Raw genomic sequence first — 72089 nt, 5'->3', positions numbered from 1 at the left:
AGAAATGGGTATGTGAATGTTTGAAAAGAAGAACGACATACTCCATATTAATTTACTCCCTAAAATCCGATATCCCTTGCGGCGAAACATTAGTTAATAAAGTGTAGCGGGACAATGTTCAAAACATGACTGAAAGTACGCTCATAAACAGAGGTAAGAACATCTATGATTGACATGTGATGTAAGGCTGACGTAAAATTTTAAAATGTTAGAAATAAGGAAGTAATACAAAATGCTATGCTTGTAACTTACGTTGTTGTTCTACATTGTTTAGCTCTTTTATTAACAGGGTCACAGAGCACGCATCCGAGATTTTGAAGGGAAAAACCGTAATTGTAAAGATCTCCACTAAAACAGAAACAAGAAGCACAACTTAAGGAAAAATAATGTAACGTGTGTTCCAGCTCAGAAGCGACATTGAAGCAGATAGTTCCTGTGATTTAGTATGGCAGAGGTTATAATCGACAACCAGAATAAATTAATAACTGGCTCCTTTCACCGATCCGCGGTATCAGATGAAACAGTGGCTCAACATTTCAAAGAAAACTGGAATAGGTACCCTACTCATACAATTATAGTTGGCAGTGACTTCAATCTACCTTCCGTATGTTGACAAAAATATATTTTCAGACCCTATTGTAGATAGAAAACAACTTCTGAAATTGTTCTGAATGTTTTTTTTAAATTATTTTGAACAATTAGTTCACGAGGCCATTCAAATTGTAAATGGTTACGTAAACACACTTGAGCTCTTAGCCACAAATAATCCTGAGCATCACGACCGATACAGGGATTAGTGATCGTGCAGTCGTAGCGAGGCTCAATTTCGTAACAAAGCAATTCACCAAAACTAAGCGCGAAATATATCTTTTTATAAAAGCAACTGAAAATTCGGTTGACGTCTTTCTAAGAGACAGTCTCCAATCCTTCGAAAGTGAAGACCATATGTGGTTTAAGTTCAAAGAAATAGTATCAACAGCACTCGAGAGATATATACCAATTAAATTAATAACAGACGGAACTGATTCCTGACGGTACACAAAACACGACAGAAAGCTGCTGCAGGAGCACCAAAAAAGGCACGTATAATTTAGATGAGCGCAAAATCTCCAAGACTGGCGAAGTTTTACTGAGGCTGGAAATTTGGTGCGAATTTCAATGCGAGATGCATTTAATAGTTTCCACAACGAAACTCTCTCTAGAAATGTGGCGGAAAATCCATAGAGATTCTGGTCCTATGTTAAGTAACCAGCAGAAAGGCTCAGTAAGCACCTTTGCTGCGGGTAGAGCGATGGGTGAGGAGGAGGAGGAGGGGGGGAGGGGGAGAGGGGGAGACAAGGGACCAACCCTTTGGAGCAGGTAAAATCGTGCCAAATGTCCGGCGTGGCAAATGTCCGCACACCTCTTTGCTTGCCTTGTTGTTTTCCGCATTCGCGGAGCGAGTAGCAGTTAACGTTTGCTCGGGCTACCTGTTGAGACGCCGCGAGGTACAAGGTGGGAAGCAACCACGTATATGTGGAGTTGGTTGTACGCGGTCTGTCGGTTCAGGATGAGGATATGTGTTGGCTGCCTGCCTGTCTGCTCTCCTGATTTGCTCGCCGTGCCTTGAGAACCACCTAGCTTGGGTTGCTGCCTGGTGTATCCTACATGAGCCATACCGGACGTCCAGCAGAAGTTAAGCAGCCTAGTGTTTCTTTTAAAGAAAAGGAGCAAATGTATAATACTTTTTTGTAACCAGTTTTGGTGGCATCTTAAGTGTGGCCTTAGCGTTTACACTGCCTTTGGATAGAGCTAAACTTGCGACCTGGTGTCACTCCTTGTTAACTAATACTGGTTTATGTGTACTTAATTTTGAATTGGCCATTTGAATTAATATTTTGGAGCGCAGTATAGCACTAAGGCAACCTCACTGTATACCACCTTGTGCCCCAGTCTAGTACCTTAATTTTCAGTGGCACGAGTTAGCTCCACTACCGGTTTTACTGATGTGCTCCCTTCAAAATCTTGTCCAGTTAATGGAATCTTCATCTTGACTTGGCTTCCACTGAAGAGTTTGAGTGTAGTGTGTTTGATTTATTATTCATTTAATTACTCTAAGTTTGTTTATTCAATGGGGAGCAAGACTTTTAAAGACTGTTGGTATTAACTCCCCTAGTTGCTGGGTGTTGTTAATTCGTTCCAAATGGCCTACTACTTATTCACTGGCAAGGCTGTTGATTAGTTGGTTACTGTGAGCACAAATTCCCGCTATTTATTTGTTGCCGAAATTGTTAAAGAGTCTGTGTCGTGATTCGATCACTAGCTACGTGTTTGAGCTAAACTGATATAAACCTTACATTGCCTCCTTAAAATATGTTGCCAGCAGACACCCTTAAGACAATTAAGTTTTGTCACTGCTTATGTTAACCGTTACTGGGAGCAATATTTCATGTAGTTAAATTTTGTCTTAAAATGTGTATTTCTCTGATGTAATAAACGAGTGATAAAAGAAAAAAGCAAAGGGGCCTGGTCCTTCCTATTTTGTCCGGTTTGTAACACATATCACAAACCTCTCCTCTCTAGAACGTCACCAGTCTGGCTTCGAACAACCCTCCGCCCACCAAACCGACGAGGTCGTCAGGGATGCACCGTGTAATCCACCCCTCCCTTTCTCGTTGTTGGTACCGTCCACGATATTGAAGTCTTTTCAGAACATTCGAGAGGAGTAACACTTAAAATAAACTTCTTATACATCTTTTCTCGCATAGTTAGCTCTATTTCTCCATGCTAAGGGTCTGATTCTTGATGCTGAAATTCTCAGATTTTAAGTTCTCTTGGTTCAGTTGATCTAAATAACTTTGAAGGCTGTCTTTGCAGAAGCCGGTCGCTGTGGCCGAGCGGTTCTAGGCGCTTCAGTCCGGAACCGCGCTGCTGCTACGGTCGCAGGTTCGAATCCAGCCTCGGGCATGGATGTGTGTGATGTCCTTACCTTAGTTAGGTTTAATTAGTTCTAAGTCTAGAGGACTGATGACCTCAGCTGTTAAGTCCCATTGTGCTTAGAGCCATTTGAACAATTTGTCTTTGCAGAATTTTTGTCTTCGCGGTAATTTACTGTCTCACATTTTACTATATCAAACTGTCTCTGAATTTTTACAGTAACAGATCCGAAATTACACATTTCGTCGAAAATAGGAAAATACGTACGATCACATCGGAGGCATGCTTACTACTACCTCACTCTGCGGCAATAATAGTATCCCTAAGGGTTTACAGTTTTTCTTGACAAATCGGTTTCTATTAGTTTAGATTATTATGTTATTAACGAATCCAGAAATAAACATAATAAACAGTACTAGATTGCTTAATTAATAATGGAAATCTTAACTGTGCCAAATAATTTGTAATTTCAAACGTTTCTAAAAAAACAGGTTTAACTGTAGATTCAGAGCTAGTACATATCGATTGTAACAACGACGACAAAGTAATCCCTTTTCATAAATTTCAGCTTGAAATATAACATCTGAATTTTTTCACAACAACAGCTGTCATAATACTGACCTGTCCAAAACTGGAAAAATATTTCTGCTATCAACTGCTGCTGTTGAGTGAAAGTGATACTAGAAGAGGATGTCCCTTTACAACCGGGAAAGTATGCTTCCTCTCCACGTCGAAGAGGCCGTGATGGATGCATCAGGAAATTTGATTCCAGCGCTCCTGTTCTCCATATGTACAGATATTCATGAAGAAGGAGAACATTTAAATGTTTTATTTCACAGAAACTGCAAAGGTCAGAAGCATAATTACAATGTTTGTGGACAGAGAGGCTTCTGATTTATTAGGCTTCTGCTTTATTCCAATTGATTTTTCGTATGCTTTATCGCTCAAAACTGTTATGTAGTTGACCTACTAGGTTGGTAGGCGAGTTTACTGATATGCGAAACCGTAACAAAACGATTGTTCGGCACAAGAGTGCTTCACCTTGCCGCGGCTACATGTATTGATTACGGAGTACAGGTAAGCATGGATTTTGGCCGTAAACAATGTTTCCAAGAGGTTCATTTTGTAGAATGGGAATACTGTACAAACCTAACTACATGAAGAAAATATAATTTTAATAATTTTATTTATTTACAGTAATATCTAAAGAATACTCAGTGGATTTTGAACAAATTGTGCTAACAACACTAACACAAGGCCAAACTCAGTACTTCTTTGCGCGTGAGTGCCTGCGCCTGGCTTCAGGAACAAAGAAGGACGATAGAAAACAACGCACGAAGTGATCGGCCCCGAAAAACAACCCAAAAAGAAGACAGGACCATCCGAAGGCAATCGATGGCTTATTCCAAAAAATCAGCTCAGGCGATACGCGATGATCTACAGGTAAAACACCGGATGAACGTCCACGTTTCGACAGTTAAACGTCGGGTAGTAGCTCTAGATCTCAATGGTAGGTGAGCTTCTCGGAAACCTATCATAAGTGCAAAAAATACGAAAGTAAGACAACAGTTTGCTAAGAAGTACGTGTAACTGACCACTGACGACTACGCAAAAAGTCTATGGAGTTATGAAAGAAACTTCAATCTCTTCTCTTCAGAGTGGATTACAGTACGTTCGACGCCCGAAAAACAAGAGGCATGACAGAAAGTACGAAGTACCCACTATGAAGCGCGGTGGAAGAAGTACCTTGAAGTGGGGCTGTTTCTCAGGAAGGGGTGTAGATCCTGTGTTCAGAATTCATGGGGTAATGGATAGTCTGAAGTATGGTGAAATATTAACAGACCATATAATACTTCACGTAATTGGGAATTCCAGCATGATAACGATCCAAAGCACACTTTTGGCTATGTGAAGACAGTTCTGAAGCAGCACAAAATAAAGCTATTCGAATGGTGGAGCTAAACTCCAGACTTAAGCCCCCATAGAATATCTTTGGGTCGAGCCGGACAGACGTGTTCGCCAACAGAACTGCACCAACAAGTACGCTTTCAACAAGGAATTCTGTAAGGAATGAAAGATGATTCCACACCTACGATTGACCAAACTCGTGAATTCTACATCATCTAGGTCTGATGCACCAACACACGCAAAGGACTATGGAACCAAGTATTAAGCCAAGAAAATGACGGGTCAAGACTTCATTATTGTTTTTCTTCTCTTAAGTTTTAATCGGTCAAGACTTCATTACTTCATTACGTGTGGTTCCTGAACAGCGGCAAAAGCCATTACAGTAGTTGTAGGGGCAACAGTCTGGATGATTGACTGATCTGCAACATTAACCAAAACGGCCTTGTTGTGCTGGTACTGCCAACGACTGAAAGCAAGGTGAAACTACAGCCATAATTTTTCCCGAAGGCATGCAGCTTTACTGTATGGTTAAATGATGATGGCGTCGTCTTCGGTAAAATATTCCGGAGGTAAAATACTCCCCCTTTCGGATCTCGGGGGGGGGGGGGGGGGGCTACTCGGGAGAACGTCGTTATCAGCACAAACAAAACTGACATTCTACGGATCGGAGCGTGGAGTGTCAGACCCTCAATCGGGTAGGTAGATCAGAGAATTTAAAAACGGAAATGGATAGGTTAAAGTTAGATATAGCGGGACTTAGTGAATTTCGGTGGCCGGAGGAACAAGACTTCTGGGCAGGTGAATACAGGGTTACAAATACAAAATCAAATGGTGTTAATGCAGGAGTAGGTTTAATAATGAATAAAAAAACAGGAGTTTGGGTAAGCTACTACGAACAGCATAGTGAATGCATTATTGTAGCCAAGATAGACACGAAGCACACGTCTACCACAGTAGTACAAGTTTATATGCCAAATAGCTTCACAGATGACGAAGAGATTGAAGAAATATACGAGCGGATAAAAGAAATTATTGAGATATCTATGGGAGACGAAAATTTAATTGTCATGGGGTACCTGAATTCGATAGTAGGAAAAGGAAGAGAAGGAAAGGTAGTAGGTGAACATGGAATGGGGGTAAGAATAAAAGAGGAAGCCACCTGGTAGAATTTTACACAGAGCATAGCTTAATCATAGGTAACACTTGGTTTAAGAATCATGAAAGGAACTTGTATACATGGAAGAGGCTTGGAGACCCTGGAAGGTTTCAGATATATCATATAATAGTAAGACAGACATTTACTAACCAGGTTTTAAATTTTAAGACATTTGCAGGGGCAGATGTGGACTCTGACCACAATCTATTGTATATGAACTGTAGATTAAAACTGAAGAAACTGCAAAAAGGTGGGAATTTAAGGAGATGGGACCTGGATAAACTGAAAGAACCAGAGATTGTAGACAGTTGCAGAGAGACTGACAAAAATGCGGGAAAGAAATACAATAGAAGAAGAATGGGTAGATTTGAAAGATGTAAAAGTGTAGATAGCAGAGAGTCAAGAAGGAAAAAAGACGAGGATAGTAGAAATCCTTGGGTAACAGAAGAAATATTGAATTTAACTGATAAAAGGAGAAAATAAAAAAGTGCAGTAAATGAAGCTGACAAAAAGGAATACAAACGTCTCAAAATGACATCGACAAGAAGTGCAAAATGGCTAAGAGGGATGGATAGAGGACAAATCTAAGCATGTAGAGGCATATATCACTAGCGGTAGGATAGATACTGCCTACAGGAACATTAGAGAGACCTTTTGAATAAAGAGATCGACTTGTATGAATATCATGAGTTCAATTGGAAAACCAGTTCTAAGCAAAGAAGAGAAAGCAGAGAGGTGGAATGAGTATGTAGAGGGCCTATACAAGGGCGATGTACTTGAGGGCATTATTATGGAAATGGAAGAGTACGTAGATGAAGATGATATGGGAGATATGATGCTGCATGGAGAATTTGACACAGCACTGAAAGACCTAAGTCGAAACAAGGCCCTGGGACTGATAGCTGATAGCCCTGGGAGAGCCAGCCCTGACAATACTCTACCATCTGGTAAGCAAGACGTATGAGACAAGCGAAATATCCTCAGACTTCAAGAAGAACATAATAATTCCAATCCCAAAGAAAGCAGGTGTTGACAGGTGTGAAAATTACTGAACTATTATTTTAATAAGTCACAGCTGCGAAATACTAACACGAATTCTTTAGAGACGAATGGAAAAACTGGTGGAAGCCGACCTCGGTAAAGATCAGTTTGGATTCCATATAAACGTTGGAAGCAATACTGACCCTACGACTTATCTTAGAAGATAGATTAAGGAATGGCAGACCTACTTTTCTAGCATATGCAGACTTAGAGAAAGGTTTTGACAATATCAACTGGAATACTCACTTTCAAATTCTGAAGGTGGTGGGGGTCAAACGCAAGGAGCGAAAGGCTATTTACAATTTGTACAGAAACCAGATGGCAATTATAAGAGTCGAGTGGCATGAAAGGGAAGCAGTGGTTGGGAAGGGAGTGACACAGAGTTGTAGCCTATCCCTGATGTTATTCAATCTGTATATTGAGCAAACAGTAAAGGAAACGAAAGAAAAATTTGGAGTAGGAATTAAAATCCATGAAGAAGAAATAAAAATTTTGAGGCTTGCCGATGACATTGTAATTTTCTCAGAGACAGCAGACGACATGGAAGAACAATTGAACGGAATGGACAGTATCTTGAAAGGAGGATATAAAATGAATATCAACAAAAGCAAAACGAGGATAGTTGAATGTAATCGAATTAAATCAGGTGATGCTCAGGGAATTAGATTAGGAGATGTGAGTCACTTAAAGTAGCAGATGAGTTTTGCTATTTGGGGAGCAAAATAACTGACGATGGTCGAAGTAGAGAGGATCTAAAATGTAGACTGGCAATAGCAAGGAAAGCGTTTCTGAAGAAGAGAAATTTGTTAACATCGAGTATAGATTTAAGTGTCAGGAAGTCTGTTCTGAAAATATTTGTATCGAGTGTAGCCACGTATGGAAGTGAAACATGGACGATAAACAGTTTAGACTAGAAGAGAATAACAGCTTTCGGAATGTGGTGCTACAGCAGAATGCTGAAGATTAGATGGGTAGACCACGTAACTATGGAGGAGGTACTGAATAGAATGGGGGAGAAGAGGAACTGGACAAAAAGAAAGGATCTGCTGTAGGATATGTACTTAGGCATCAAGGGATCACCAGTTTTGTATTGGAGAACAGCTTGTAGGGTTAAAATCGTAGAGAGAGAGACCAAGAGATGAATATACTAAGTACATTGAGAAGGATGTAGGTTGCAGTAGCTACTTGGAGATGAAGAAGCTTGCACAGGATAGAGTAGCATGGGGAGCTGCAGCAAACCAGTCTCAGGACTGAAGACTACAACAACAACAAGTTTCAATAAAATTCTTTTAAACTTATGTAATTTGTTCATTTGTGTTTTATTATTTATGTAAAAATTGTAATTGTATGATATAGAGTACACTTTATACAGAGTTGTTGATTACGTTTTTCCACTTAAATTTTCTCCTAAGCAACTTGTTTTCCAAATTTATTAACTCTACAAAATAGTTTTGAGCAAAACTGTACATCATACCCTTTGCAGTTTTCCTTTATGGACCTGGAATTTCGACAGTAAGTGTACGGGACCACAAAATAAGTGACTGTTTCCAGATATGGAGATGGAGGGGGCTACTGAGGATTTCATGGAAGGACGAACGAAACAACAAATTAATCCTTCAGGAACTTTGTGTGACTGAAACTTAGACAACTGAAGGGGACCGTGTAAGAATTGATGCTTTTGAGGTGTAGACATAGAAGACGACGCTGAGAATATCACGGATTAACAAACGAACCAGAAAACCAGTCTTTCAAGAACATGGGGTAAGGAAGAGATTGTCCAGTATTTTTTTCCTGTAGAAACTCCAGTTCTTCACTCACATAGTTCTCTCACAGGAGGATACCTTGAAAAAGATGATCAGCCAAGGCAAAATTCAAGGGAAGTGTTTGCACCGAAGACCATCGAGATGATGGCTGGACTACCTAAAGGAGAAGAGAAAGCCACTGTGGGGCCAGCTGCTCCGACGTGCCGAAGACCAGGAACAACGGAGAGAGACTGTTAAGATCATGTTAAGTCGCATAGTGCTCAGAGCCATTTGAACCATTTGAACTGTTAAGATCGTGTGACCAGCTTCGAACTATGAAACACAGAGTATTGACGGTGACCATCTGCAACATTTATCTTGTACCGTGTACATGCCTAACCTAATCTAACCTACGCCAGCCGTCGTTTGATCGTGGCGAGATCGTAGGCGTCCGACAGATACCCCAGGCGCTCTTCTCTCCACTGGACGACGTATCAGATCCTTAACGTGGGTTGCGAATGGACAAACCGTTGTGCCGTAAATGTGAGCAAATTCTGTGCTCTGCAATAACCATCGGTGAGAATCGATCCTTTCCAGAAGAACCACATACTTAGTTTTATTTTCCATTCCGGATCGAACAGTCTCCACCAAATGTTTGACAGTATTAATAGCCTTATCAGCTGCTACCAATACACGTTACTTCGTTCAGGGTTGCACCATTTTTGCGCAGTTCCGTAGTTCTTAGGTGTTTTATTGTTCTGTATCGCAAACACACGAATGAACTGGCCATGGTGTATGTAAGCTACCAGCTTAGACGTCCATATCTGGTCACCCAATTCAGAGGGCACAGAGAGCACCACTACTGCCACTGGATGTTCTCAGCGCCTGGACTTCTGAATCCCAGTACATCTTAATACACTACTGGCCATTAAAATTGCTACACCAAGAAGAAATGCAGACGATAAGCGGGTATTTATTGGACAAATATATTATACTAGAACTGACATGTGATTACATTTTCACGCAGTTTGGGAGCAAAGATCCTGAGAAATCAGTACCCAGAACAACCACCTTTGGCCATGATAACGGCCTTGATACGCCTGGGCATTGAGTCAAACACAGCTTGGATGGCGTGTATAGGTACAGCTTCCCATGCAGCTTCAACACGATACCACAGTTCATCAAAAAGTAGCTAGTTTCGTGCAACACATGAATCAGTTCCTATCTAGCTAACGAATTCACAGCTTCAGCAGTTAGGTGTCGCAGATCTTAAAGAGTACCAGCCATAGGTGGCACAAGAAGAGTGTCTTTTATGGAAGCTATAATGAATGTAGCGTCCCCAGAACTTCTGCTAACGTAATGAACTGTTAGATACCATATAAATATTAGCCAGACTTGAATTGACTTTATTATGTAAATTATCTAATTCTTAATGACGAAAGCTAATTAAGTTTCCTAAAGCAAGCCTAAATTTTCTGTATTTTCAAAATTTGCAACCTTTGTTATTAGCCATTAGATCTTTAAATTTTCATGTAAATAATTATTTTCAGGAAACAATATACAAATCAAAAGTGACGAATATTTTCAATAATGAAAGCTACCTGAATGTGAAATTGATTTATTTCCGGTTCTGCAAGATTCTGGGACTTGGGTCTGTAATATAGTGGGTGATCAAAAAGTCAGTATAAATTTGAAAACTTAATAAACCACGGACTAATGTGGATAGAGAGGTAAAAATTGACCCACATGCTTGGAATGACACGGGGTTTTATTAGATGCAGGATGCAGGATGGCGCTCCACCTCATATTGCTAGATGCATGAAAGATCTCTTGCGCCAATGCCTCACCATAACTCTGGACATGCTTTACAGTGCTGTTCACATTATTCCTCGACTACAGCTATTGTTGAGGAATGATGGTGGACATATTGAGCATTTCCTGTAAAGAACATCATCTTTGCTTTGTCTTACTTTGTTATGCTAATTATTGCTATTCTGATCAGATGAAGCGCCATCTGTCAGACATTTTTTGAACTTTTGTATTTTTTTGGTTCTAATAAAACCCCATGTCATTCCAAGCATGTTCGTCAATTTGTACCTCTCTATCTACATTATTCTGTGATTTATTCAGTTTTCAAATTTGATACTGACTTTTTGGTCACCCAGTATACATAATTTTTTGGCGCATCAGGACTGTGTCAGAGTTCATCAGAGTGGGATTAGCTTTTTTAGAGTTCGGTTGATGTTGGTCTCGGCTCATGATCAGACAGATTTTCGATGAAAGTCTTTGGATTTTATGAATACGATACATTTCCTTTGTGTTATTTTGAAGACCTTTATGCAGTATTTGTGAAAATGTGTGCGCTTGAATGAGAAAATAAAAATAAACAGCCGCGGTAAACTGAAATTATTAATTCTTCAAAGTTAATAAACAACGCACAAGACTTCCTTTTATAGAATATTGCGCAGCAGGAAAAGAAACCCAGACACTGAAGCCATAAGTACCAAACCAATTATCATTTAAATCAATTGAATCCTATCCTTGAACTTGGCAATACTTGCTGCAACATCACGTAGCAATGTCATTATGAAGAACAATTGTGGAACATTTATGGGTGAGCTCATTACAACCCTCACAGATAAAATTCGTAAGGGGAAGGTCTGGAGATCTGCGAGGCCATAGACGTCGAAACTGACTTTCTGCTCCTCATCTTTCAATCTACGTACTGCAATAGTGCTATTTCAGGTAACGTTGGACATGGTTAGAGAAATGAGGCAGGGCACTGTGTTGTGAGAAGACGAAGTTACTTGAACCACTTTGGAGTTGAGGATATAGCCAGTTTTCAAGCATGTCTACAGACGACATTCCTGTGACTGTTCTCACTAAAAAATATCGTCCATAAACTTTGAGAGGCACCCACATGTCTTGCTCATACTGTGGCATCAAGCAGACAGGCCTACAAGATGAGTGGTCTGCCAAGCGAGTGGACTTATTCTTATTTATCGAGTAACATGAACTCTAGTACTCACAATTAAGTTACAAGTTATTCTCCTGTTTGAATATTACGTTGTTCTCCTGTTTCAATATTACGCAAAGGGTACGGAAACGCACATCTTACTATTAGTAATTTACACAACTCTGACTGTTCACTACGCACTGGCAATACCACATTTTCTTTCTTATTTAACGGCTTTGACCAACAAGTGGCCATCGCACTGAATATGAAAGGCGCACACATTATAGATTCTGGGTATCGTGACAACATACTATTCGAAGGAAAAGGCCATCAATCTTTTTCTTTTCACTATCTTATTTATTCCGATAAATTCTATAACCTAAACACACAAATTTTATAACCTATAACAATAACACATGAGAAATTCCGCCCAGTGGGCATGGCTTTACATTGGTGATTCTCTATCTTATGGTCTCGTAATTATTTAACACTACAGTGCACTTTCTGGATAGGATGGTGGATCTTTTTCTATATCTCACACTTCGACTCTCACACCCAGCATTACGAAAATTTCCTCCAGACCGAGCGGTACAAAAAGGAACATGCATAACCCACTGCCTCTAAAACTATCTTGTTACTCTCCCATGCCAACCACACATACTTAAATTTCATGAAATACATCACACTGGCAACATACAATACAAAGAATAGTCACAACGTTATAATCACATCACTTTCAGCTTTCGCACTTCAATTAGTATTTATCCCAGTTTCACACGACACTGCCCCACTTCGTAATTTTTCTTTCCTACTATGAACTCTGGAGGATATATGCACGTCTTCCTGTGCAATTCAAGCCTAGTGGCGTTGCTGGATAGACGGCTGACACACCTTGCTTCTCTCTCAGAGTATTATACAGTAGTTTGAATCAAGTGTCACACGAAAACATAACACGCAAAGTAATATTAAGAACATATTCATCATACGCGCGAGTCCTCAACTGATACCATGGACGAGTACTTCTCTTTATCCTTTGTCTCATACACAGATTGAGACTCACACAGTACTCACCACGTGGAAGTACTCGTCTCTAATTTCAAGTCCTGCACACGCCATTTCTTAAATATTTCCAACTTATAGTACACACGCTAGTAATTCAGCTTAACTTAAGCACGTGGTTTCATTGTGACCGTTGGTCACTTCCGAAGATTACTACGATCCCCTTAATATTACCTGCCTGACATTTAATTCTCCCCACAAAAGTTCCTGAAATAGAGAAATTATTATTCCAAACTACTCTTAAGTATTTCACATGCATGCCATGTCTCCACTCTTTTGTCTTTACAGAGCACACCTAAGACAGGTCTTACCAACACTAGATCCAGCAGCAGAGTGCTGAAACATGGCCGTTCTTCAGGTCATCTCGCACCTCCGTCGAGATGGGGGAAGACCATGCTACCCATTGGTCAGCCACATTTCAGGCGCTCAAAGCTCCGGTAAATTTCATCTCTTTGGTTCCACCAAAGGTGACCAAAAGATCGTCTCAAAGATGATCATCTATTCACATTCACTATCTGCAGTTAGCAGACGACCATACATTCATTCATTTCACAGATCTCACCAAACTGGATGTAAGGATTTATTTTGTGGGAGTGCACATGTGATCAATTGAATAAATAAATTGTCATTCTTTCCTACACTGGTATCCGGCTTCGCTGTATTAATTGAAAGTGAGTTATTTTTACAAAAAATATGTTGTTCTGACAAGAATAATGAAGTATGTTGTACCTATTTTCAATGTCGGGCGGTACTGTGCTGTTTCAACTTCATTCGCATAAATGCCACAGAGGACATAGGTGAATCTCTTATTTGCATTTTGTACAGCTTCTGATGCAGACAATTTTTTAGAATTGGCCATGCCGTTGGTTGAGAGATTTTGAGTTCATTGCTTACTCATGTTGTGGATCTGGTGGGGTACCTTTTGTAAGTTTTACGGATGCATTCGTTATTTCCATCTGATGTGCGTGGTCGTCCGGTGTTTCTCCGTTTGCAAATGCCACCGTCTCCTACGTATTTTCGATGCCAGTCACAAATCTGTTTGTGAGGCTGTAGCTCTTCGTGGAAATGTAGGTGAAACGCACGTTTCTCTTTAACAATGAACTCCAATTTTGTTAATTGTAGCAAACAAAACGATCGTTCCTATGGCGCCGTCGTTTTGCTACAAACAACCTGCAGCGCCACTACGGTTTCAAACTGAATTCTTTATGCGGGTTATTCAAAAGTTTACATTTTTCTCTTCCTAGGAACGTTGTAATTGTGTTTCTATCCTGGCGAAAGGAAAATTTATTAAATAAGCTCTTTCTTTGCGAACATATTTGTTCATAAACGACCTGGTGGGTAGCAATTGGAGAATGTTTGCTAATGTATTTCACGTTAAGTCGCAAGTGTTGCACCCGAAGTTGCCCAAAAACCAGTATTGGAGAAACAAATTTTGTTTTGATAGTCACGTACTCTCCGTTGCGTTCTTCGGACTCCGACAGTTGCTGTACTGGTTTTCATTCGAACGGACGAGATGTCAGAGGTCTTAGAAACAAGTCCGAGGAAACAGTTGCGTCGTTTAGCATTTGAGACTGATGTTTCGACAACATCTATTATGCTGAAAAAACTTAGACTGATAGCTGCGGTAGACACGAATAGAGAGAGGAATTATTCCGAAATATGAAGCTAATGTGCAAGAAACAAGTAGTGTCTGATAGAGCGCTTAATAATCTGAGCTCAAACAAGTTGTAGGAATTGGCATGTTATTTGAGCTGCTATCATACACCTTTGAAAGGGGAGATTTCTGGAAAATTATTACCATCACATTACAAAAGAACGTATCTCTGATACTTGTGAAAGCTATCGGACAATTAGACTGACAAGGCATGCTTCTTTGTTGATCAGAATAATACATAGGATAATTGCAACAAAAACTAAAGACCAACTGAGATCAACAAGAGCAATTTGGTTTCAGGATGGGAAAAGGAACCACAAGAAGTAATTATCACCATTAAGTTTAGTGAAGGAAGGCTAAGTCAAGAAACATTTAAATATATTCAAAGCAATTTAGGATACAGAAAAAAACCTTCAACGGTTTAAGATGGAATAAGATGTTCAAAATAACGAAAAGATTGGGGCTACAGTACAAAGACAGACGAATAATCTACAAGATGTTGAAATGCCAGACAGTTATGATAAAAGTGATTGATTATAATAATTTAATGCTGGCTTACGATCTATCATCGTTGCAACATATTAGGATCAATTTTATTTTTGGCTTTCCACAAAATGTTAGATGCACAGAAAAATTTCGTTTTGCTTATGGCAAAAAACAATGAAATAACACATAAAACACAAGAAATCTTATCAGAAGAAGTAAATGAAAATCTAAGAGAGATTTATAATTGTTCATCTTGTAATAAACAAACACTGAACATAACAAACTAAGCATGGATTTCTGCTTGAAGAGAGAAAAGAATTCATTATTTCATAATACATTAGCAAAGTGTCATCTGCACGCCACGTCTTAGAGTCCTGTCATCAGTATGTGAGAAAAATGCCATATAGTTACATAGTTGTTCCTGTACTCACTCCAACTTTAACTACAGAAACAACTTGTATCCTTTGACGTTACAATCCTATACACTAACATTCCCATCCCTGAAACACTCAAAATCATCAGGTCAAACTTTATAAAACATCAAAAACTATCATTGCCCAAAATTATTGAATTCATGGACCTAGTACTAAACTACAACTATTTTACATTTAATAATAAAATCTACATGCAACATAGAGGTCTTGCAATGGGCTCAAGTGTAGCTGGTACACTTAACAACATCAATTTCACACTGGAATATGAGAGCAATGGTAGCATCAGTTTCCTTGATCTAAACATGAGTAAAGAAAACAACTCACAGCTTCAAAGTTTACAGGAAGGCAACAGCAACAGATACCACCATACACAGCTCATCCTGTCACCCCACAACACACAAACTTGCTGCATACAGAGCACTAGTTAACAGAGCCAAGAATATCCCAATAGATAAATATGCACATATTGATGAGGTCAGCAGAATAAAACAAATGGCATCAACAAATGGCTATGATGAATTATTAATTGATAATCTAACACAAAAATGGAAAAACAATGATAAACCACCTTCCATATATGAAATGAAAAAGAAATCCACAGCTTGCATACCTTTCACAGGCAAACTCTCCTACAAAATAGCAAACATTCTCAGATCACACAACATTAACATTGCCTTTACAACACACAACAAACTGCAACACACACTGAGACATAATCTACACACACAGACTGAGAAATGGTCACAATCAGGCATCTATAAAATAGTATGTAATACCTGTAGGTCCCTTTATATAGGCCAAACTGGGATAGCCTTCCAAACAAGATATAATGAACACATAAATGCTTACCACATGGACAATTAAAATAGATCAGCAATAGCCACTCACATAAAAGACACAGGCCACCCATTCCATGATATTGCGAATGATTTTCATATATTACATGAAAAGGATAAGGGATACCAAATGGACTTATATGAAGAACTGGAAATCTTCGTTCATGGTGCAGCACATGGAGATGTATTATTAAATGATAAGCTTGAAAGTAATAATGTTAACTTCTTCAGAAACGTCTCCAACATTAAATGTTTATTTCATTGGCAGATTAGTTTTCAACAAGTATCCATGTAACATTCTCCATATTGCCAATACATCTAGATAAAAGTTTTCATCTTCACTACAGGTATATATTACTGTCTTTGAAATTGTAAGTAGTTCAGCTTAGATTTTATAACTCTCTTGAAAGCTGTAAACTCTCTTTGAAATTGTAAGTAGTTTATCTTAGATTTTAAAACTCTTTGGAAAGTTAAAACAGACATTTGTGAAAATGCTAAGTTGAATTTACCTATTATTGCGCTCTGTGCGCCAAAAAATGAAACTGCAAAAAAAAAGTAAGTAAACGTATTAATATACCGTATATTACGTAATCATGCTATTCACACAATGTACATGCAGTAACAGATTTATCCTTACATGCAGGTTTATTTTTCCATTCTTAACCCCACTGGCACACACAGCTAATGTATATAATCTATCATCTGATGTATAATTAACTGCATAATGCACCTGATAATGGCAGCATGCTGCCAAAATGCATTGTGCTAGTGAAACATTAGTACAAAGTGACTGCAGCAGTATAAAATTATTCCACATAATCTCATAATGCGGTCACGGATCTGAAACCATACAACATGGATAAATTGAAATTTAAAACTTACATTTACCAGTAATAAACAAATACAAAACAGTATTTTCTACAAAAGAACAAACCAGCAGAATAAACTGGTCAAAGAGATTAAATATACTACTAAAACCCAATTATTTAAGAAATAAGTTCAAGAATTCATGTTAAATATTTCATACTACGAAGTCAAGGATTATTTAGATAAAACAGAGTAGAGAGTGGTTAAAAAATTAACGGTATTTTATAATAAACAACTGTGATTCTACAGAAAACTGTCATAGTTTAATGTTTTAAATAACTCATACTACAAAGTCAAGGATTACATAGATAACACTGAGTAGAGAATGATAAAAAATTAACATTATTTAACAATAAACTACTGTGATTTTACAGCAAACTGTTATAGTTTAATGTTTCTTGATGTATGCATGATGCTTCAATAACTACCACAGCAGAATATTGACAGGTGATGTTTTCCAGATCCCATCTGGTCGACAGTGGCAACAAAGTTGGTGTCCAGTCCCTAGCGAATGAGACAGCAACTGAAATTGAGGGTAACAAAGCAAAGGCTGAAATGCTTAACTCTGTTTCCAATAATTCCTTTACAAAGGAATACCCATGAAAATTACCCCAATTTAATCCTTGTACCAACGAAAAGATGAATGGAATAAGTATTAGTGTCAGTGGTGTTGAGAAACAGTTGAAATCATTAAAATTGAACAAAGCTCCAGGGCCCGATATTCGCACTTTTGTCACATGACATACTGAATGCCTTGGATCAAGGCAATCCTGTAGATGCAGTAATTCTTAATTTCTGAGAAGTATTTAACTCGGTACCTACCCTTGTTGAAAATACGGTTTATGGTGTATCAAGTGAAATTTGTGACTGGATTAAGACTTTTTGGTAGGGAGGATGCAGCATGTTATCGTAGATAGAGAGTCATTGTCAAATGTAGAAGTAAGTTTGAGTGTACCCCAAGACAGCGTTTTGGGAGCCTTGCTGTTCATGTTGTATATTAATAGTGACATTTGGCTTTTTCCATATGATGTAGTTTTCTATAATGAAGTTCTATCTGAGAGAAGTTGTATAAATATTCATTCGTATCTTGATGAGATTTCCGTGTGGTGCAAAAAGGTTGGCAGCTTGCTTTAAATGTTCAGAAATGTAAAATTGTGTACTTCATAAAACGAAAAAACCTAGTGTGCTATGACCATAATATCAATGAGTCACTATTAGAATTGGCCAACTCATACAAATACCCGGGTGTAACAATTTTTAGTGGTATGAAATGGAATGATCACATAGGCTCAATCATTGGTAAAGCAATGTTTAGTTTATTGGTAGGATACAGAAGACTTAGAAGACCAGCTGAAAAGAATGGATAGCAAACTTTACACAGCATACGTCGCAGGGCTAGCGAACCAGGCGGAGGTAAAAAAAATGGCAGAAAAGAATGCAACAACTTCCTTAATTTCGAACTTTGTAAAGATAAAGCAGTGGAAGAAGCGAAAAAATTCACCTAACAAGATTACTTGGAAAAGCCTGACCTGCTGTAACTATCTCTCCCTTTATTATATTTGTACCTCTTCTACTGAACTACTCCTACTCTTGATGCTTATGTGCTTTAGAAGATTCTCAGACAATTGTCACATTTTCTCATTCTCTCCTTTCCATTCGAACATATTCCCCTTCTTCCCACTCCTCTTAAGTTCCAATATGTGGGTTATTACAACTCAATAATGCTTTTCTATGTCTGCACCTGGGTATGCTTCACAATCTAATATTCGATTTCTTTGTCTAACAGTGATGTGTTACCCTATATATCCTCATCTTTTGCGAGTGCAGCTTCTGCTTTTGTGAGTTTGTAGTGTAGTGTTCTGCACAGCCAATTGCATCTCACAGCAGTTCTTTAGATGCCTCTTCCTCTACTCGTACTTTTCAACAAGGCACTGTGTAAGCTGGTGGTGGTTCCATAATGGTGTGGACTGTGTTTGCATGGAATAGACTGGTCCAACTGATACGATCATTGACTGGAAATATGTATGTTCAGCTACTTGGAGGGATTTGCAGCCATTATGGACGTCATGTTCCCAAATGCGAATGATTTGGACACCCAGATCGCACGACATTAATCCCTTCTCAATTTTGTGGCACATAACAGAGAGGTCAGTTCGTGCAGAAAAACCTGCACCCAGCAACACTTTCGCAGTTATGGATTACTATAGAGGCGGTATGGCTCAATATTTCTACAGAGGAGCTCCAACGATTTGTTCCGTCATGCCCGTCGAGTTGGTACGGTATGCGAGGCAAAAGGAGATCGGGCACCATATTTTGAGATATCCTATGACTTTTTCCACGTCATTGTACAACTGTTTTATGAGAAGGTATGGAGTAAAAATACATGAAATGCGGCTACTTTGGTGACGTTGAATGGTCCGCTATCCAGAAGTTAACGCCACTTTACAAGGGAACTTCACTGCCGGGTTAAGAAACTACATCAACCAAGGGGGTTACCCTTAGAAAGTGTCGTACCATGAAACGTCTCCTTAGAACATTTTCTGGATTACTGTGCTGATAAACCTCTGGCATTATTTGCTTTTCAAACAGCTGAGCAAAGCTGAACGTACTCAAACATTCACTAAAGTGACACACAATATTTTTAGCTCAACGCAATCTGACTTTCAAAAATCCCTACAAAAGAATGGCCCTGACTAACATTAACCTATACCTTTCACAAGTCACTTACCTCACAAAAATCTTCATTACTCGAACTACTGCAATACAGCGAGCGCCACTACTGCCAACTAAATAAAAGATTCAAACTACGGAAGGCACTAACTACTGATGGGGATAGTTAGCAAACGAAAGATTTTAATAGAGAACAAACAATGTATTTACCTTAATAGTCATAATATATATAGCAGTTCATGACATCCAGTCTTACAAATTTCAAAACTCCGCCATCTCTCTCCCCACATCCACCACTGCTGGCGGCTCACCTCCAACTGCCCAACACTATGCGCTGTTCACATCCAGCTGCCCAACACTACAATGGCAGACAATAAAGCAAACTAGCCACAGACTGCACACAGCACAGCCAGTGATTTTCATACAGAGCGCTACGTAACGTTGCCAATAAGAAAACATAAACAGCCTACTTACATAGCCCCCATGCTCCCCACAAAAAATTTTACAAATTGTTTAGGGCAGTGGCCAATAATGATTTGATAAAATTTTTCATAATTACGATTAAAAAGATATCAAATGCATACACTAATTGAAACAATGTTGGTTAAAAGCTAAAATTTTCTCACAGTCCATAAAGACAGTCCTGGTCATTCATCATAATAGTAATTACAGTTTTTTTCACAAAGTCTCATCAGTAAAAGAAATTGCACACAGACGTAGTGGATTTCCATGTAGTCTTGAAGAAGTAGTGTTGTCCTTCCAACGGAAAGACAGTGCTGACTCTTGACATGCAGACAGGTAATGCAGACAGGTAATGGGCCACAACAGAGCAAACCCACAGCAGAGTCATTCGAAGTTTTGAAGAATACTGGTAGGTAGGTCATCACAGGGCAGACCCACTGTAGTCCTGGTAGAGAATATGGTATTGGTGAGTCATCAAAGGTGTAGACCCACTGTAGTCCTTGTAGAGACGGCCAGAAGCCATCTGTTGCGACTGTGCAGCTGCACAATCACCATCAAAGAGTCTTGCAGAGAATATAGCAAGTCCATAAACCACCACTTATACACTCACGAACTTTTTGGAATTGTCCTTAGAACCAGCAATGCTGTTATCCAGTCCCTTGCTGAATTATCAACACATGTGCAAACACTGCAGTCCCAACTTCTCACATATTGTCATTACTATGACCAACAGAAACGTATGCAGTGAAATGAATGCTTACAAGTTACTTAATTTGATGAACTGGTGTCAATTACAATTTTCTAACATAAGAATACAATAACAAAGGTACAAAATACACCATTAATGAACATAACAATACAGATAACATTTGTAGTAATACAGGCTTTACAAAAGAATAGAAATATACATATAAATCAGTGTTACAGGAATTATGACATAAGTACATACCTAAGGATCAGAAGAACTTTTGAAACATCACCTTCACATGTGAGCAACAAAACAGAATAAATAATGTCTAAACATCTTTACAAAGTAAATAACATAGTATTAGAAAAATTCTACAACATAGCTCTCATCAGCTAAACACATAAAGACAGGAAAAACACAAGGGTACACAAACATATAGAGGGATGACACAAAAGGGAAAGGACAGGGTTTGTTTTCCTCCAGTATTTTCCATGGAGATCTCCCTTCGTTCATCATTATTCCCAAAAAGTCCTATCTAAGCCTGCTTTCTGTATTCTGTTCACATCCTCTGTCAAAAATAGTTTTTCTCCACTGTACACTACCCTTTTTTTGCCAAACCATTTTCTTATAGCTTCTCAATGCATTTCTTATAAATTCAAAAAATGGCTCTGAGCACTATGGGACTTAACATCTATGGTCATCAGTCCCCTAGAACTTAGAACTACTTAAACCTAACTAACCTAAGGACAACACACAACACCCAGCCATCACGAGGCAGAGAAAATCCCTGACCCCGCCGGGAATCAAACCCAGGAACCCGGGCGTGGGAAGCGAGAACGCTACCGCACGACTACGAGATGCGGGCTCTTATAAATTCATCATAGTTAGTTTCTTATATAGTCTACCCTCTCTTAAGCTAACTTAAACTACTCAGCTCAGATATATATGCCAAGGGACGAGGCAATGCAGCAGCACATAGCAAATTAACACAATCGGCAATGACAAAAATTCAAATTGGCAAAGCAATTGCAATATTACAACTAATATAAGGCACTGTGCAGCAAACAAGAAAAATAAATCCGTAGTAAAACTGGCTTAACAGCGTAATACAAAGTCAAATTCAGTAACATTATGCCTGGCAAACAGCACCAGCAAATGCAATAACTTACATCTAAACATGACAAAGCTCAAGCAGAAAAAATATTACAGTAAAAATGGCCATGTTTAATACCTATGTCACATCTTAACACTAGAGTGATGCATCACAAAAACTTACTCTACCAAAAAAAATTACCAAGTAGTTGAAAAGAAAATTATGTATGCAGTTACTGTTATTAATCCCTTATTATTGTTCTTTCCATTCCAAGTGCAGATCTGTTGGCAGAAAGTGTTCACATTAGCAAATGCACTTAATTTTATTTTATAAAGCCAATGCTACAACACAGCTGGAGACCAGATATTAAACAAAATGAGCAATCTCTCAACTAGAAAGACAATAGATGTAAAATGTTTCTCATCATTTCATTAGGCATTTTAGTAAATATCATAAATTAAGAGCTCCACAGTGTAATCATATGTCTTCAAGTTTGAGTGTGTCGTATTTGCGATGCTTTCGACAAAGATATGTCAATAGCGAGGACAATGGCCTCTTTTTTTTCTCACCAGTGCCTCTGAAAGGCACACACTAATGGCTTTTTCTCCAGGCATCTGACACAGCTGGCCGCTCAAGACGCATTACAGCAAGGTCACTTGGCTTTCTTACCAAAATATTTACGACACCAGTTTGCATTAGTGACAGTCTCATATAAAAAATTTCATAGGGCGAGAATTTGCGTTGCAAATGTGTAGAAACAAAATCCTATGAATATAACAGTGTTCAAAAAGTTTTCGTCGGCATTGTGATACATTCGCGCATTTACACACATTTCATAACTCTTAAACTACGATTCTAGGTTTCCAACAACCTTTTTCACAAACCAGAGTCCCTAACCACTACTCATTATTCCTTATCTTATTACACATATACATATTCGTCGACACTTCTTCAATATTTCATCATAACAGATACGTAGCATAATCAAATTCCTCTTACAACAGCAGCTTATTGATCAGAAACATACCTCAACAGCATAATACACATCGTCGTCGTAAAAATATCATCATAACACCTCAGTCAAATCTCAAAAACGTCGTAGCTTTCTGCAATAATGTCAAAACCTAAAAAAAATTCTCTGCTCATTTCAAGTGTGTCATCTACCTCAAACATACTTTAAAATCATGCTCCCTTACCAAATATATCATTCAAAGCTCTCATAGTATCACAATGGTTCAGAAAAAATATGAACAGTTCACAAAGTACAGACAAAATACAATTTCATAAGTGTGAAGTCACCCAACTGTATAATTGCGTAAACATGTGTCACTGATGTAGTAAAAAAAATGTTTGTCTCAGTTAAATGATCAGATAGCTGTGTAATTTAAATATTAGAGAAATATGGTACCGATGTGTAAAGTTGTATAAGCAAATACCATATTAGCTACGGCTCCTTGTGCTTGCCAAACACATGGTACACAAAGTAGGCGTGTACCCCCAGAGGATTAATGTAATTATACCCTCAGGTGTTACAGATTACAGCAATGGAATGAAATGTATCACGGAAAACCTATGTATCATTGTACTCAAATATCTTTAAAAATAAATGTTTTAAGTACAAAATTAATCACTCAAATACGTGTACTGTAGCGCTAAACTGTGCGTCTTGTTGTAAGATAATCTCTGTGGTTACTTAAGGGTAAAAAATGTGCCAAGTGTCGTAATTATCGCCATCCCTAAGCAAAGTTCTGTGGAAGTCAATGTACTTACCTCATGATAAACAAAATTGAAATGCTTTGCATATAGATATCTTACTTATTACGCTTATTGCCGTGATGAACAAAGTACTGTGCTGTAACGTATTGTTGTGCTACGGAAATGGCTGTCTCACTGTAGCTATACCACAAAAGTTACTACGAAAACATGTTTTACTTTCCAGAATAATACAGAAAAACAGTGCAGATATAAAACAGATACACGTCCCCTTTGAAAAATTATACATGACTGTGCTACTCGAACTACTGCAATACAGCGAGCGCCACTACTGCCAGCTAAATAAAAGGTTCAAACTACGGAAGGCACTAACTACTGATAGGGATAGTTAGCAAATGAAAGATTTTAATAGAGAACAAACAATGTATTTACCTTATTAGTCATAATATATATAGCAGTTCATGACATTCAGTCTTACAAATTTCAAAACTCCGCCATCTCTCTCCCCACATCCACCACTGCTGGCTGCTCACCTCCAACTGCCCAATGCTATGCGCTGTTTACATCCAGCTGCCCAACACTACAATGGCAGACAACAATGGAAACTAGCCACAGACTGCACACAGCACAGCCAGTGATTTTCATACAAAGTGCTACGTAATGTTGCTAATGAGTAAACATAAACAGCCTACTTACAACCAAACAAAATGTTGAAATTTTAAACACCATTATTGGATGAGTTCCAGCAACCATACGTTATTTAATTACATGGATTACATGTAATGACGCCATCTAATTTTTTATTCTGATGGAGATTACCCTATTGGAGTCGAAACCATGGTCAATTTCACAAAAATTTTGTGCAACTGAGGTGGCTATATATACATCCTGTAATCAAAGAAAATATTATTTCACTGAAAAAAACATTCATCCAGCATTAAGAAGAAAAAGCTTACTATTTTTACTTCTCACATTGTTCAACAAACTGTCCGATATCAATGAGGGCATCTGCAGTTTGCAAAGGAATGTTGATGTTAATGTAATTTCTAGGCTTCCGAGGCCAGAGTCAATAGAAATAATTTTTTTAAAGTACCATACCGCGTCATAACCTAAAAACAGTTATGCTGGGGAAACCGATGTTTCGGCCTCGGTTACAACTGCCTTTTTCTGGGGCCGCTGTAACCGTGGCCAAAACGTTGGCTTCTCCTGCCTAGGGAGCTGGGTTTTCTTTTTTATTATGATGTGGGACGACACTCATAAATCTTTAATGTCAGTTGAATGGTTATTAGTTACAGAGTTTCTCATTTCATGAAAAAATTATTTAAAATGAAATTAGAAGTACTTCTACTTTTTGTTTTACATATGTTGTGTCATTTGCGCATCAGTCAAAAAGTGCACAAATAAAAAATGGAAAGAATAAAATCATAGATTGTGAACAAAAATCAGTGAAGACAATATTATATGCCACCACATTTCTGTAGTTGAGTTTTTAAAGACTATATTCCAAATCGGAATCCGTGTCACTACACATTTGTCCAAGCTGTATCATACACTGAAGAGCCAAAGAACCTGGTACACATGCCTAATATCGTATAGGGTTCCTGCGAGCAGGCCGAAGTACTGCAACACGAATTTGCAGGGACTCGACTAATGTCTGAAGCAGTGTTGGAGGGAAATGACACCGTGAATCCTGCAGGGCTCTCCATAAATCCGCAAGAGTACGAATGGGTGGGGTTCTCTTCTGAACAGCACGCTGCAAGGCATCCCAGATATGCTCAATAATGTTCATGTCTTGGGAGTGTGGTGGACAGCAGAAGTATTTAAACTCAGAAGAGTGTTCCCGGAGCCAATCTGTAGCAATTCTGGAAGTGTGGGGTATTGCATTGCCCTGCTGCCATTTCCCAAGTCCGTGGGAATGTACAATGGACATGAATAGATGCAGGTGATCAGACAGGATGCTTACATATGTGTCACCTGTCAGAGTCATATCTAAACGTATCGGGGATTCCATATTATTCCAACTGCACACGCCCCAAGACATTACAGAGCCTCTGCCAGTTTGGACCGTCCCCTGCTGACATGCAGGGTCCGTGGATTCATGAGGTTGTCTCCATACCTCTACATGTCTATCCGCTCGATACGTCCGACCTGGCAACAAGTTTCCAGTCGTCAACAGCCCAGTGTCGGTGTTGACGAGCCCTGACGGGGTGATTAGCTTTGTGTCGTGTGTCATCAAGGGTACACAAGTGGGCCTTCGGCTCCGACAGCCCCTATCGATGAAATTTCGTTGAATGATTCGCACGCTGACACTTGTTGATGGCTTAGCACTGAAATCTGCAACAATTTACGGAAGGGTTGCACTTCTGTCACGTTGAACGATTGTCTTCAGTCGTCATTTGACCCGAACTTGTAGGATCTGTTGCCGGCCGCAGCGATGTCAGAGATTTGATGTTTTAGCAGATTCCTGATATACACGGTACACTTGTGAAATGGTCGCCTGGGAAAATCCCCACTTCATCGCTAGTTCGGAGATGCTGAGTCCCTTGGCTCGTGCGCCAACTATAACACCACTTACAAACTCACTTGCATCTTGATAACCTGCCATTGTAGCAGCAGTAACCGATCTAACAACTGCACCAGACACTTGTTGTCTTATGTAGGCGTTGTCGACCGCAGCGCCGTATGTTGCCTGTTTGCAAATCTCTGAATTTGAATACGTATGCCTGTACCAGTTTCTTGGCACTTCAGTGTAGATGAACGGACTGCTGTCAACGTATCTGGACTAACCGCTTTGCATGCAATAGTAATTAGCTCTCACATATCTTCCACAGTCCATGGAGCCTCCTTGTATACAACATGCTTCACATGACCCGAGAATAAGAAGGTTCAGTGGCTTCAGGACAGGCATCAATGGTGCTACTTATCTCTGAACAGAACTCCTTCCCATCTCCTGGTTTGGAAATATGCTACCGAAAAATTATGGACAGGTTTTTTCGGAGACACATCGATTCACGAGTTCTCAGAGGTACGTTTTCTAATAACAGAGGTAACCTATTTACAGAAGAATGTGTGTCCTTTTCCCCATTCAACGTTGCACCAAAGTAATGAGATCCGATCACGTGCTGTCCGATTATGGCACACCATTCACCCATCCTCCACTGTCGTTGGTGGAACACCTGAAGAAACCAATCTGAGTTTTCCATTACCATTAGTGCATCTCTCTAAAATTTACATTCCTGTGATCTGTGAACGTGACCTCTTCAGTAAACCATAATTCCACCACAAAACTGTCGTTTTAAACAACACACACGAAGAGTTTAGAATTCTTAACAGTTGGTAACTGTCGCAAGTGTGAAACCTGCATATCGATACTTCTACGCCATCTCCACAGTAACCATCAGCGTCAGTCAAGATTTATTTTTGCCTTCACCACAATATAAGAGTAGTCCACAGATGGCAATCATTATACTCACAGGCGACTGTAACTGGTTGTCTTTCTTAAACACGGCTTTATTACATTGTTGGAAAATGGTTGTTACTGCAGCTGTATTTATAATGAAATGCATTTATTTCTGCATATGTTAAAATTTCTATGTAACTAATCTGTGTATATCTTATCGTAAAAAGTTTCACTTCCTAAATACTCGATTGGCTACTACTGATGTACACTGTGGTGCGTTGAGCACATATACAGGTAGCTGTAGTTGTTGTTGTTGTGGTCTTCAGTCCAGAGACTGGTTTGATGCAGCTCTCCAAGCTACTCTATCCTGTGCAAGCTTCTTCATCTCTCAGTACCTACTGCAACATACATCCTTCTGAATCTGTTTAGTGTATTCATCTCTTGGTCTCCCTCTACGATATTTACCCTCCACACTACCCTCCAATACTAACCTGGTGATCTCTTGATGCCTCAGAATATGTCCTACCAACTGCTCCCTTCTTCTAGTCAAGTTGTGCCACAAATTTCACTTCTCCTCAGTTCTGTTCAATACCTCCTCATTAGTTATGTGATCTACCCATCTAATCTTCAGCATTCTTCTGTAGCACCACATTTCAAAAGCTTCTATTCTCTTCTCGTCTAAAATATTTATCGTCCATGTTTCACTTCCCTACATGGCTACACTTTATACAAATACTTTTAAAAAAGGCTTCTAGACACTTAAATCTATACTCGATGTTTACAAATTTCTCATCATCAGAAACGCTTTCCTTGCCATTGCCAGTCTACATTTTATATCCTCTCTATTTCGATCATCATCAGTTATTTTGCTCTTCAAATAGCAAAACACATTTACTACTTTAAATGTCTCATTTCCTAATCTAATTCCCTCAGGATCACCGGATTTAATTCGACTACATTCCATTATCCTCGTTTTGCTTTTGTTGATGTTCATCTTATATCCTCCTTTCAAGACACTGTCCATTCCATTCAGCTGCTCTTCCAGGTCCTTTGCTGTCATCGGCAAACTTCAAATTTTTTATTTCTTCTCCGTGGATTTTAATTCCTACTCCAAATTTTTCTTTTCTTTGCTTTACTGCTTGCTCATTATACACATAGAATAACATTGGGGATAGGCTACAACCCTGTCTCACTCCTTTCCCATCCACTGCTTCCCTTTCATGCACCTCGACTCTTATAACTGCCATCTGGTTTCTGTAAAAATTGTAAAAAGCCTTTTGCTCCCTGTATTTTACCACTGACACCTTCAGAATTTGAAAGAGAGTGTTCCAGTCAACATTGTCAAAAGCTTTCCCTAAGTTTACAAATGCTAGAAATGTAGGTTTGCCTTTCCTTAATCTATTTTCTAAGATAAGTCATAGGGTCGTTATTGACTCATGTGTTTCAACATTAGTAGACTGTTTTTGTAGGTACTGGCTCACTAGCTCAATTTTATAAAAAATAAAAGAATTTCTCATTAACACTCACAATTTTTCATTTTCCATAAAATTGATCTAATTACCCACAGCCTACAAAAACAAACCACTTTATTTACTAAGTAGAACTTGTAATAAATGCTTTATTATGTAGAATAATCTCAATAAAGTGCTAAAAAAATAACTTATATTACATACATTTCCCATAGGGGAATGTAATAAATTAAATATAATAAATTAAATACATAAACTTACTCAATTTCTGCTTTAGCAGCCATAAGATTATTATGATCTGTTGTTTGTAATTGTTTTTGATACAATACGTATTTACAGTTCTACCACATTCACAAGTACCTTTAATTTTCTGACGTTGCTTCCAGCATTCTTTACATATGTAACAATGTTCACCTGTTTGATATTTATCTTTATAAAATGCCTCAATACTTTTTTAATTTTCAATTTCTCCAGGCGTATTTTATGACAAAATAATACAGTACATCAGCGCACCTGATGATGGCAACATGACCAATTGCTGAAATATTGTGTCCTATGCACACTCATACCAGGCTGTTCACCCGAGATTTATTTCGTCATACACTGACTACACTGTCTTTACTGTGGCTTATTGCTGTCCATTTAAAGAAAATAAAATTAACGAGAAAAATAATTTTTTTTTTAATTTTGCATTGTGAGTGTAAGTAAATAAATAAAATGTATTATTTAAAAAGTAAATTATTTTGTAAATTTTACATCGTGAACATAAGTAAATAATTAAAATGTAATAGTTAACAAAAGTAAATTGTATTGAAATTTCAGTTTTTATTTTTTCTATCACTCTTAAAATGTTTCAGAAATGTATGTAAGCATGAAGTTAGCACTTCTATAATTTTTAAAATTTTTCACTCATTTTTATAGAAACAAATATTAATAATTAAAAATTTTCAGTAAGTAATCTATGTTGTGCATCATATGGAAGATTCTTTTTACCATACATAATTACAAAAGCAAGTGTGTCATTTGGAATTTTATCATTAAACATTGCACAAAGTGTCATAGTCAGTTTTTGTGTAGTTACAACATTTTTTTCTATGTGTCATTTTTTTACATAAATTGGAAAATTATATATAAAATTAAATGGATTAATATCAATATCTGAATATGGTAAAGTAATTGTTTTAAAATCAAGAAATGCATCATATCCTTTTAGAAAATTATATGGTGGTTTAATATTCCACATTTCGTGAGGAAAAACTTCATTCCTACCATTTTTTAAATATATATACTGTAGATTAATGTGATCAAATAATGATGAATCAACTAATTGATTATTTTTACGATTTGTCTGAAATACAATCAAAACAAAATATGACATACCAAACTCTGTAGAATTATACTAATTTGTTACATCTAGTTCAAAACCCTTTTTACCAGATAATCCAGCAACTTCTACTGTTTCATAAAAAGAAATTGGAATTTTAGGATTTTGTAGAGTATTTTCATGTTCTTCAAGTTCGTAATTTGGTTCATATTTAACAACTGGTACATGTATTTCCATAGATTCTATAATTATTTTACCTTCTTTTGGAAGTGTAGTTACATCTTCAACACCAGTAGCAGTTTTATCAGACCAATGAAGAATTACATCTCCAGAAGATGAACTACATGTAAAAATTACAGTTATGTCTCCTGCAAGCATAATTTCTTTGTTATGCATTGACAATGCATAAAGTACTTCATTCCTTTTACTATTTATTTTAGCTGTATTAAGAAATGTCCTTCCAAACTTATTTTGTCAGTAACAGATCTACATCTACATGTACATCTACATCCATACTCCGCAAGCCACCAGACGGTGTGTGGCGGAGGTTACCTTCAGTACCTCTATCGGTTCTCCCTTCTATTCCAGTCTCATATTGTTCGTGGAAAGAAGGATTGTCGGTATGCCTCTGTGTGGGCTCTAATCTCTCTGATTTTATACTTATGGTCTCTTCGCGAGATATACGTAGGAGGGAGCAATATACTGCTTGACTCTTCGGTGAAGGTATGTTCTCGAAACTTTGACAACAGGCCGTACCGAGCTACTGAGCGTCTCTCCTGCAGAGTCTTCCACTGGAGTTAATCTATCATCTCCGTAACGCTTTCGCGATTCAGTAAAACAGATGAAGAAATAAAACAATATTCAATTCTAGATAATATATTATTTCCTTTTTTTATATTTACAAAGTCAAACAATTTTGCTACATATTAGCAATTAGTTTTCTGTTTGATTTTCCATCATAAGTTTGTCAATCTGTACCATCATTTCCAATTATACTAAAATTCACATACAATTGTGCATGATTTGGGTGAAGCCAAACATCACCAATATTTATTTCAATTTCTGTACCTTTATTAGGAACATTTAAATTATTTTTAGTTTTTTCATTCACAGGCAAAAAGTAAAACTGATAACTTTCAATTTTACTCATGACATAGTCTAAGACAACTTTAGTTTGTCTCTAATTTATTAAGGAAAAAATTTATCAAGATATTAAGATATTTCTAAAACAACTGTTACTGTAACACCATTAAAGGCAATTAAATTATCATTTTCATCAGTTAGAGTTACTTCTAAATCTTGAATTGTATTAAAAATAAGGACATTACAGGATAATTTGGTTCATAAATAATTGGCCCACCAAATTCTGCATTATGTTTAAATGAAGCAATAATATTCGTTTCCTTAGGAAACGATCATTATGTTTTACATACATTCCATCAGCAAGATTAAAATTTATATTTATTAATTGAAAAGGAAAAGTTTTGGGAACAAATAGCTATAGCTATAGCTTTTTCATCAGCTTGAACAATTTGATTATTAAAACCAAATAAATTTCTAATGTTATCTGCTATATCCATATACAATTTTACGTCAGTTTCAATAACAATTCTGTTTAAATTTCCTCTGCTTTAATTTGTATATTGGGTTTTTCAAATGTATAATTTTTTTAAATTTTAAAACTATATTCACCTACAGGAATTTCTGTTGTTTCTCCATCACAATAAAGTTTATTATTTTTCATTGTAATATTTGGTGATCAAAAAGTTGAATAAAAACAAGTAATGAAACATTAGTATATGTAATGAAACAGTTAATTGTATACAAGAATTATCACTAACTTGAAATAATCCACTGATCTATTATTGAAAAAATTATTAATACATGAAAAATTTATTAATAAATGAAAAAATATTAATAATTGAACGAAACAGATTAGGAATTACAAGTAAGAATTCCAGCAATTAAGTTTAAAAACAAAGATGATAAAATTTTACCAAATTCTATTAGATGTGCAATAATTGGACAAAGTGGTTGTGGAAAAACAACATTATGAATTAATGAAGAAATTATTGCTTTAGAAGAATGTGAAGATAATTCAGTTATATTTGATGATGTTACTCTTGAAAATCAAGATATTGTTAGAAATTATTTTACTAGAGGTAAACACAAGGGTATAGATAGTTTTTACTTAGCCCAAACTTATTCAAAAATACCAAAACAACTAGAAGGAGACAATTGAGATTTTTTAAGTAATTATAGACAAGATGAAACAAATTTAAATCATATTTACTATGAGTTTGTTGGTGGAGATTTAAAGTTTAGTAATTTTAAGTAATTGCGTAATAAATGTTGGAATGATGAATTTTTTAACAATAGATACGTCTAGAAAACTAAATGAAGGTCACTTTAGAAATAAATTACAACATTTCTTAACAACATAAACATAAAAATAAGTAACGTATATTCTCCAATAATACATGTTTGCAAACAATTATGAAAAAGTTGTTAAACAAGCTAAACAAAATAGAAAGGAAGCTGAAGTACTAAAATAATAATTTAAACTTTGGAGAAATCAACCAAGAACAGAATATGAAAACTGTATTAAGGAAGATTAACCTGTTATTGATGCTATTGAAAAAGTAAAAGAAGGTTTTGAAAGTTTAGGTGCTTTGTAATAAAAGCAATTGAAAACGTAGAGAAGTTGAAAAACAAATGATTTCATATCGTCATCATATAGAAGATTTTATAGATTTATCACCAATTATACCATTAACAGATTGGTCTGATGATATTAATGAATTATATGATTATACATTAAGTGAAGCAGATATTCAAGATATATTTAATAAATATGAAGAAGAAAATAAAAGTAAAAATATAAATGAAAGTACAAATATAAATGAAAGTAAAAAGTTAAATGAAACTAAAAAGACAAATGTTATTGAAAGAATGTTACAATTTATTAATCATAGTGAGGATAAAGTATTTGGTTTAACACCTGTTGGTATGTTTAAATATGTTTATATTTTACCTGTAGAACACAATGGTAAAAACTTAAAAATTGGTGAAAAGACATATGAAGGTACGGATGATTTAATGAGATTTTTAACTGAAAAATAAATTTCTATAGATGATTTAAATGAAAAATTTGATGGTGTACATTTATCAAATTATGCAGATTTATTATATAATTCAGGAGCATAGTATTCTGATAATAATCCAAATAAAATAAGATCAAGCAGAAGTAATTAATATGGTCCCGGTGGAAGTTAGAGTCCTTAGGATAATTTAGGGTAAGTAGTGTGTAAGCTTAGGGACTGATGACCTTAGTAGTTAAGTCCCATAAGATTTAAAAAGTACTTAATGTAATTACTTAATTAAAAATATGATATTGCTTATAGAGATAATGAATATTTAGAAAAAAGACATATAGCTTATAAACAACTCCAATTAGCTGCAAAAGAAAAAATGTATGCAAATGGTGCTTCACTTTGGTGAAGAAGTACCAGCAACAGCTGTTAGAAGAATAATGTATGGGAAACGAAAATTAGGTTTGGGTTTACATCTTGTTGAAAGTGGTTGGGAATCTAAAAAAAATTATAACTTTTTAAACTATATACAAAATCTTAATATATTTTAACTATTAAAATTTCTTTAAAAATTTTCAACTCTTTAAAAATCTTTATTACATTTTTAACTATATAAATGAATAACTTTAGAATTGATTAGAATTTGCTACCTAGTGGCTTAACTAAACCAAAGTCAATTAAATTAAAGTTAAAAAATGAACAATTAAATGTAATTTAACCATTTTTAACTGAACCACAAAAACGAAAGAAAAAGAAAAAACTGGTGGAAATATACTTGTTGCACTAGCTATTCCTGTTGAAAAAAGTTATTGAATATTTAACAAGAAAGAATGATGGTAAAGGATTAACACTACATGATGGAGTACTTCTACCTTTATTATTAGCTGCGATACCATATTTAATAACAATTGGTTCATTAGCTGGTGGAGCAGCAGCTGTTGCTAAGGAAGTTATAAACAAGAAGAAAAATGATTAACAATTAGAAGCACAAAAAAGACACAAATGAAATGGAAAAGAAAGCTGTCGGTAATGGAATAAAGAGAGGAAATGAAATGCAACAAGTAATTGATAAACATCCTAATGTATTAAATAAGTTTAATATAGAAAAACTTTTTACACAGTTAAAATTAAAAAACTTTCATGGTCTATATATGTTTGATAAATTAGTAACTAAACCATTAATAATTGCATGGACTATAGTAAATTTAGATACATTTGAAAATTCCTGGTATTCAATAGAGTTGTTATTACAAAAATAATGATAAAAATTATGTTATTGATTTATTTGGTGGTAATATACCAAAATAATTACTACAATGCAGATAGAATACAGAATTTTGATGAAGTAATAAGTGGTCATTTATGTTTATTTGTTTTAAAATTGCTATGTGAGAATTATAATTTAAATTATATTTTAGATTTAATAAATGGACATTTTTTGAAATAAGATGCATGTAATTAAACAAAATGAACAAGAAGTTAATATACCTACATTCATTTAGAAAAAATTAAAAAAAATTGAAAATATTATTAAACAACTTCAATCATCAATAGATCTAAGGAAAACTAATGCAATTAAACAATTTCAAAAGAATTTAATGCTATTTCTACAGTAACTAAGGGTTATATCGGTTTTAAAAATTTAAGATTTGCTAATGTAAATGCTCCAATTGATTTAAAAGATATAGTTGAGAAATAATACTTAAAAAAAGAATATCTTACAAAACCTGAAAACACAAGCATTTTATCACAAATGAATAACTATGTCACCAATACACAGTTTAATGAAAAAATTATTCAGTTGCATCAAGATAACTGCAACACATTCAAGAATTTCTAGGAAAAAAGGAAGTAGAAAAAGTTTTATCAGATTATTTTTCAAAAACAGATTTAATTCCATACTTAAATGAGTTAAGTTATCTTAATGATAAAGAGTATGATAAAGAAAGAATTGAATTTACTTTAAAAACAGGTAGTGAAGTTGAAATGTGCAATTTTGAATATGATTTCAAATTTAAAAGGATGATTGTTGGTGAAAAAAATAAATAGCGATTTAAACTTTGATGATTTTCTTATTACAGTAAGAGTAGCTGATAGGCTATATCAAATTAATAATAAGAATCAATCACTACTGGTACATAAATCAAATTTTATAACTGTAGTATTGAAATATTCTGTTAAAACTGTTCCTGTATATGTAAATATAATTATATTTGGTGAAATAATTTAAATTTAAGTTTTTTAATCTATTCACATTTTATATATATAAATGAAAAATCTTATTTCACATGAATATCTCATTTATTGTTTAAACTGTAAAAAGTTTACTGATACACACAAGCCACATAAAGTAACAACTAAAAATGGAAGTCAAGGCGTTGAAGGTATTTTGACAATTTGTTAATCTAAAAAAAGAAATTCATTAAAAAATTTGTAAATGATAAAGGTCTAAATAATATTCATGAAAATAATATGCGTCAAAATATAGCTAATAAGCTACAGAAACCAATTACAAAAAATTTTAAAAGAAGAAATGTTCTTTCTATTAATATAGATGATTTATGGCAAGCTCATTTAGTTGAAATGTATTCTGAAAATTTAGGAGGAATTTCATAAATAAACAAAGGTTATAAGTATTTATTAACAATAATTGATGTTTTTTAAAATTATGCATTTGCTGTTTCTATTAAAGATAAAAATGGTAAAAATATAGTTGATGATTTTCAGCAAATTTTGATAGTTAGAAATTCAAATAATTTACAAGCAGATAACGGTAAAGAGTATTATAACAAAGAGTTTAAAGAATTAATGGAAAATATAACATAATAATATAACTCTTTCAGAATTAAAAGCATCTGTTTTTGAACTTTTTTACAGAACACTGAAAAAAATTGAAAGAAATTAGCTTTCCATGGAAATTGTAAATGGTGAAATTTAGTTACAAATCCGATTGATGGATGCAATAACACAAAACATACTACAATAATAATGAAAATATTAGAAGTAAATGAAAAAAATTTAAACATAGGTAATATTGTATCTAATGAAGAACCTAAATTTAAAAAAAGTTGATAAAGTTAGAATTATTAAACTTTACGGTCTTACTGAAGTAGGATATACAGCTAATTGATCCATGGAAATATTTGAAATGGAAGATGTTATTCATTTTAAACCAATCACATATACATTAAAAGATATAAAAGGTAATTTTTATGAACGAGAACTACAGAAAACGAAGTAGCAACATGTATACTAAGTTGAAAAAGTTTTAAGAAAGGAGATGAAGTATATGTTAAATGGTTGGGTTTCGATAATTCACACAATAGTTGGGTGTATAAAGATAAAGTAATTTTATAAAGATAAAGAATTAGCTTACTATTTAGTTTAACTATCAATTAGTTGTTAAATAAATATGAAGTATTTCCACCAAATTTTGAATTTGAACATTTTTTACTTTAATTATTTCATTGTTTACTTTTATACTTTCATCTTTTATTTTAATTATTTCATTGTTTAAGTTATTCAATCTTTGTAGTGTTCATATATAATACTCTTTGTTTTTTATTTGATTTTTTTTGTGTTTTATTTAATACATCTAAAAAGTTTCGATTTATATAGAAAAATTTTATTAATTTCATAAAGAAATAATTTTGTTAATTTAATAACCTGTATTGACCATATGGTAATATATCTATTTTATTTGCCAATACATATCTTTTATTATCATGAGGGCTTAGTGTAGAACTAGTTCTGCAAGGTTCACAGGAGAGCTTCTGTAAAGTTTGGAAGGTAGGAGACGAGATACTGGCAGAAGTAAAGCTGTGAGACCGGGCGTGAGTCGTGCTTCGGTAGCTCAGTTGGTAGAGCACTTGCCCGCGAAAGGCAAAGGTCCCGAGTTCGAGTCTCGGTTGGGCACACAGTTTTAATCTGCCAGGAAGTTTCATATCAGCGCACACTCCGCTGCAGAGTGAAAATCTCATTCTGGAAACATCCCCCAGGCTGTGGCTAAGCCATGTCTCCACAATATCCTTTCTTTTAGGAGTGCTAGTTCTGCAAGGTTCGCAGGAGAGCTTCTGTAAAGTTTGGAAGGTAGGAGACGAGATACTGGCAGAAGTAAAGCTGTGAGACCGGGCGTGAGTCGTGCTTCGGTAGCTCAGTTGGTAGAGCACTTGCCTGCGAAAGGCAAAGGTCCCGAGTTCGAGTCTCGGTCGGGCACACAGTTTTAATCTGCCAGGAAGTTTCATATCAGCGCACACTCCGCTGCAGAGTGAAAATCTCATTCTGGAAACATCCCCCAGGCTGTGGCTAAGCCATGTCTCCACAATATCCTTTCTTTCAGGAGTGCTAGTTCTGCAAGGTTCGCAGGAGAGCTTCTGTAAAGTTTGGAAGGTAGGAGACGAGATACTGGCAGAAGTAAAGCTGTGAGACCGGGCGTGAGTCGTGCTTCGGTAGCTCAGTTGGTAGAGCACTTGCCCGCGAAAGGCAAAGGTCCCGAGTTCGAGTCTCGGTCGGGCACACAGTTTTAATCTGCCAGGAAGTTTCATATCAGCGCACACTCCGCTGCAGAGTGAAAATCTCATTCTGGAAACATCCCCCAGGCTGTGGCTAAGCCATGTCTCCACAATATCCTTTCTTTCAGGAGTGCTAGTTCTGCAAGGTTCGCAGGAGAGCTTCTGTAAAGTTTGGAAGGTAGGAGACGAGATACTGGCAGAAGTAAAGCTGTGAGACCGGGCGTGAGTCGTGCTTCGGTAGCTCAGTTGGTAGAGCACTTGCCCGCGAAAGGCAAAGGTCCCGAGTTCGAGTCTCGGTCGGGCACACAGTTTTAATCTGCCAGGAAGTTTCATATCAGCGCACACTCCGCTGCAGAGTGAAAATCTCATTCTGGAATTCAAGTTGTTGTTCAGTCATTTTTAACGTTGAATCCCTAGATAAACCTGGTGCCATAAAATACCAAGAAGGATCTAGATCATAAGCTTCAATATATGTTTTTCTAAAATTTTCCAAAAAAATCAGCTAACTGTAGTACATCAGTTTTATGATACAAATCATGGTATTCGCCATGATTTTTCATATTGAATTTTTCCCAAACTAATTTTGCACGTTTGTAATCTTCATCACTTATGTCACAATCATTCAGTCATTTGCAAAATTCTTCTTTTGGTAGTTATTGTCTTTCTTCGAATTTTTTACAAGAATTCATGTAATCATATGGATAAACACCTTTTCTAAATACTAAAATTAATAATTCTGGAGAAAAGTACTTTCTTAATATTTTAATTAATTTTTCTTTTAATTTGATGAAAGCTTATGAAGTGAAGACGGCATAAATCTAAATCTATCAACTACCCTCATTTTTAATATTTTTGTACATTTACTAAAACTAACATATTTATTTTCATTGCAAGGTATTAGTTCTATTTCTTCTTTATCATAACCAAGATCTTTTACAAAAAGCTGTGAATCATAACAAGATAAATTATGTAAATAAATAGGTACAAAATTAGATTGTTGTAGTTGAAAATTACAATTATTACACAATGGAGCATGGTACTTACCACTTAGATGATCATGATGATGAACCCTTTTATTACTTTTTGCATAATGATATTTACACAATGTACAAACTTTTGAATTAGTATACATTCTATATTCTTCAGGTGTAAGTGGTTTCATTTTTTCAGTTTCAGAATAAATTCTTCCAATTTTTTCAACTTCTTGTTTTACACATTCCATAAATTTTTATGGCAATTTGGTCCTCTATAATCTACAGGATCTTTATAATTTCCATATAGGTATTTTATTTAGCAGCAAAATCCACGTGATTCATGTTCTTGATATTTCATTTTAAATGGTGTTTCCGGATTGGTTCACAAATGTCCATTTTTAAAGGTAAACTTTTAAAATCGGCATAAATAATAAATGGAACTTTTGTGTATATTGATAATTTTGAAATCTACATATTTTACTTTATTTGGCATTTAAAATTTTAATAGGTTTTTAGTTAAACAATTTGGTGTATGATTATCTAATTTTTCTTTACCATTAAAATGTAGTAAACATAAATTGCAAAAAATTTTATTGTTTCATGATTGGTGATATGAGTTGATACAAGTCCAGATAAATTTTTTATTTAAGGACAGTGTGAATTACCATCTTTCTTGAAATAAAGTAAATTTACATGGTTTTCCTTTTTACATTTTGTTATTTTTAATGGATACACTTGATATCTTTCATCTGCATCATCAAATGACCAAACATTAATAGATACATTAATTATATTTTCTATTTTTGGAATATTGGCAACTAATACAGGAGATTCAATATTTTCAAGTTTTTTATCAATATCAACAACAATATTTTTATATTTTGTTATTCATTCTCCATTTTTATGTACAGGAAATAAAGCTGCATTTAAAGACCCTAGAAAACATCTTTGATCATTATTTTTTACATTAATACAAGTTTTTTTGTTTTTTATTACTTCAGGTAAACCAATATAAGATGATCCTTTTAATACAACGTATTTATTATTTGCTTGTTGTAGACCAATGAAACTCTTTAGTGACCATCCTGACCCTCATGCTTGAAAATTAGATATTTTTTCCAAAATATCTCTTTCACCCTTTTTAAATTTTTTATTAAAGTCTTATTCTGTTAAAATTTGCTGTTTGTTGTGTAAATTCTTGAACTTTTTCATTTATTTCTTTTGTTTGTAGTTTATATTCATAACATAAATTGAAATTTATCCTTACACCGTGATGCACAATCAATTACATATATATTATTTTCAAAATTTATAATTTGTATTATGTATGCAAATGCGTTCCCAACTAAGTAATCTTTAATTGTATTTTTATCTCTCAGTTCCTGTTTAACAATATATTTATAGAAAATGGAAGTATTCTTTTCAATGGCTTAACTTCTTTAGTTAGAAAAACATAAACATAATAATATGTAACTTTTTCCAAAAATTTTCACTGCTGAATTATTTTTAATAATTCTTTGATTTTCAGGTATATAAATATTAAAAATATTTTTATAATTTTTACATACTTTAGATTTATAATTCATATAATTTTGACTTATTTCAGACATATTATTTTTAAGAGTATTTATATTATTTCCTCTTAATTCAACGACAGCTGTAGCAGTCTCAGAACTGCATTCAGATGTATTATTTTTACTTACTACAAATGCATTATTTCCAACAATATTTGGATGATTACTAATAATAATACAACGATTACTAATAATAAATGTAATTAAATCAGCTTTATGTAAATCTGAATAACCTCATAAATTATTTATTTTACGAAATTCACGAAGTCTAGTAACAGTGAATTGTTCTAGTTAAGCAGCAAAATAACTTTCCATTTTTCTCTTCTATTTATTACAAAAAAATTCATTATATATGTAAAAAATAATTTTTAATAAAATAATAATTATTTTATAGATCGATAAGGATTATTATTTAATAGATAATTAATCAAAAAGAGAAATAGTTCGTTATTTGGTTTAACAATTAATTAGTTTTTGAACAAAGTTTAACAATGAATAAGTTTTAATAATTTATTTAATGAACCAAAAATGATTATTATTTAATAGATAATTAATCATAAAGTTCAAGATGCCCCTTCTTCTTTATCTTGCTTATTCTTAATATATTCTAAGGTATGCTTCTTACACTTATTATTTTATTTATCGTTATGTGAAGGATTAATATTAAAAAATTTTGATCTTTCTTGACAGCTATTACGTTTCTTTGTACAGGTAGATATTTCTTCAGTTACAATTTCTTCATTACTCATTGTAGATATAGATTTTTCTTCATTATCCATTGTTAATAATATTTTTAATGGTCTTCATTTGGATTTCGTCGTAAATGTTCTTTGAAATAATATTTAGTGACACTTTTTCCATATACACAAGAAATTCGATTTTTATTGTAAGTTTTTATATGATATTTATTTATACATGTTCTACAATTAGTTCTATAATCATCTTTTGTGCATTTCTGTAAGGTAAAATTATCAATTGATTTTTCTCCATTACAATATTTGTAAAATTCAGATTTCACACAAAACTCTTGTTGAACTTCCTCAATTTATATAGAAAAAAATTTTTTAGATATGTGAAAAAGTAAGTTTTTATTAAGGTTTATAATTTTTATTATTTTTAAAATTAAATTATGTAATTAATCTTTATTATAACCAGATAATGCTGCTGCACCATAAATTTTTGCTTCACCTTGAGCATCAAACAAAGCATAAATATCAATTTCAATATATAATTTAAATATATAATTAATCATTATTATAACCATAAAACGCTACTTCACCATAAATTGCTGCTTCACCTTGAGCATGAAACAAAGCATAAATATCAATTATTTTAACTGTTTCTGGTTCTTTATTTTTAATAATGGTTCTACAAAATGGACAATTTTCTTTTTCCCTCAACCATTGGTAAATACATTCTTTATGAAAAATATGCTTGCAGTGTGTTTTGACAAACTGATTATTCTTTTCATTACTTAAACAAATAGGACAATCCATGTCTTCATCAGCTTGCTTAATTAGTTCATAAGTATCTATTGCTTTAGCTTGCACTTCGTTTAGGTTTTCCATTTATAATAAATAATTTTTATTATACTTATAAAAATAAAAAATAATAATTTGCAATGAATCATTGAAAAATGACAATTTTTTATTTTTGTGAACCTAATAAATATTTTTCTAGATAAATGGAAACTACTTTAATCAAGAAGCTCAACAATGTAAATGTCTGAACAGAGATTAAAAAATAAGTGACCTACAGGTAAATGTTTTATATGATGTTACAAACAGTCTAGAACTCAATAATGATTTTAAGATTACTGTACCATATAGATTTTCTAAATTTATTGATGATTTTGATTTTGAAATAATTAAAAAAGGAAAAATGAAATTAAAATATAAAGGAATGGAAAAACTTAAAAATAGAAATAATGAATTTCACAATGTAAAATGTTTAAAATAATTTACTTTTGTTAACGAATACATTTTAATAATTTACTGATGTTCACAAGGTAAAATTTTTCAAAATTATTTTTTCATAAATTTTATTTTCTTAAATGGACAACACTAGGCTACAGTTAAGACTGTGTAGTTAATGTACGATTAAAAAAGGAATTGAGGATTTTTAAAAAGGTAAATATCGAACAGGTGGACTTTCTTATGTATTTGAAGAATGCTGGAAAGAATGTCAGAAAAATAAAGTTCCTTGTGAATGTGGTAGAAGTATAAATAAGCATTATCTCAAAAAAAATTTACAAACGACAGATGATAATAATCATATGGCTGCTAAAACAGAAAATATGTAATTTTATATATTTAATTTATTAAATATTATAAATTTATTATATTTAATTTATTATGTACACCTATGGGAAATGTACGTAAAATAAGTGATATATATCGCACTTTATTAAAATTGTTCTACTTAATAAAGCATTTATCAAAGGTTCTACTTAGTAAATATAGTGGATTGTTGTTGTAGGTTCTGGGTAATTACATCAAATTTAAGGAAAATAAAAAATTGTTAGTGTTAATGAGCAATTTTTTCATTTTTTATAAAATTGAGCTAGTGAGCCAGAAACTACAAAAACAATCTACTAACATTTCTATGGAATCGAAACTGATCTTCCCTGAGCTCATCTTCTACAAGTTTTTCCATTCATCTAAAAGAATTTGTGTTAGTACTTTGCAGCCGTGGCTTATTAAAGTTATTGTTAGGTAATTTTCACATCTGTCAACACCTGCTTTCTTTAGGATTGGTTCTATTATATTCTTCTGGAAGTCTGAGGGTATTTGAAATGCCCGGGCCCCAAACGCCGAACACAGTGGAGTTAGACAGAATGTGCCACTGGCGACAGCGGGTTGCACTGTGGCTGCAAACCCGGACTTGGGTGACTCAGAGGGGGTGCGTGGTGTGGGGGCAACGCTTGGAATAACTACAGTCGTATGCAGGACTTGTTTGTATAAACACCTCACATGGGCCACCCTGCCAGCAACAGGAAGAGAGTCCGAACGCTTCTGAAGCGAAATGGAACTATCGGATTATCGAACAAAGTGTGATTCTCGCCCCAGGGGGAAAAACTGTAATTCGAACAGGATCCTGCAAGCCTGTGGTTTAGTAACAATTTTGAGGGACGAAAGGTTAATTTTTTGGCTTTCATTTTTTCATAAAATGATGATCCATGGCGATATTTTGTATAACCTGCTAAAAAAAAGGCATATTGACCCAAGTTACACACACAATCAGCTGACAGCTTTTGAGCGTGAAATTGCGAACATTAGGGAAGGAGGGACGGAAAATTCTACAGGTTTACACGAGTACCATAAAAGAGAGAGAACTGAAGATGGCGCAGCGATGCGGGAGGCTAAAGAAGTGTCTGCTGTCGTAAGTTACGAGGCAAAAGAAAGATTCAAGTTCACTGGACACCTTGTTGCAGCCTCTTTCTTTCTACTAGAGAAATTCACTACTTACTCTTCCAGTTCCCAGAAACTTGTTTCAGAGCTGCTATTGAATGCTACTCTTTTTTTGGAAGCAAAGCAACTTCGTACAGAACTCTCTGTTATTTATGGAAGAGAGGAGTTAAAAGCAAGTGTGGAACTTTGAGCTTCCTGGATTACATAACAGACAATAATCTTTGTGATACACTGAGAGAATCTGTGAGGCTCCTGAAAGCGATAATTATAATTCCAATGACCACATCAGAAGCAGAACGTTGTTTTTCTTCGCTGAAATGCATCAAAACCTTCTTGCGGAATACTATGGACCAAGAAAGATCAGCACTCGCAATGCTCTCTATGAGGTATTGCGGACTTCAATCAAAGAGTGATTGAAAGATTTGCAAATATGAAGGAAGGAAGAATAGAGTTCCTGTACAAGTAATCACCACCACATCGAAATTTAGAGACATAATCGAACGGCGTTAACATCAGTCCTGCTGAAAAAGGTTAGTAGGGCATGCCTACCACTTTTTGAGTGCATAGAGCTGAAGTTGATTTTAATTCCTTTTATTCTGCAAATTTAATACTTTTTTCTGTGTACACCTTTTGGTTTTATTATGAGTAGATGCAGGAGTGACACGAGCGAGCGATCTGTTTCTATCAGTAACTACAAAAACATTGAGCAGTGTACTGATTTTCTCTCTTTTGTGGCTGTTTTCCTTCGTGAGTAAAGTGCACCACCATCTTCTTTGGTCACAGAGCGCCATTGCGTCTTGCTCACCAGATAGTAGTTTTGTCAGGGCTGGCTCTCCCAACGCTGTCAGTAGAATGTTGTCCACTCCCGGGGCCTTGTTTCGACTTAGGTCTTTCAGTGCTCTGTAAAACTCTTCACGCGGTATCATTTCTCCCATTTCATCTTCATCTGCATCGTCTTCCATTTCCATAATATTGTCCTCAAGTACATCGCCCTTGTATAGACCCTCTATATACTACTTGTAAGTAGGCTGTTTAGGTTTTTATGTTGGTAACGCCATGTAGCGCTCTATATGAAAATCACTGACTGTGCTGTGTGCAGTCTGTAGCTGGTTTGCATTGTTGGAATTTGCCATTTTAGTGTTGGGCAGTTGGATGTTAACAGCGTGTAGTATTGCGCAGTTGGAGGTGAGCCGCCAGTAGTGGTGAATGTGGAGAGAGAAATGACGGAGTTTTGAGAGCAGATGATCTGGACGTGTGTCCATCAGAGACATTAAATTTGTAAGACTGGATGTCATGAACTGCTATATATTATGACTTTTGAACACTATTAAGGTAAATACATTGTTTGTTCTCTATCAAAATCTGTTAGACAACAGTTCGGAATTAATTTCTTATGTCTTCAAAATTAAATCATGACACGTTAAAACGTCGGGCATTGTTTCTGCAAGAATTCCACTTCACAATAGTCTACATTCCTCGCAAGGAGAACATTGTTGCGGACGCACTGTCACGCGCACTGGCTGGGCTTGAGAAAAGTAACGCAGAGGGCAACCTCGAGAAAAATTTCAGTATTCTTTACATTCAGAAATTCGTCTTTGAAAACTTCATCACCACATCTTTAAAGGACATTGCTCATGAACAAGATAAAGATCCGATTTGGAAAGACATCAAAAGTAAATGGCATGAAAAGACGCACAGTCAGATTCGGCATTATTATCTGGTTAGAAGCAACATACTCTTCAAACGCTGCACTGTTGATGACAAGCTATGGGTACTTTGCATTACAGACGATTTTCTTAATAAGCTCATTTGGTACATTCATTTCAGCTACGCACATTTTGGTCCACGAAAATGTTATCATATTCTTCGAACGACTTGTTATTTTAACAATACAGAAAAGAGAATTCGAAGAGTTTTGTCTATTTGTAAACTTTGTCGAAAGGCTAAACTATCTACTATCTCACGTCGTGCTATGTTGTTCTTTATCATTCCTTATAAATTAAAAGAATTTGCTGCTATTGATCTCTTGGGACCCCTTTTCAGAACATCAAATGGATTTCCGTACATTCTAGTCGCTGTTGAACTTACTTCAATATGTTTCTTTCACTCCATCACATAAAGCCAGTGGACGGTCTGTATCCAACACCTTTGTTAAAAAATTTTTACGTGAAGTTGGACACATTAGTAACATCATTCAGATAACGGACCGCAATTCAGATCTGCTGTTTGGTCACGCATGCTTCGGAACCATAAAATCAAACCTGTTTTTATTTCATTGTAGTCACCACACTGTAACCCATCTGAACGGATTATGAAAGAAATCAATAAGCTTTGCAGACTTTATTGTCACAGAAAGCATCAGCATTGGGACAGACATTTACACTTATTTCAAAACGTGCTGAATGAAATGCCTCATGACTCCACTGCTTTACCACCTATTCTTGTACTAGAGAATGAAGAACCACAGAACAGAATCAGAGAGCTTGTACCTTTCTCGAATACACGTGAACTTCGACACAAAGACATAATTGATTTGGCTATTAAAAATATAGATTCTGCAGCAGACAAAAGGAGAAAACTACATGGTAAAGCAAATGCAAAGAAATTGTATATTGGTCAGAAAGTTCTCATTAAAGCACATTCATTGTCACATAAGAAGAAACACTCGAGTCACAAATTCTTTCTAGTTTACAATGGACCTTACAGAGTCCGAGGTATACCACATGATAATTGTGTTGAAGTTGAAACTCTGCATACTAGGAAGAGTAAAGGTTTACATAACATTTCACATGTAAAACCGTTTATTGAAAGATAATCTACTTTTTAACTTTGTCTTTGCCATAAAACTTTTCACTTCACCTTACTGGTATGCTTTGTCAGACATAGAAACTGTTAACATGCAACAATGTTTGAAGTTAAATATCCAGTCAAGAAGCGAGAGAACTTATTTAAACAGAAATTATGAATGCATTGTTATAGTGAACAGACGACACAGTGTCGTTATTTGAACATTCTTGCTTGTTAGTTGCAAGAGTACATAACGAATATATGGCTTACATACTTAGAACATATACTGCTAATGAGATTTTAATGCAACATTTTGGTTTACTTGAAAATACATTCTGGATTTAAAGTACTTTCTGAGAGATACCAGATGACACGGTGGTTAGTTTATTTGACAGCTACACGATTGTATCACGGCACTACTAATATATGACACAATTTACATTCTTGCTTTTGTGCTGTATATGTTTTATATCGGTTTTATTATTATTACGAGGTAAGTAAATTGACTTCCACAGAACTTTGCTTACGGACGACGATAATTAGACACTTGGCACATTTTTTACCCTTATGTAATGACAGAGATTATGTTACAAGAAGACGCACAATTTAGCGCGGCAATACACGTATTTGAGTGATTGATTTTGTACTTAAAACATTTATTTTGGAAGATTTTTTAAATACAAAGGAAGTTTTCCGTGATACATTTCATTCCATTGCTGTAATCTGTAACACCTGAGGGTGTAGTAACATTAACCCTCAGGGGGGTACACGCTTACTTTGTGTATCATGTGTTTGGCAAGCACAAGGAGCCCTAGCTAATATGGTATTTGCTTATACAACTTAAAACATCGGTACCATATTTCTCTAACACATAATTTCACAGCTATCTGATGATTTAACTGAGAGAGACAAACATTTATTTTACTACATCAGTGACAGATGTTTACGCAACTAAACAGTTGGATAACTTCACACTTATGAAATTGTATTTTGTCTGTACTTTGTGAACTGTTAATATTTTTTTCGGAACCATTGTGATACTATGAGAGCTTTGAATGATGTGTTTCGTATGGGATCATGAGTTTTAAAGTACACTTGAGGTAAATGGCACAATTGAAATGAGCAGAGAATTTGTTTAGGTTTTGAAATTATTGCAAAAAGCTACGACGTTTTTGAGATTTGACTGAGGTGTTATGATGTTATTATTACGATGACGATATGTATTATGCTGTTGAGGTATGTTTATGATCAATAAGGTGATGCTATATGAGTAATCTGATTATGCTATGTATTTATTATGATGAAATATTGAAGTGCCGACGCAAGATTGACGTGTCGACGAATATGTATATGTGTAATAAGGTAAGGACTAATGAGTAGTGGTTAGGGACTCTGATTTGTGAAAAAATATGTTGGAAACCAAGAATCGTACTTTAAGAGTTATGAAATGTGCATATATGCGTGAATGTATCACAATGCCAATGAAAATTTTTTGGACACTATTATATTTATAAGATTTTGTTTCTACACATTTGTAACGCAAATTCTCAACCTGTGAAATTTTTATATGAGACTGTCACTGTAGCGCAAACTGCTGTCGTAAATATTTCGGTAAGAAAGCTAAGTGACCTTGATGTAATGCGTTGTGGACACCCAGCTGAGAGATAGTCGCCTGAAAAAAGAAAGCCATTAGGTGGAGAAAAACAAATAAAGAGGCCATTATCCTCGCTATTGACATTCCTTTGTAGAAAGCATCGCAAATACGACATGCTCAAACTTGAAAACATATGATTACACAGTGGAGCTCTTAATTTATGATATTTACTAAAATGCCTAATGAAATGATGAAAAACATTTTACATCTATTGTCTGTTGCTCATTTTGTTTAATATCTAGTTTCTAGCTGCACTGCAGTATTGGTTAAAATAAAATTTAATAGATATATTAATATAGATATTTTATGCCTACAGATCCAGTAAATAATAATTTTATGATCTACTTCCAAAAAAAACGAGGGAGCCCAATAAGACATTCCCTTCACAGGAATTGCATACTTCATTTTTGTCAATGACTGGGTAACTTGTTTCGTAGTGTAAGTCAAGGTGATGCATCACTCTAGCGCTAAGATGTGACATAGTTATTAGACATTTCCTATCTTTACTGTAATATTTTTTCTGCTTGAGCTTTGTCATGTTTACGTATAAGTTATTGCATTTGCTGCTGCTGTTTGCCAAGCATAGTGCTACTGAATGTCACTTTTAATTACTCTGTTAAGCCAGTTTTACTACTGATTTATTTTTCTTGTTGCTGCACTTTGGGTCATATTAGTTGTAATGTTACATTTGCTTTGCTAATTTAGATATACTGCTGCTTGCTTTGCCAATTTCCATTTTTTTTCATTGCTGTTTGTGTTAATTGTTTTGTGCTGCTGCATTGCGTCGTCCCTTAGTTTAGCATCTGAGCTCAGTAGATTTAAGTTAGCTTAAGAGGGGGTAGGCTATATAAGAGAATGAGTTGAGATGAATTGGAATAAATGCATTGACTACTTATAATAAAGGGTGAAATAAGAGGAAACATCTATGAAATGAAGTTTTGGGTTGGACTGCAGTACCAAACGTCACACTGAATACAAATCCTGTCCTGTCCTTTTGTGTTATTCCACTATGTGTCTGTGTACCTTGTGTATTTGTGTTCTTCCTGTCTTTATGTGTTTATCTGATAAGACTTATGATGTAGAACTTTTCTAATAATATGTTATTTACTTTGTAAAGATGTTTAGACATTATTTATTCTGTTTTGTTTTAATGCTCACGCATGAAGTTGATGTTTCGAAAGTTAGTCAGACCTTTTATGTATTTAATTATGTCATAATTCCTGTAACACTGATGTATATGTTTATTTCTATTCTTTTGTAAAGCCCGTATTACTGAAAATGTTATCTGTATTGTTATGTTCTTTAATGATGTATTTTGTACCTTTGTTATTGTATTCTCATGTTATAAAATTGTAATTGACGCCAGTTCATCGAATTAAGTAACCTGTAAGCATTCATTTCACTGCACACATTTCTGCTAGTCATAGTATATGCACAATATGTGGAAAAAAAGAGAACTGTTAGTGCTCGCACTTGTGTTGGTAATTCATCAAGGGACTGGTTAACAGCATTACTGGTTCTAAGGACAATTCCAAAAACTTTGTGAGTGCACAAGTGGTGGTTTATGGACTTGCGATATTGTCTGCAAGACTCTTCGATGGTGATTGTGCACCTGCACAGTAGCAACAGATGGCTGCTGGCCACCTCTACAAGGACTGCAGTGGGTCTTCACCTTTGATGACCCACTAATAACATTATTTCTACAAGGACTGCGGTGGGTCTGCACCTCTGGAGGCCCACCAATACCATAATCTCTACCAGGACTACAGTGGGTCTGCTCTGTGATGACCTACCTACCAATATTCTTCAAAACTTTGACTGACTCTGTGGTGGGTTTGCTCTGTTGTGACCAATTACCTGTCTGTATGTGAAGAGTCAGCACTGTCTTTCCGTTGGAAGGACAACACTAGTTCTTCAAGACTGCATGGAAATCCTTTACTTCCATATGTATTTTCATTTACTGCTCAGACTTTGAGAAAAACACTGCAATTTTACTGTGATAAACGATCAGGACTGTCTTTATGGACTGTGAGAAAATCTTTGCTTTTGACCAATAGTATGTCAATAAGTGTGTGAATTTGATACCTTTGTTATTGTAATTATGAACAATTTTAACAAATATGTATTGGCCACTGCCCAAAACAGTTTGTAAAATTTTTTTGTGGGGAGCATGGGGGCTATGTAAGTAGGCTGTTTAGGTTTTTATGTTGGTAACGCCATGTAGCACTCTATATGAAAATCACTGACTGTGCTGTGTGCAGTCTGTAGCTGGTTTGCATTGTTGGAATTTGCCATTGTAGTGTTGGGCAGTTGGATGTTAACAGCGCGTAGCATTGCGCAGTTGGAGGTGAGCCGCCAGCAGTGGTGGATGTGGGGAGAGAAATCGTGGAGTTTTGAAAGCGGATGATCTGGATGTGTATCCACCAGAGACAGTAAATTTGTAAGACTGGATGTCATGAACTGCTATATATTATGACTTTTGAACACTATTAAGGTAAATACATTGTTTGTTCTCTTTCAAAATCTTTCATTTGCTAACTATGCCTATCAGTAGTTAGTGCCTTCAGTAGTTTGAATCTTTTATTTAGCTGACAGTAGTGGTGCTCGCTGTATTGCAGTAGTTCGAGTAACGAAGATTTTTGTGAGGTAAGTGATTTGTGAAAGGTATAGTTTAATGTTAGTCAGGGTCATTCTTTTGTAGGGGTTATTGAAAGTCAGACTGCGTTGCGCTAAAAATATTCTGTGTCAGTTTAGTGTTGATCAGAATAGGTAGAGAGCGAAATGTCTGAGTACGTTCAGTTCTGCTCAGCTGTTTGAAAAACAAATAACGTATGAGGTTTACGAGCACAGTCATTTCAATAATTTTTCTAAGGGGACGTTTCATCCTTCCAACTTGCTGCTTTCCCTTCTTTGCTGAGAAGTGGGTTACCATCTGAGCTCTTGATATTCATGTAAGTGGTTCTCTTTTCTCCGAAGGTCTCTTTAATTTTCCTGAAGGCAGTATCTATCTTCCCCTAGTTATATACGCCTTTACATCGTTACATTTGTCCTCTAACTATCCCTGCTTAGCCATTTTGCACTTCCTATCGATCTCATTTCTGAGACGTTTGTATTCCTTTTTGCCTGCTTCAATATCTCTTCTGTTACCCAAGGATTTCTATTAGCCCTCGTCTTTTTACCTACTTGATCCTCAGCTGCTTTCACTATTTCATCTCTCAAAGCTACCCATTCTTCTTCTACTGTATTTCTTTCCAGCATTATTGTCAGTCATGCCCTAATGATCTCCCTGAAACTCTGTACAACCTCTGGTTCTGTCAGTTTATCCAGATCCGATCTTAAATACCCATCTTTTGCAGTTTCTTCAGTTTTAAATCTACAGTTCATAACCAATAGATTGTGGTCAGAGGCCCATGGAAATGTCTTACCATTATATAATCTACCTGTAACCTTCCAGTATCTCCAGGTTTCTTCCATGTATACAACCTTCTTTCATGATTGTTGAACCAAGTGTTAGATACGATTAAGTTATTCTTTTTGCAAAATTCTACCAGGCGTCTTCCTCTATCATTCCTTACCCCCATTCCATATTCACTTACTATGTTACCTTCTCTTACTTTTCCTACTATCGAATTCCATTCACCCATGACTTTCAAATTTTCACCTCCCTTCACTATCCGAATAACTTCTTTTATCTCGTCATACATTTCATCAATCTCTTTATTATCTGCCGAGCTATTTATATTCATAAACTTGTACTACCGTGGTAGGCGTGGGTTTCGTTAGCTTACCTGCATTCCTATTTTTTTTATTCATTGTTAAACCTACTCCTTCATTACTAGTATTTGATTTTGTATTTATAACCCTGTATTCACCTGACCAGAAGTCTTGTTCCTCCTGCCACCGAACTTCACTAATTCCCACTATATCTAATTTTAATCTATCCATTTCCCTTTTTAAGTTTTCTAACCTACCTGCCCGATTGAGGGATCTGACATTCCAGTTTTCTTTCTCCTGATAACAACGTCCTTCTGAGTAGACCCGACCCGAGATCCGACTGCTAACAACCGGTCTGCAACAGTTCGTGTTGACACGTCTGGGCTCACAAGCCATCTTATCCGTGTTGTGGTAGCTGTAGCATCTGCCACTGCTGTCCTTACAATACGACGACCCTTGCAGGCGACTGTGCTGTGTGGACGTATAGAACCTCGTCTACGGGTGTGAGAGTGTTCAGGTGGCCACTGATAACAGCATCGTTGCACAGCTGACGCAACAAGCCCAACTTGTGAGGCAATTCTCCGAAAAGACTGTGCCGCCTCTCGGAAGGCCAAAATTTGACCCCCTTCAGCCTCGCGCAATTGGCTGTAAGACGCACGAATGCGTGGTTGCCTGCTTGCTTCACATGTTTGCACCACACGGAGCGTTCTGACTGTGAGCATTCCGTATTAAAGGGTAGACACATATGGCGCTCTGGTAGCTGTGCCACTATGCTATCTCTTCGTGGGTGCATCCGCTTCGGTTGTGGATGTCCCGCAGCGAGTATATAATACAGCTCTGTATGTTGACAGACGACATTGAAACCATTATCAGTATTTGTACTATCCGTGGGTGCCGTATGCAGTCATCGAATCGAAATCGGAGTCGTCTTACACAAGTATGCATCTACCTACAAGAAGCTACACTACTGGCCATTAAAGTTGCTACACCACGAAGATGACTTGCTACATACCCGAAATTTAACCGACAGGAAGAAGATGCTGTGATATGCAAATGATTAGCTTTTCAGAGCATTCCCACAAGGTTGGCGCCGGTGGCGACACCTACAGCGTGCTGACATAAGAAAAGTTTCCAACCGATTTCTCATACACAAACAGCAGTTGAAACGTTGTTGTGATGCCTCGTGTAAGGAGGAGAAATGCGTACCATCACGTTTGCGATTTTGATAAAGGTCGGATTGTGGCGTATCGCGATTGCGGTTTATCGTATCGCGACATTGCTGCTCGCGTTGGTCGCGATCCAATGACTGATAGCAGAATACGGAATCGGTGGGTTCAGGAGGGTAATACGGAACGCCGTGCTGGATCCCAACGGCCTCGTATCACTAGCAGTCGAAATGACAGGCATGTTATCCGCATGGCTGCAACGGATCGTGCAGCCACGTCTCGATCCCTGAGTCAACAGATGGGAACGTTTGCAAGACATCAAGCATCTGCACGAACAGTTCGACGACGTTTGCAGCAGCATGGACTATCAGCTCGCAGACCATGGCTGCGCTTACCCTTGACGCTGTATCACAGACAGGAGCGCCTGCGATGGTGTACTCAACGACGAACCTGGGTGCACGAATGGCAAAACGCCATTTTTTCGGATGAAGCCAGGTTCTGTTTACAGTATGATGATGGTCGCATCCGTGTTTGGCGACATCGCGGTGAACGCACATTGGAAGCGTGTATTCCTCATCGCCATACTGGCGTATCACCCGGTATGATGGTATGGAGTGCCATTGGTTACACGTCTCGGTCACCTGTTGTTCGCATTGACTGCACTTTGAACAGTGGACGTTACATGTCATATGTGTTTCGACCCGTGGCTCTACCCTTCAATCGATCCCTGCGAAACCCTACATTTCAGCAGGATAATGCACGACCGCATGTTGCAGGTCCTCTACGGCGCTTTCTGGATACAGAAAATGTTCGACTGCTGCCCTGACCAGCACATTCTCCAGACCACACAGCAACTGAAAACGTCTGGTCAATGGTGGCCGAGCAAATGACAGGCAGCTTATCCGCATGACTGTAACGGATCGTACAGCCACGTCTCGATCCCTGATTCAACAGATGGGGACGTTTGCAAGACAACAACCATCTGCACGAACAGTTCGACGACGATTGCAGCAGCATGGACTATCAGCTCGGAGACCATGGCTGCGTTACCCTTGACGCTATGTCACAGACAGGAACGAATGTGATGGTGTACTCAACGACGGACCTGGCTGCACGAATGGCAAAACTTCATTTTTTCGGATAAATCCAGGTTCTGTTTACAGTATCGTGATGGTCGCATCCGTGTTTGGCGACATCGCGGCGAACGCACATTGGAAGCGTGTATTCGTCATCGCCATACTGGCGTATCACCCGGCGTGATAGTATGGGGTGCCATTGGTTACACGTCTCGGTCACCTCTTGTTCGCATTGGCGACACTTTGAACAGTGGACGTTGCATTTCAGATGTGTTGCGACCCGTGGCTCTACCCTTCATTCGATCCCTGCGAAACCCTACATTTCAGCAGGATAATGCACGACTGCATGTTGCAGGTCCTGTACGGGCCTTTCTGGATACAGAAAATGTTCGACTACTGCCCTGGCCAGCACATTCACCAATCTCTGGTCAATGGTGGCCGAGCAACTGGCTCGTCACAATACGCCAGTCACTACTCTTGATGAACTGTGGTATCGTGTTGAAGCTGCATGGGCAGCTGTACCTGTACACGCCATCCAAGCTCTGTTTGACTCAATGCCCAGGCGTATCAAGGCTGTTATTACGGCCAGAATTGGCTGTTCTGGGTAATGATTTCTCAGGATCTATGCACCCAAATTGCGTGAAAATGTAATGACATGTCAGTTCTAGTAATATATTTGTCCAATGAATTCCCGTTCATCATCTGCATTTCCTCTTGGTGTAGCAATTTTAATGGCCAGTAGTGTAGTTTTCTCTTCCGAGAACCTTAAAAATCGTGAGGAAATCTCGTCTACTCCGAGAGCTTCGTTTCGACTTACCTGTAACGATAGATGAGGTACGGAACGGAAAAGTTCGCGTCCCGTTCGACGGAGCGTCTGCCGTGTAATTCCGGGCAGGCGCGGCGCAGTGTGACCAGTGGCCACAGGCCGAAGACGGACGCAGCCGCGGTCCGCTGGAAGTGCTGACTCAAGCGGCGGGCGACCGGCTCAAAGGACGGCGCCGCTCGTTACCGGCAGGGAGACGTGGCTTCTTGTTAGGCGAGATGACACCACGACTTGTCCGTCCGCCGGCTGATAAGGCGGCCCGCTTCGCGACGAGACGCGGCGCGCCGCGGCCAGCCCGGCAGCCGTTCGGCGCCCGCCGCCGCAGAGGGGCGGCCGGCCGGCGAGCCGGCTGCGCGCCGGGGCCTCAGCAGCGCCGTGGGTTTCCCAGCCGGCTCTCCGGACCCACCTGGGCTCGCAGTGACTCCTCGAACGTGTCGAAAAAGGAAGACCGCTGCAGCTGCTAAAAATCTTTATTCAAAGACGCGACCGGTTTCGCAAACTTTATTTGCTTCATCAGGCTTTACCGTGAGTGCTTCGTAGAACTGTGTCTGAAGCTGCAGCTCTCCTCTAAATATCGTAACCGAAAGTTCTCCCCCGCATCTAAACTGACAAATCTAAAAATAGTAGCGTTCCGTTCATACTCTGTTCTATCCTGAACTGAATGTTCTAATTTTGATTAATTTAGTAGCCACTACGTGCCCGCCACTTATCTTAGAAGCTAGATTAAGAAAAGGCAAACCTACGTTTCTAGCATTTGCAGGCTTAGAGAGAAACTTTTGGCAATGATGGGTGGAACTACCTCTTTCAAATTCTGAAGGTGGCAGGGGTAAAATACAGGGAGCGACAGGCTATTTACATTTTGTACAGAAACCATGTGGTAGTTATAAGAGTCGAGGGACATGAAAGGGAAGCAGTGGTTGGGAAGGGAGTGGGACAGGGTTCTAGCCTCTCCCCAATATTATTCAATCTGTATGTTGAGCGAGCAATAAAGGAAACAAAAGAAAAATTCGGAGTAGGAATTAAAATCTGTGGAGAAGAAATAAAAACTTTGAGGTTCGCCGATGACATTGTAATTCTGTCAGAGACAGCAAAGGACCTGGAAGAGCAGTTGAACGGAATGGACAGTGTCTTGAAAGGAGAATATAAGATGAACATCAACGAAAGCAAAACGGGGTAATGGAATGTACTCGCATTAAGTCGGGTGATGCGAAGGGAATTAGATTGGGAAATGTGACACTTAAAGTAGTAAAAGAGTTTTGCTATTTGGGGAGCAAAATAACTGATGATGGTCGAAGTTGAGAGGATATAAAATGTAGAGTGGCAATGGCAAAGAAAGCGTTTCTGAAGGAGAGAAATCTGTTAACATCGAGTATAGATTTAAGTCTCACGAAGTCGTTTCTGAAAGTATTTGTATGGAGTGTAGCCATGTATGGAAGTGAAACATGGACGATAAATACACTCCTGGAAATGGAAAAAAGAACACATTGACACCGGTGTGTCAGACCCACCATACTTGCTCCGGACACTGCGAGAGGGCTGTACAAGCAATGATCACACGCACGGCACAGCGGACACACCAGGAACCGCGGTGTTGGCCGTCGAATGGCGCTAGCTGCGCAGCATTTGTGCACCGCCGCCGTCAGTGTCAGCCAGTTTGCCGTGGCACACGGAGCTCCATCGCAGTCTTTAACACTGGTAGCATGCCGCGACAGCGTGGACGTGAACCGTATGTGCAGTTGACGGACTTTGAGCGAGGGCGTATAGTGGGCATGCGGGAGGCCGGGTGGACGTACCGCCGAATTGCTCAACACGTGGGGCGTGAGGTCTCCACAGTACATCGATGTTGTCGCCAGTGGTCGGCGGAAGGTGCACGTGCCCGTCGACCTGGGACCGGACCGCAGCGACGCACGGATGCACGCCAAGACCGTAGGATCCTACGCAGTGCCGTAGGGGACCGCACCGCCACTTCCCAGCAAATTAGGGACACTGTTGCTCCTGGGGTATCGGCGAGGACTATTCGCAACCGTCTCCATGAAGCTGGGCTACGGTCCCGCACACCGTTAGGCCGTCTTCCGCTCACGCCCCAACATCGTGCAGCCCGCCTCCAGTGGTGTCGCGACAGGCGTGAATGGAGGGACGAATGGAGACGTGTCGTCTTCAGCGATGAGAGTCGCTTCTGCCTTGGTGCCAATGATGGTCGTATGCGTGTTTGGCGCCGTGCAGGTGAGCGCCACAATCAGGACTGCATACGACCGAGGCACACAGGGCCAACACCCGGCATCATGGTGTGGGGAGCGATCTCCTACACTGGCCGTACACCACTGGTGATCGTCGAGGGGACACTGAATAGTGCACGGTACATCCAAACCGTCATCGAACCCATCGTTCTACCATTCCTAGACCGGCAAGGGAACTTGCTGTTCCAACAGGACAATGCACGTCCGCATGTATCCCGTGCCACCCAACGTGCTCTAGAAGGTGTAAGCCAACTACCCTGGCCAGCAAGATCTCCGGATCTGTCCCCCATTGAGCATGTTTGGGACTGGATGAAGCGTCGTCTCACGCGGTCTGCACGTCCAGCACGAACGCTGGTCCAACTGAGGCGCCAGGTGGGTATGGCATGGCAAGCCGTTCCACAGGACTACATCCAGCATCTCTACGATCGTCTCCATGGGAGAATAGCAGCCTGCATTGCTGCGAAAGGTGGATATACACTGTACTAGTGCCGACATTGTGCATGCTCTGTTGCCTGTGTCTATGTGCCTGTGGTTCTGTCAGTGTGATCATGTGATGTATCTGACCCCAGGAATGTGTCAATAAAGTTTCCCCTTCCTGGGACAATGAATTCACGGTGTTCTTATTTCAATTTCCAGGAGTGTAGTTCGGACAAGAAGAGAATAGAAGCTTTCTAAATATGGTGCTACAGAAGAATGCTGAAGATTAGATGGGTACATCACATAACTAATGAGGATCTATTGAATAGAATTGGGGAGAAGAAGAGCTGGTGGCACAACTTGACTAGAAGAAGGGATCGGTTGGTAGAACATGTTCTGAGGCATCAAGGGATCACCAATTTAGTACTGGAGGGCAGCGTGCAGGATAAAATTCGTAGAGGGAGACCAAGAGATGAATACACTAAGAAGATTCAGAACGATGTAGGCTTCAGTAGGTACTGGGTAATGAAGTAGCTTGCACAGGATAGAGTAGCATGGAGAGCTGCATCAAACCAGTCTCAGGACTGAAGACCACAACAACAACAACAACCCGTTCCCGCCTTTGACACTTGACTGTTTTCTTTTCTTTTTTTTTTCAGGACGACCTTAGATCTCCTTTCCTATTTATGGACCATCGAAAATTTGCGTGTAACAAATTTTAAATACGTTGATGAGAATATTGAGGAAAGTGCTTTTTCGGCTTTTAAACAGATGCTTATATGGCCTGACTCTAAGTAGACACAAAAGCAATCGCCATTATTTTTCGTTACCTGGCACTGCCAAATTCTAATAAGTTCTTTTATACGTTTGTATACAGATAAACACCAGATGATGCAAAAATAGACTGCTAGAAAAACTAATCAGCATCCCTCTTAAGACGACTCCGAGTACGATTCGATGACAGAGTACGGCACCCACGGATAGTACAAATACTGATAATGGTTTCAATGTCGTCTGCCAACAGATAGAGCTGTATAATGTGCTCGTTGCGGGACATCCTCAACCGAAGCGGATGTACCCACGAAAAGATAGCGTGGTCGCATAGCTAGCACAGCGCCATCTGTGTCTACCTTTTAATAGGTAATGCTCACAGCTATAAGGCTTCGTGTGGTGAAAGGTGTGAAGCAAGCAGGCAACCACGCATTCGTGCATCTTACAGCCAGTTGTGTGAGTCTGAAAGTGGTCAGATTTTGGCCTTCCCAGAGGCGGCACGGTCCTTTCGGAGAATTGCCTCACAAGCTGGACTTGTTGCGTCAACTGTGCAACGATCACAGTCAGTGATCAGTGATCAGTGGTCACGTGGACACTCTCACACGAGGTGCCCGCTAGGCTCGAATTGTAAGGGCAGCAATGGCAGATGGTGCAGCTACCACAACACGGATAGGAGGACTTGTGAGCCCAAACGTGCCAACACGAACTGTTGCAAACCTGTTGTTAGTAGTGGGACTACGGGCACGCACACCTGTAGCCCCGTCTTCCATTCACACCACAGCATCGGCGTTCACGGTTCGACTGATGCCGCCAGAGAATCACTTGCAAGATGGAAGTGCGCGCCGTGGCCTTCAGTGATGACAGCAGGTAGTGCCCGCAGCAGGTGATGGTCGTTTGCGCGTACGAAGTAGATCTGGTGAGCACTGTCTCGTGGAGCACCTTCGTCCAAGACACCGTCGCCCCACACCAGGCCTTCTGGTCTGGCGTGCGATAAGCAGCATCTCTGGTTCACCTATTTTGTTTCTGAAGGAGACAGCAACGAACACTCAGTACGTGTAGAATGTTGTTAGATCCGTTCTTTGGCCGTTGTTGTAACGAGAAGGTGACAGGATAATGCTCGTCCACACACTGCCCATGGAACTCTACCTGCTCTGGCCAGCACTATCTTCGGACTTGCCTGTAATCGAGCACCTGTGGGATGTGACGGGACGAGAAGTGACTCGTGTAAATGTCAACCAACAAGTCTTACAGAACTACGTGAACAGCTGGAGCAGGCGTGGCATAACGTATCCAACGACAGTGTTCTCCATCCGTACGATCGACTGGATGCTAGAATCAGGCCTGTATTGAGGTTCGTGGAGGTTACGCCACATACTACCTGAAACCTCAGACTCGCCTGTGCTATTGATCTGTAAATACACTACTGGCCATCACAATTGCTACACCAAGAAGAAATGCAGATGATAAACGGGTATTAATTGGACAAATATATTATACTAGAACTGACATGTGATTACATTTTCACGCAATTTCGGTGCATAGATCCTGCGGAATCAGTATCAGAACGACCACCTCTGGCCGTAATAACGGCGTTGATACGCCTGGGCATTGAGTCAAACAGAGCTTGGATGGCGTGTACAGCCGATGCAGATTCAACACGATACCACAGTTCATCACGAGTAGTGACTGGCGTATTGTGACGAGCCAGTTGTTCGGCCACCATTGACCAGACGTTTTCAATTGGTGAGAGATCTGGAGAATGTGCTGGCCAGGGCAGCATTCGAATATTTTCCGTATCCAGAAAGGCCCGTACAGGACCTGCAACATGCGGTCGTGCATTATCTTGCTGAAATGTAGGGTTTCGCAGGCATCGAATGAAGGGTAAAGTCACGGGTCTTAACACATCTGAAATGTAACGTCCACAGTTCAAAGTGGCGTCAATGCGAACAAGAGGTGATCGAAACGTGTAACCAATGGCACCCCATACCATCACGCCGGGTGATACGCCAGTATGGCGATGACGAAAACACGCTTCCAATGTGCGTTCACTCGGATGCGACCATCATGATGCTGTAAACAGAACCTGGATTCATCCGAAAAAATGACGTTTTGCCATTCGTGCACCCAAGTTTGTTGTTGAGTACACCATCGCAGGCGCTCCTGTCTGTGATGCAGCGTCAAGGGTAACCGCAGCCACGGTCTCCGAGCTGATAGTCCATGCTGCTGCAAACGTCGTCGAACTGTTCGTTCAGATGGTTGTTGTCTTGCAAACGTCCCCATCTGTTGACTCTGGGATCGAGACGTTGCTACACGATCCGTTACAGCCATGCGGATAAGATGCCTGTCATCTCGACGGTTAGTGATACGAGGCCGTTGGGATCCGGCACGGCGTTCCGTATTACCCTCCTGAACCCACCGATTCCATATTCTGCTAACAGTCATTGGCTCTCGACCAACGCGAGCAGCGATGTCGCGATACGATACACCGCAATCGCGATAGGCTACAATCTGCCCTTTATCAAAGTCGGAAACGTGATGGTACGCATTTCTCCTCCTTACACGAGGCATCACAACAACGTTTCACCAGGCAACGCCGGTCAACTTCTGTCTGTGTATGAGAAATTGCTTGGAATCTTTCTTCATGTCAGCACGTTGGCGCCATGCTCTGAAAAGCTAATCATTTGCATATCACAGCATCGTCTTCCGCTCAGATAAATGTTGCTTATGTAGCACGTGATCTTCGTGGTGTAGGAATTTTAATGTCCAGTAGTGTATAATCATTTCATGTACTCCATATGCACTGTTGCAACAATAGATCTTGAGTGGATTCGAAACCCATAAAAATGGCGGCGCACTAATTCGTTTTTTCCGACAATGCAGGTTGCGGAAAGGGACGTGTCTTTGAATAAAAATGTTTAAAAGTTGATTTTGTCCTTCCTATCAAGATGAAATATTTCGACTGTGGATGCCTTGTGTTATATCCCTTTAAAAGTATACACTTCGTACATACTCTGCGAGCCACCGTGAAGTGTATGGCATTGGGCGCTAGCATTGTGCCACCTCTTAGTGTTTCTTCTGGTGCTGTTGTAGCGGCGGCGATCGTTGAATGGTCCGCCAGTTGGAAGGTTACGTCACTGTCCAGAGACGCCTATGCTGTCGAGACAGGAGATACGTCGTCAGTTGCGTGTTGCCATTCGGAGGAATTACATGAAGAGCAGTGGAACAATTATGTACTCAGGATAGGTTTGTTATGAGCAGCGTTGCTACTCATTCACCGTGTGTTGCATTTTGTCAAATCGTTAATAATGCGCAAACCATTTCAGGAGTACAATAATTAGTCGACATGCTCTTAATTTATGGACAATGTGTCCAAAATGCATCAAGAATAGCAGAGCTGTATGCAAGCGATTCCCAGGCAGATGTTGTACAACTTGTACCACCATCGTCAATACAACCAAAAGACTCCCCGACACTAATAGTTTTGCCCCCCCCCCCTTCTCCCACCATAAAAAATGAATAAAAAATAAATTAATGAAATAAATACCGGGGAAGACTGGTACCAATGGGGATACAGAAGTAGCTGTTCTTTGTCATGCTGCAATAAATCCGCATGACAGTTATCGCTAAATACAGAGAGAGAGACTGGTATCAGGCAAATAAGAGATCTGTGTATTCTTCTAGACAGAAATATCACTCACTAAATATTACTCTACATCAAGAGCTACGTGGCGTATTTTAAACGTCATTTTGATTACTTTAAAACTGAATTAATAACAGTCTTGACGGTAATAAAATATTTGTAGGCAATGGTAACCGATTTATGTCAAAATATGACCATCTTCAGACTATATTACACTAAAATATAAGTATCGAATCGATTTAGAGGGGCATTTGATGATAATAGTAAAATATAAAATACACGAAACATAAGCAAGGTTAACAGAAATTATACCCGTGAAGGGTGAATGGTGGAGGTGAACGTAGCAGGTATCGCGGATGCAGGCACGTCAACTTCTGACGATAAAAACGAGTCATTGCTTAGATAAATACAGGGTTATTACAAATGATTGAAGCGATTTCACAGCTCTACAATAACTTTATTATTTGAGATATTTTCACAATGCTTTGCACACACATACAAAAACTCAAAAAGTTTTTTTAGGCATTCACAAATGTTCGATATGTGACCCTTTAGTGATTCGGCAGACATCAAGCCGATAATCATGTTCCTCCCACACTCGGCGCAGCATGTCCCCATCAATGAGTTCGAAAGCATCGTTGATGCGAGCTCGCAGTTCTGGCACGTTTATTGGTAGAGGAGGTTTAAACACTGAATTTTTCACATAACCCCACAGAAAGATATCGCATGGGGTTAAGTCGGGAGAGCGTGGAGGCCATGACATGAATTACTGATCATGATCTCCACCACGACCGATCCATCGGTTTTCAAATCTCCTGTTTAAGAAATGCCGAACACCATGATGGAAGTGCGGTGGAGCACCATCCTGTTGAAAGATGAAGTCGGCGCTGTCGGTCTCCAGTTGTGGCATGAGCCAATTTTCCAGCATGTCCAGATACACGTGTCCTGTAACGTTTTTTTCGCAGAAGAAAAAGGGGCCGTAAACTTTAAACCGTGAGATTGCACAAAACACGTTAACTTTTGGTGAATTGCGAATTTGCTGCACGAATGCGTGAGGATTCTCTACCGCCCAGATTCGCACATTGTGTCTGTTCATTTCACCATTAAGACAAAATGTTGCTTCATCACTGAAAACAAGTTTCGCACTGAACATATCCTCTTCCATGACCTGTTGCAACCGCGCCGAAAATTCAAAGCGTTTGACTTTGTCATCGGGTGTCAGGGCTTGTAGCAATTGTAAACGGTAAGGCTTCTGCTTTAGCCTTTTCCGTAAGATTTTCCAAACCGTCGGCTGTGGTACGTTTAGCTCCCTGCTTGCTTTATTCGTCGACTTCCGCGGGCTACGCGTGAAACTTGCCCGCACGCGTTCAACCGTTTCTTCGCTCACTGCAGGCCGACCCGTTGATTTCCCCTTACAGAGGCATCCAGAAGCTTTAAACTGCGCATACCATCGCCGAATGGAGTTAGCAGTTGGTGGATCTTTGTTGAACTTCGTCCTGAAGTGTCGTTGCACTGTTATGACTGACTGACGTGAGTGCATTTCAAACACGACATACGCTTTCTCGGCTCCTGTCGGCATTTTGTCTCACTGCGCTCTCGAGCGCTCTGGCGGCAGAAACCTGAAGTGCGGCTTCAGCCGAACAAAACTTTATGAGTTTTTCTACGTATCTTTAGTGTGTCGTGACCGTATGTCAATGAATGGAGCTACAGTGAATTTATGAAATCGCTTCAATCATTTGTAATAGCCCTGTACATGACGCTCCACACACACCGCACACCTTATCACACAGAGGTCATTGGATACCTCCTAATGCCGTGTAGGACTTTCTTTTGACGGGCGTAGTGCAGAATTTCGATTGTCATGGACTCAGAATGCCATTGAAACTCCCATCGCAGAAATATTGAGCCATGCTGCCTCAATAGCCGTCCAAGCGAAAGGGTTGCCGGTGCAGGATTTTGTACCATGAACGTAAGGTGTGATTCATGTAGGGCGATCTGGGTATCCAGAATATTCTTCAAACCAATCGCGAGCAATTGTGGCCCCATGATACGGCGCATTGTTATAGGCCTACATAAAAACGTGTAGTCCGAGAATGGCTGCAGATGGTCTCCATGTAGCCGGACATAAACGTTTCCAGTCAATGATCGGTTCATCTGGACAAAAGGACCCAGTCCATTCCATGTAGACACAGCCATCGCCTGTGTTGGGCCACCGCCAGCTTGCACAGATCCTCCATGACATCTTGGGTCTACGGCTTCGTGGGATCTGGGCTACACACGAACCATACCATCATATTTTACAAATTAAATCGGAATTCATATGATCCCGCCACGATTTTTCAGTCGTCTAGGGTCCAACCGATATGTTCAAGAGCCCAGCCGAGGCGCTGAAGCCGATGTCGTGCTGTTACCAGACTGTCGCCATTGTCCATTAACGCTAAATGTCGCCGAACTGTCCTAACGGATAAGTTCGTCGTATATCCCGTATTGATTTCTGCTGTTCATCTACATCTACATGATTACTCTGCATTCACATTTAAGTGCTTGGCAGAGGGTTCATCGAACCACAATCATACTATCTCTCTACCACTCCACTCCCGAAGAGCGCGCGGAAAAAACGAACACCTAAACCCTTCTGTTCGAGCTCTGATGTCTCTTATTTTATTTTGATGATCATTCCTACCTGTGTAGGTTGGACTCAACAAAATATTTTCGCATTCGGAAGCGAAAGTTGGTTACTGAAATTTCGTAAATAGATCTCGCCGCGACGAAAAACGTCTTTGCTTTAATGAATTCCATCCCAACTCGCGTATCATATCTGCCACACTCTCTCCCCTGTTACGTGATAATACAAAAAGAGATGCCTTTTTTTGCACCCTTTCGATGTCCTCCGTCAATCCCACCTGGTAAGGATCCCACACCGCGCAACAATATTCTAACAGAGGACGAACGAGTGTAGTGTAAGCTGTCTCTTTAGTGGAGTTGTTGCATCTTCTAAGTGTCCTGCCAATGAAACGCAACCTTTGGCTCGCCTTCCCCACAGTATTATCTATGTGGTCTTTCCAACTGAAGTTGTTCGTAATTTTAACACCCAGGCACTTAGTTGAATTGACAGCCTTGAGAACTGTACTATTTATCGAGTGATCGAATTCCAACGGATTTCTGTTGGAACTCATGTGGATCACCTCACACTTTTCGTTGTTTAGCGTCAACTGCCACCTGCCACACCATACAGCAATCTTTTCTAAATCGCTTTGCAACTGATACTGGTCTTCGAATGACGTTCTTAGACGGTAAATTACAGCATCATCTGCGAACAACCTAAGAGAACTGCTCAGATTGTCACCCAGGTCATTTATATAGATCAGGAACAGCAGAGGTCCCAGGATGCTTCCCTGGGGAACACCTGATATCACTTCAGTTTTACTCGATGATTTGCCGTCTATTACTACGAACTGCGACCTTCCTGACAGGAAATCACGAATCCAGTCGCACAACTGAGACGATACCCCGTAGGCGCGCAGCTTGATTAGAAGTCGCTTGTGAGGAACGGTGTCAAAAGCTTTCCGGAAAACTAGAAATACGGAATCAACTTGAGATCCCCTGTCGATAGCGGGCATTACTTCGTGCGAATAAAGAGCTAGCTGCGTTGCACAATAACGATGTTTTCTGAAACCATGCTGATTACGTATCAATAGATCGTTCCCTTCGAGGTGATTCATAATGTTTGAATACAGTATATGCTCCAAAACCCTACTGCAAACCGACGTCAATGATATAGGTCTGTAGTTCGATGGATTACTCCTACTACCCTTCTTAAACACTGGTGCGACCTGCGCAATTTTCCAATCTGTAGGTACAGATCTATCGGTGAGCGAGCGGATGTATATGAGTGCTAAGTAGGGAGCTATTGTATCAGCGTAATCTGAAAGGAACCTAATCGGTATACAATCTGTACCTGAAGACTTGCCCGTATCAAGCGATTTGAGTTGCTTCCCAACCCCTAAGGTATCTACTTCTAAGAAACTCATGCTAGCAGCTGCTGCCATCGCCCACTAACGCCAGATTTCGCCGCACTGCCTTAACGGATACTTTCGCCGCATGTTCCACATTGCTTTCCGCTGTTATTTCACTCAGTGTTACTTGTCTGTTAGCACTGAAAGCTCTACGTAAACGCCGCTGCTCTCAATCGTTAAGTGAAGGCTGTTGGCCACCGTGTTGTCCATGGTGAGAGGAGTGATGATGATGATGTTTGGTTTGTGGGGCGCTCAACTGCGTGGTTATCAGCGCCCGTACAATTATCCAATCTTTGCTCAGTCCAGTTTCGCCACTTTCCTGGATGATGATGAAATGATGAGGACAACACAAACACCCAGTCATCTCGAGGCAGGTGAAAATCCCTGACCCCGCCGGGAATCGAACCCGGGACCCCGTGCTCGGGAAGCGAGAACGCTACCGCGAGACCACGAGCGGCGGACATATGGTGAGAGGAAATGCCTGAAATTTGGTATACTCGCCACGCTCTTGTCACTGTGGATCGCACAATATTGAATTCCTTAACGATTTCCCAAATGTAATGTCCCATTCATCGAGGTACAACTACCATTCAGCGTTCAAAGTTCCTCAGTTCGTGTTGTGCGGCCACAATAACATTGAAAACTTTTCAAATGGTTCAGCTGCGCACAAATGACAGTTCCGCCAGCGCACAGCTCTCTTATACCTTGTATACGTGGTACTATCGCTATCTGTACATGAACGAATCGCTGTTCCATGACTTTTGTCACTTCAGTGTAGTATGGCTGGAAACTAATAAAGGGATTCTTTTATCACCTAGCGGCCTTCGACTCACCTCAACCAACCATCCTCCACCAAAGAACAACCATACCCTTTACAGAAAACTAACAATAAAACAAAGGTAACGAAATGAGCTCGAATTAAAACATGCGGTGCCGAGCGAATTGGATTAGGAAAGGAGACAGTAAAGGTAGTATAGGGGTTTTATTATTTGGGCAGCAAAATAAGTGACTTTACCTGAAGTACAAAGGATACAAAATGGAGACAGGCAATTGCACGTAAAGCATTTCTCAAAAAGATTGATTTTTTTAAAATATCAGATACGAATGTGAATGCTTGGAAATTCTTTATGAAGGTATTTTCAAGGAGTGTAGACTATTATGGGACTGAATCACGGACGATAAAGAGTTTAGGCACGAAGAGAGTATAAACTCATGAAGTGTGGTGCTGCATAACATTAGGTGGGTAGATCGGATAGCTAGTGGAGAGGTGATGAATCCAATCGTGCAACAAAGAACAATTCTGCGTTTTAGAAGCAGTTTCCCATTCCAATGGCAAGAGAATGCACTGAACTGCACTGAAAAATGGTATCAGTTGATGGGAGACATCCAGAGTCATCAAGGAACAGTAATTTTTTAATAGAGGGAGTCGCCGTAAGAAAAAATTGTAGACGGAGATTAATGATTCACTACAGTAAGCAGTTTTATTTCGATGTAGTTTACACACAGATGTGATGAGATTTGAGCGTGATTGAGTAGCATGGAGAGCTGCATCAAACCAGTCTTCGGACTCAAGGCAACAACAACAACAACAACAACAACAACAGCTGGGTTTTGAGTGATATTGCTGTTGGTCATGACTGGAGTTCTCAGTTTCTTTCTCTCTGCACATTAAGATATTTTGTGTAGCTGTCTCCTAGACTATGTATCTGACCGTTCAGCACACGACGTAGTTTGTCACCTCATATTAAATTAAACAAATTACGACGTCTTAAATAAACCGTTTCCTTCATACAGTGTGCGTCTTTCATAGAGACACTGTATGTGTAAAATATCAGGTGTTCCGGTTTCTACAGAAATTTCACTTATTTTTTGCTTCTTACATAAAATTGCAGAGGCAGGTTACACTCCTTCGTAGGTAATTAGTTAACGCACTTTCATACGTTACCAAACATCTGGAAGACTATTATACACTTCCCTTCCTAAACTGGTATTGTACCACATGCGCTTCTACTTATGCGTTATTGACCTTTTTATACTTCTTGTTTAAGTGATTAGTTGGCAAATTATATCCCTTACTTTTGTTGTTTTCCCTTTTCTGAGTTAATATTGGCGTCCCTTCTGCTGATCTGTAATTCGACCGGACAAATTCCACTATTCACGAAGAGTCCTTCTACCGAAGTTCCCGACTGGCATCCCAGCTCCTTATGAGGACGCTGCATCGCTTACTTCTGAAGATGTGAAAAGGTCTCACCTGCAGAAGTATCAGAGCCTACGCACTTCCACCTGTTATAATTATACGAGGGCTATTCCTTTTCTTACTTCCCCCAATCGATCAATAAATGGAAATCACAGTGAAAATCAAAAATGTCTTATTTGCAACATTTAACTACACCACTCAACTTTTGTCGTAGATTTGTACCAAATTTCCATTACCCTGGTCACAGGAGGCAACCTTCCGTGCTGCCCACGCTGTTCTATCGCTCGGGCGCGCGGGATTAGCCGAGCGGTCTGAGGCGCTGCAGTCATGGACTGTGCGGCTAGTCCCGGTGGAGGTTCGAGTCCTCCCTCGGGCATGGGTGTGTGTGTTTGTCCTTAGTATAATTTAGGTTAAGTAGTGTGTAAGCTTAGGGACTGATGACCTTAGCAGTTAAGTCCCATAAGATTTCACACACATTTGAACATTTCTATCGCTCGCTGTCTGTGCCAAAATGCTCTCTTCATAGTCAGTGCTTCGTGTGAGCAAAGAGATGAAAATCAAAGGGAGCCATGTCCTGGCTGTGTGGCGGGTGACCAAACACTTCCCAACGAAAACGCCGCAGGAGTGTCTACTGAACTGCAGTGTTCCTTCACTCTACATCTACATCTACATCTACATCCATACTCCGCAAGCCACCTGACGGTGTGTGGCGGAGGGTACCTTCAGTACCTCTATCGGTTCTCCCTTCTATTCCAGTCTCGTATTGTTCGTGGAAAGAAGGATTGTCGGTATGCCTCCGTGTGGGCTCTAATCTCTCTGATTTTATCCTCATGGTCTCTTCGCGAGATATACGTAGGAGGGAGCAATATACTGCTTGACTCTTCGGTGAAGGTATGTTCTCGAAACTTTGACAAAAGCCCGTACCGAGCTACTGAGCGTCTCTCCTGCAGAGTTTTCCACTGGAGTTCATCTATCATCTCCGTAACGCTTTCGCGGTTACTAAATGATCCTGTAACGAAGCGCGCTGCTCTCCGTTGGATCTTCTCTATATCTTCTATCAACCCTATCTGGTACGGATCCCACACTGCTGAGCAGTATTCAAGCAGTGGACGAACAAGCGTACTGTAACCTACTTCCTTTGTTTTCGGACTGCATTTCCTTAGGATTCTTCCAATGAATCTCAGTCTGGCATCTGCCCTACCGACGATCAACATTATATGATCATTCCATTTTAAATCACTCCTAATGCGAACTCTCAGATAATTTATGATATTAACTGCTTCTAGTTGCTGACCTGCTATTTTGTAGCTGCTAAACCTTCGCAGTGCAGGATTTCTTCACGTCTGCTGTCCTCAGACTCTCGTCATCTCATCACTACTTAACATCACACCTGTAACCTGCATTATCGAGGTCCATGATTCTTAACCAGGAGCGTCTATGTCACAAGCTTCAGCGTGCGACCGAGTATGGTCATGAGGAAGGATAATGCCTGACGACAATATTTGTCTTCGCTGTTCTGAATTGCCATTCGTAGGCACTTTTTTTCGAATCACCTGATCGTTGAACAAGATCATCAGTTGACACTCGCTTCCTTCCCTGAAAGCATCATGAATGTCTGTACGTCCTGCTTCAAGTGAACATATAAAACAAAAATAAATAAACCTCAGCCAATGAGCAGATCTTCATCACGGCAGTTAGATGACTTACCGTTGCTAACTATGAACTGTGACCTTTCTGAGAGGAAATCATGAACCTATTCGCACAACTGTGACAATACTCCATAGCCGCGGAATTTGATTGGAAGTGCTCATGAGAGACTGTCTCAAAAGCTATCAGCATATCTAGAAGTGTGGAGTTTACTTGAGATCCCTTGTCGACAGTACTCATTACTTCCTATGAATAAAGAACAAGTCGTGTATTGCAAAAACAATATTTTCTGACGCCATGCAGATTATGTGTGAATAAATTGTTTTCTTCGATATACGAGGTGCATTCAAGTTCTAAGACCTCCCATTTTTTTTCTAATTAACTACTCACGCGAAATCGATGAAACTGGCGTTACTTCTCGACGTAATCGCCCTGCAGACGTACACATTTTTCATAACGCTGACGCCATGATTCCATGGCAGCGGCGAAGGCTTCTTTAGGAGTCTGTTTTGACCACTGGAAAATCACTGAGGCAATAGCAGGACGGCTGGTGAATGTGCGGCCACGGACAATGTCTTTCATTGTTGGAAAAAGCCAAAAGTCACTAGGAGCCTAGTCAGGTGAGTAGGGAGCATGAGGAATCACTTCAATGTTGTTATCACGAAGAAACTGTTGCGTAACGTTAGCTCGATGTGCGGGTGCGTTGTCTTGGTGAAACAGCACACGCGCAGCCCTTCCCGGACGTTTTTGTTGCAGTGCAGGAAGGAATTTGTTCTTCAAAACATTTTCGTAGGATGCATCTATTACCGTAGTGCCCTTTAGAACGCAATGGGTAAGTATTACGCCCTCGCTGTCCCAGAATATGGACACCATCATTCTTTCAGCACTGGCGGTTACCCGAAATGTTTTTGGTGGCGCTGAATCTGTGTGCTTCCATTGAGCTGACTGGCGCTTTGTTTCTGGATTGAAAAATGGCATCCACGTCTCATCCACTGTCACAACCGACGAAAAGAAAGTCCCATTCGTGCTCTCGTGGCGCGTCAACATTGCTTGGCAACATGTCACACGGGCAGCAGTGTGGTCGTCCGTCAGCATTCGTGGCACCCACCTGGATTACACTTTTCGCATTTTCAGGTCGTCATGCAGGATTGTGTGCACAGAACCCACAGAAATGCCAACTCTGGAGGCAATCTGTTCAACAGTCATTCGGCGATCCCCCAAAACAATTCTCTCCACTTTCTCGATCATGTCGTCAGACTGGCTTGTGCGAGCCCGAGGTTGTTTCAGTTTGTTGTCACACGATGTTCTGCCTTCATTAACCTGTCGCACCCACGAACGCACTTTCGACACATCCATAACTCCATCACCACATGTCTCCTTCAACTGTCGATGAATTTAAATTGGTTTCACACCACGCAAATTCAGAAAACGAATGATTGCACGCTGTTCAAGTAAGGAAAACGTCGCCATTTTAAGTATTTAAAACAGTTCTCATTCTCGCTGCTGGCGGTAAAATTCCATCTGCCGTACGGTGCTGCCATCTCTGGGACGTATTGACAATGAACGCGGCCTCATTTTAAAACAATGCGCATGTTTCTATCTCTTTCTAGTCCGGAGAAAAAAAATCGGAGGCCTTAGAACTTGAATGCACCTCGTACTTCCTAGTTCCGTAACTCCAGAACCGTACTACAACCAGTGTCAATCACATGGGCCTATAATTCGGAGGACTTGTTTAGTTTCCTTTCTTTTGTATTGGTGTGCCGTGAGCTGTGCCACTTTCCAGTCTTTAAGAATGTATCTTACGTCGAGCAATTGGTTGCATATGTTTCCTATTTCATAAATATACTCTGAAAGAATCCGAACTGGTATATAGTCTGGGCCGGAAGACTTTCCTTTATCGAGTTGTTCACTATAGCCGGAGTACCCATTTTCAAATTACTCATACTGGCAGCTGTTCTTGATTCGAATTCTGAAATTTTCACTGTATCTTCTCTGGCGAAGGAATTTCCGAGAACCATGTTTAGTAACCCCACTTTAGCGCCGCTGTCGTTAATAACATTACCGATACCATCGGTGCTGACTGTTTGACTGTTTCTTATTACTGGCATGCTTAATATACGACCAGAATCTCTGTATTGTCTGTCAGATATCATATCGACACAGAATTTCGTTTTAGAAACTATTAAACGCATCTCGAATTTAGGTCCACAGCAAGTTTCGAACATTATTAAACTGTAGCCAGTCTTGGAGATTTTACACTTTTAAACCTCATAGGGGTTTTTCATTGATTCTACAATAATGTCCCGACTTCTTTTGTGTACCATGGATAACCTGAAACTTCCGTTCCTTCTCTTATTAATTTAGGTGCTATAGAGGTCTCAATTACCGTCAACACTATTTCTTTGAATCTGAGCAAAATTTTATTTAATATGTGTTTTTTAATACAGATATATATTGTGTCACTTTTCGTGGATACGGGTGTTCCCGTGTTCAGTCTAGTTACGATGAT

Source organism: Schistocerca cancellata, chromosome 9 (assembly GCF_023864275.1).
Source record: "Schistocerca cancellata isolate TAMUIC-IGC-003103 chromosome 9, iqSchCanc2.1, whole genome shotgun sequence".
Taxonomy (NCBI): domain Eukaryota; kingdom Metazoa; phylum Arthropoda; class Insecta; order Orthoptera; family Acrididae; genus Schistocerca; species Schistocerca cancellata.
The sequence above is the reverse complement of the archived record's forward strand: the minus strand, read 5'-3'. Positions refer to the sequence as shown.